Source organism: Cryptomeria japonica, chromosome 11 (assembly GCF_030272615.1).
Source record: "Cryptomeria japonica chromosome 11, Sugi_1.0, whole genome shotgun sequence".
NCBI lineage: Eukaryota > Viridiplantae > Streptophyta > Pinopsida > Cupressales > Cupressaceae > Cryptomeria > Cryptomeria japonica.
Window position 1 is genome coordinate 137,911,647 of NC_081415.1, and position 72,089 is coordinate 137,983,735.

The 72,089-nt window shown below is 35.3% G+C and overlaps 1 protein-coding gene across 1 annotated transcript; it reads left to right on the plus strand.

The window, feature by feature from the left end:
• Positions 1-25,274: 25,274 nt before the first annotated feature.
• On the plus strand, positions 25,275-28,647 carry LOC131032668 (probable LRR receptor-like serine/threonine-protein kinase At3g47570). Its single transcript, XM_057963709.2, has 2 exons — positions 25,275-27,975; positions 28,066-28,647. Exons 1-2 carry the CDS (start codon positions 25,275-25,277, stop codon positions 28,431-28,433), a joined length of 3,069 nt encoding a protein of 1,022 aa, XP_057819692.2. The 3' UTR covers positions 28,434-28,647.
• The last annotated feature ends 43,442 nt before the right edge of the window (positions 28,648-72,089 follow it).

Here is a 72,089-nt window from a genome sequence, read left to right on the forward strand (position 1 = left end):
AGATTGTTTGGTCAAAAAATGATATTGAAATAGAGTAGCGGATTGTTAGGTCAAATGGATTTTTGAACGTATGCAAGATTGGAATGTTGTGAATATGAGTGCTTTGCCTTTGGATTTATTTCAGTTATTTGAACAATTAGTAGTGCAAGATAGGAATGCTTAATTGTTTGTTTTATGTGGGTCTATTGACTTTTCTAGCTCTGTAACTCTATCATGTGATTAATAAATTTTTACCCTTTTTGACAAGAAAATGGAAAACAAATGTTTATGAAGTTATAAATATATGTGCCTAAAATGAAGATAAATTGTAGTTACAAAATTGTGGGTTAGTTTTCATAATTCTTAAATTTTCTTTTGAATATAGCATTTCTAGATTTTTTGTTTAATAGATGTTGTCTATTTATATATAAAGAGAAATGGATTGATTGATAGATGGTAGTGTTGAATTAGTGTCAATTTTATTCAGTAAAAACAATTAAATGATGAATTAGAATATAACTGTTTAAGTTTAGTTGGTAATTCAATAATATGATGGCTAAATTATGATGTTCTAATTCAATAATATGATGATTATTTATAACTAATATGCCTCCCTACAAACTATTATTCTAATACAAAAGACATACAAAAATTAAATATTTATTTACAATAAATCAAAATAAAAACCTTAATAAATCATAGACCTCTGCCTATTTGAGCAAACTTCTTTTACAATATAATTTCTTTGATTCCTATACAATAGTTGATGCCTCTTATTTATGCTATATCTATTAAACCTAATGATTATTTCTCATATGCCTAGGGTAACCACTTATTATATAGTTTCCTTATTTGTAGCTATCATATTATTTATTTATTACTAGCTAATACAAATAATTACACTATTGTTCTATGTACTTTACACTCACACCTTAGGACGTTCTACCCATGAATCATGGGAATAAATACTTAATAGTCAACGATGTATAATGGAACAAAATTGGATTTATATAAGAAATATCTCATATTGATTATATTGATTACACAACATAATATTGTATCTTCAAAGTTTTAATGACCAAATCAGATGCAGTTATTCTGGCTCCAAAACAACAATATCGTGTGCATAACATGCAAGCTAGTCATAGGTTTTACACCATAGATTTTGCAAACAAGGGTTGTGATTGACTAACATGTTAATAACATGGTGTACAATTTGACCGTTTTGGACCAGAATAGCTGCAACCGACCAAATTGAATCTCATCAATCCATCTTGTACTTGTTTCACTTTAATTTGCATTACTTATTGTGATGAGTGAAATTCAATGCATGCAACAACATTAATACATAATAAAATATTTTTTAAAAAATGATATAATAAAATAAAAAAATTTCACATAAAATTAATTTTTTCAATATGTAGAGTACCATGAAGAGGAAATTCTTAGAGAAAAGGTTTGACAAGTTAATTTTTCCAACTAAAATAATCTTCAACTAAATTGTTGGGATAAGGTGTTATACACCTTGCATAATATTTATAATGTATTATTTATTTATTATGAGTGTTGCACATAGGAGACGTGTAGAATGTAGAGATTCTATAAAGATTTCGTAGAGATTTCATTCTTTGGGCCACTTGGTGAATTGTATTGTAACATCATAATATTATATTATAATTATTTAATATTAGAAAAATATATTTAATAAAGTGAAGAATTAGTATGCAATATTAAATAAGGGGTAAATGGTATTGTGTACACATGGTTTTTTGGCACATGGTTTTAATTTACCACTACTTGAATTTGTGTGAGCTTGAGTCTATAAAAGCAAGCACATATTTAGTGGTTAAGGTTGGTTGATGGTTTTGGGATATCATTGTATTGAGTCCTTAGAATATTGTACTTATGGAGCATGGCATGGGATGCATGGATTCATGCTTGGACACATGGGAATGCATTGGAGAGCTTGATGGTTCAAGTGTATTCATTGTAACTCTATAAGTGATTTGTATTTTTTATGTGGATAATTAATAAGATGGAGTATGGATGCTTTTGGAGGCTAAGTTTTCCGTCATGAGGGTTTTTTCAAGGTATATGTTGTGTTATCTTGTGGCTTGTCTATTTAATTTTTGTATAACAATGATTTTGTAAGATTGTATGAATGTTTTTCTCTCATGGATTATGTAGAAAATAGAATAAATGATTATGAGTTTAAAGCATAATTTCTTGATAGTAATATTAGATGTTTCATGATTGGATTTGTAGTTATAAAACTAGCTTGAGTGAACAAGGTGCAAAGTTGAATCCAAGACTATGCATGAAGGATTTGAAAAATTACAAGGTATGAAACACACTTTCAAGTTGTTTTATTATAGGCCTAAGGGTTTTGGGTTTGCTATGATGGTTTATTTGTAGATTTGGAGTTTGAAAAATATGGGATCAAATAGGTTTCTTGTTTGTGCATTTAAATGAGATTTTTTATGGAGAAAGTGTTCTATATGACCTCTTGAGATAAAATGGACCTCTTGGTTGGCTTGAGGTTGGCTGAGAAATAAAGATTGATATAAAATTTGACCATGTTTGAAAAAATTAAAGAAATTTGTTATTTTAGCCCTAACCCATATGATTGTACAACTATATGGATCATAGTGCATGCAAAAGAAAAAATAAAAAAATATAGCCATTGGATCATAAGGTTACCTCTAGAGAAAAATAAAAAAAGTTATATGTTAGGGGCATGTTGAAAAAGTTTGTTATAAATAAAAAAATATTTTTTATTGGGGGGTGCAGGGCGACCACGCCCCGACACCCCCTGCTCACAACAACCTATGGTACCATAGGTATTTGTAGGTACCTTCCAATACTATAGCTACTAGTAGCCCCACCAGTAGGTGTAAACCATGGATGAAGGTACTTACAAAAGGCCCATCAAAAAAATTAATACTGCTAATTAAATTAAATTAAATGTACTTTGAAAAATTGAAATGTCATTGCAATTTTTAATTGTAATATGAAATTTAATTATTTTCACCTATAGTTTTTAAATAAAATTTACCAAATTTAATTTTAATATTTGGAATTTTCCTCAAGTTAAAAATAAATAAATATTATGAGGGTCGGGTTAGGAGCCAACCCCTACCCACCTATAATATTTATTTTATTTTTTAAAATTGAAATTTAAGTGAAATTGGAATTTTTTTTAGGTCCATCACATATTGTCCATTTAATGAAATTGGAAATTTTTTCCATCTAGCATAACTTTCACTAGAGATGTTAGATTTTTGACATCTTATACTTGTTGGAAAGCTAGTTTTGAGCACTAGGCAATGGTATAGGTTTGGTTCTATGATTTTTTTTTGTTTCGATTAGTTTTTGAGGCCTAGAAGGTAGATGTTCTCTCTTCTACCATTTTGATCATAACTTTATATTTAATTAATTTAATAAAGTGACTTAATTAAAAATTATATCAAAAAATCACTTAAGTGAAATAATATTATTTTAATATTATTTCTAGAAGCTTCTAGAGATAGGCTGGAAAAAGTATAAAAGGGAGATCTAGTTGAGCTTCAAGTCAGCTTGGGAATTGGATTTTGATATTGATTAAGTTTTGTAGACCCAAGTGGTTTCTGTAGAATATTGTCTTTGGGAACAGAAAATCCCATTGATAGCATAACTAAGGGAGTCAAAGATCTCTCAAGGGGTTACATAGAGGAGGTGATACTTCGGTCATCTCATTTGAGCTACATTGGTGGCTAAGGTCCAAATTTACTTGGATTCATTTTGGAGCTGATTGTATCTTCAATCCTTCAAGTTATTTCCTTAAGTAGTTCTCAGGTTTTATATCATATTTTGAAAGAGCTATGATTTCATCCATTATTGCATCAATACATTAAGGCAGGCTAGGCGATTCCATCAGGAGCAGATTGGATGAAAATTGAGAAGGTTTTAGATTATATAGTAGGTCTAACATAATTCCAACTTGATCATTCAAATCCCATGATTGTGATATTATCAAATTGTTTGAGCATCAGAACCTTCAACACTTTCATTGAGGACATAAGGCGATTTATGTAGCATGCCTTTGGAGATGAATAAGTGAAGCTGCAAGGGCTAAACTAGATCTGAAGCAATTCAAACCATAGCTAACAATACTATGATTTTTTCTTATATTGCCTTCTCCAAGAATCAAATCCACCATTGGAAGACGATGATATTATTTGGGAAGGAAACAATGAAGTTTCATGATTGAAAGGTGACCAATTAATTATTAGTAATCTGCAAACCAGTAGCAAGGGCAATTTTGTAGAAGGGTTTGATTTGGAAAAGTGAGGGCTCAAGGTGGAAGGATATTGATTGCTTCTTCATCAATGCACTAAGGCAATTTATCCAAGTTTTCCTTAACATTGTATTCATTGAGTTTTCAGTCATATGTGTATGAATTAAAGGCAGCCATAGTTCTCAGAAAATTCTGATAATGAATTGTGAAGAGCTAAGAGTCTTTTTATTCAGATCTACATTAAATAAATGAGTTAGTTGTGAAACTCTATATGTGTTGTTATAAGTTTATCCTAATCTAAGGATGCCTACCATATGTTTGACGAAATGACAATTAGTTGTATGTGATAAATTGTATGGATCCTTGTTGTTTTCATTAGCCAATGTGTTCTTCAGCACATTGCATTGCATCTGTATGAAAAACAAGCAAACATACACTCTTTCAACAACAAACAACAATAGAAGTAATCTGATGTTTTTTTTCAGTCATACATCAACTGTTTAACAAAATTCTTCAAGGGCTACATAACACACAAGTTATATTGCAGTTTAGAAACTGCATAACATGAAGGTTATACAAACACAAAACTAGAACAACAGGTTGAAAGACAACTATTTGTAAATATTGCTTGCATATATAGTCTATCAACTACAGGGGATATTACAGTGGTATCAGAGCCAAGATCCTGCCATCTTGTTGGGGAAGTCTCTTTCATTCAAATCAAAGGGAAAGATGACCTTTGAAAAATCCACTATTGATTTGATGCAGAACTTGTATGATTTGATGAGTGATCTGGAAACAAAAAAGGGATTTCTAAGAGTGTTTGGGAAGTCAAAAAGAAAGGAAATGCTTCAAAATGAAGTCTAGCCTAAAAGTGATCATGGGAAAACATTCAGATAGGAGCATAGTGTGAGCACGTATGGTAGAGCTACTAAATCAAATTATGAAGGTGGTTCTATTGCGAAACTCAATGATCTGGTTACAATGAGTAGGAATGAAATGAGAAGACAAGGTTTATGTTTCACTTGTAAAGGTCCTTGGGAGCTCAATCACAAATGTATTGATGAAAGGATGGTTATAAAAAATTGAACAAGAAAGAAAGAGAATGAAGAACAAATTGTTTCAAATAAGAATTACTCAAAATTCTTCGCTGGTGATCTAGAAATTTACCTAGATAAAGGTTGTGAAGAAGTTGGTCTAGTTAAAAGAAGAGGCATGATAGAAATCCAGGATGTTTCCAATGATGTTCATGTATATTCATCTGATGAGGAATTGTCTGAAAATAATGATGTAGTAGCGCAAATTAATGATGATTCCAAAGAAAGCAAAGAGGAGAAGGTTAAAATTCTGATTTTAGACAATAGTTGTTTACCTCATCATTCTCATGAGTTTGCAACTTTTACTTGTGGAATGACAAATGAAGAGAAGTCTACAAATGTTGGCATTCATAGTGCAAGTGTTGAGAATGAAGTTTCCAATTAGGAGGTGCATGTAAGAGTTGAAGGTGTGACACAAATGCATGACAGTGGTGTTGATTGTTATAACAACAGTGACATATCTCTTCATCCTCAAGGTGATGCAACCTTTAATCATGGAGAAGACAGTGTTATGGAGTCACCTAATGATGGAATTCAAGTTTTGGAAGATGAACACGAGTCATAAAAAGCCTAATTTTGTGCCTCATAACATAGATGATGTAAAGAGGACTCAAAGCTTGTGTGATGAGTGGTTAAGGAAAGCGAGGCAAGCTAATTTGCTAGCTACCCAAACAAGGCAACACTTACAAAAGGTCAAGGAGCGCTACAATAGTATAGATCAAGCAATACAACAAAGAGAAGCCTATCTTCGATCACTATTTCTTCCAATGAAAGAAGACATAGAGATGGAGAGTGAGCAAGGTAAGTATGATTACAAATCAACTTTAGAGAAGTCACATGTTGCTTCATTGGGTTTTCATGATGATCATGAAGTTGAAGAATATGCAATCACGGATGAGCATAGTGACCTTATGAGATCAACCACACATGAATTACTTTGGGGTGTTAAGGAAGACACCTACATTGCAAATTTGATGTGGGCACCTATTTCTTATGATATGGCAACTATCCACTTGTTGATTGGTGACTCAGTTTTCCTTGATTCTGCATGGGTTAGTGGTTGTCTTATTTTCAATTCCAATACACTTTCAGATTTGGCATGGTCTACATCAGCTATATAGTGGTATCAGTGGCATGAGAGTGTGTGGGGACATACCTAATTGATGGGTAATGAGTATGCGATGGATGGGTTATTTGATGGCTCACTTGGTGGAGAGGTTGGGAGAAAGTATGGTTAGTTACTTGACTTTCTTCTTGATGAGGCTTATACTCTTGTGGCATGTGATGAGGTGATTGAATTGATTCAGTAGATTCAGTTGGTGTTACAGGAGCTCTTTGGTGATACAAAGGACATTAAACATATTTTCCCTTGGGATCCAGGTGGAGTAGATTTTTTTCTTGTAGCTAAGATTGCTTGGGGACAAACAATTTTAGGAGGGACGGATTGTAATGTCCCCATTTTTGGAGTAAGAATAATTAATTAATTTAATTAGTTAAGTTGTCCAAATTATTATTATTTTTCATGGATAGCTTAATTAATAATTTTAATTAATAATATTAAGTTAATTATTTATAAAGTTATCAAATAAATTAAAAATTAAAAGATGACTTTATATGTAATTAATTTAATAAAGTGAGATTTTGCCAAGATCAAGAGCTCAATGAAAAGTACAATAGAGAGACAAAATAGATGATAGGAATAAACTGTATTCTATCAAGATGAAAATATTGATCAATTGGATCATCAATCAATACATACAATGAATATGAACCTGCTTATATAGGCAAGGCTATATGGATATGTGAGCACACAAACATGACATGTGGCTCAATAAGAAACAAGGGTAGGTCAGAATAAGTAGGGGTAGGTAGGAGAAACAATATAATATTTCACATGAGGTGGATTACCCACCGAATATGGAATGCAACAACAAGATAAGACCACAAAAGGTGGAAATTCTCCTACACACACTATCCCAATGTGGCACAAACACCCAAGTGTCTCATACCCAAACTACTATGAAATACATTATCCTAAGTAAACTTAAGTAAGGTGTAATAATATCCAACATGAATAAATAATTACACCAACACCCCCCCTTAAGTGCAACTTAGGGGAATGCACTTAAGTCTACAATGTAACTAAGAAGAGCAAGTTGGGTCCCAACTACTAGGCCATATTAGGTACCCATGTACAAATACATGCAAACCAATGCAATGAAATCTCTCATAAAGTGGGGAAAGAGAGAAAAACCCAATGGGAAAAAAGCCTCCCCCAAAAAGAGAGATGAAAAATATACAAGATCATTCTCATAGAAGTGTGTGAGGAACAAAACCCCATGTGAGGAAAATATCCCCCCCATATGAGAGAAGAAGAGAATCTAGGTAGCCCCCCTTCAATGTAGAATCTGCACCAATGGTAGAATCTCAAGAATGAATGAAGAAACTTCTCCATGAACGTCAAACAACATTCCTCCCCTTAGGAAGAAAGAAAACCAAAGGTGTATCCATGAAGTCTTCCTAATCATGAAGAGAAGATGTAGGAAAAAACCTCATGATGAATGAAATCTCTGAAAAAATGCTCAAATGTCCCCATGTCGATGGTGAAAGATACCCCCTCCAAAGGTGGTGAACTACTCCACACTGCTGAAAAAGGCACTCCAAGATCTAGTGGAGAAGAAAGTAGAACAAGTCCGGAAGACTCACATGTCTCCTTTAAGGATAAAGAGACCTCCTCCAACTGATGGACATAAGAATCCACAATCATGTCAACCTCAAAAGAATGATCATGTAGAGAATGAACAAGAGGGTCAGAGTGTGCCCTCACAACAATTGAAGAAGGATCATCTTCATCAAAGAGAATATGAATATCATCAATAATGTCTCCCAAATCTGCAATGTAGGATTCCACAAACAAACCTGCAATGTGTGTCAAGTAATCATCCCATGAAACTGAAGCTGGAAGACAAGATATATCTTGTTGCACTAAATCACAAGAAGGCAAAACTGTCGCACTATCTACATCATCAGGTGAAATAAGTGATGTGATATCAATAGGAGGAGAGGAAATGCAAGGCTCAAGAATGGGGTCACATGTGAGAATCCCGAAGTTCAAGTACCCAAAGTTTTCTTCAAAATTTGAATTATCACAAGAAGTATGATCATCATATGTAGAATCATCATGTGAAGAATCATCATATGTAAAATCAGCCTCATCAAAAAAACCTGAAAAGGAGTATAACCGAGATGCATGATCCACCACCCCAATCGCAATGATAGCTCTAGTCTCCAAGACTCTAATGAAAACTGACTTAGGTGTCAACTCCACAATTCTCTTTGTTGCCCCATGTGTGATTTGATAGATGGAAAGAAGATTGTTTGTCAAGTAGGGTACACACAACACATCATTGAAGGAGTTATCCCCAATGGCAATAGATCCTTTTCCAATCACATCCATATATGTATGATTTCCCATCAAAATCCACAACATGGTACAAGACTCAAATGTAGAAAACATAGACTGCGAAGATGCCATATGATGAGAAACCCCTGAATCTAGAAGCCATCTTCTTGAATCATGACTTGTAGTAGCACAAAGAGCTTTTCCTTTTCTTGTCCCAAAAAAGTGAGTCTTCCCACTTGTAGAAGCCATGAGTGCTTGCCCTTTCCCCTTTGATTTTGAGGAAGTGGAAGGTGATGAATCCCCCTTCTTGTAGGCATTAGGCAAATCAATGTTGTTCTTTTTGAGGATGCGTGTGAGCTCATGAATCTTCTTGGAATGGAAATGAGGCTCCTCATGACCAACCCTTTTATAATAGGCACAAGTAGGTCTCTCCTTCTTTAATGAATTGTCCTTCTTGGAAGAGGCTGCATCTCTTTAGTGTGGAGAAGGTGGTGCTTTTTCCTTAGGCTTTGATTGCCATTTCTTCTTGTTTGAGTTGTCCTTTCCTTGATTTCCTTTGTTCCCATGATTTTCCACTAATGCTTGAGACTTAGAAGTCTTAAGAATGCCCATGCTTATCAACTTAGTTTGTTCCATCATTAACATTTCGGTGAAAACATCGAATGTAGGCATTGTGTAGCTTGAACCCATTGTCTTCCTATAGGTTTGGAAACCAGAAACAAATGCTGCATATTCTTGTGGATGTTTGCCCATCAAATTTAAGATCAATTGAGTATCCTTCTTATCAATGCCACAATCTTTGAGTTGTGCCCTCAACTCTTTTGCCTTAGTGGCATAATCTTGTATTGTATCAAAGTTCTTGGGATCTAACATGATGAGATCACTATCAATTTTATATCCCCTAATCTCATCAACTTGACCATACAAGTCTTGAAACTTTTGGGAAGCATCCTTAACTAAGGTACATTTTTCAATATGAAAGATGAGATCCTTTGATACATACTTTCTTAAGGTACCAATTGCCATCATATTTTTATTGAGCCAATCCAAGTGAGCAACATGATCAGTCTTAGGATCAGCGAGAACAACAATAATTCCATCAATGTAATGAGTTAGTCCTTTTTCCATAAGTTTACTCCATGCATCAATTTTCCAAGTAGCATAATTATGAGGAGTTAAGAGAGGAAACTTAGGAGAAACCATAGAAGAAAAATGAAAGAACACAAGAGCACAAAAGCACAAGAGACATCCCCCCAAATTCACTCAATCAAAGTACCCCACCCCCCCCCCCCCCCCCCAAAAAATGATGATTTTGGCACTTTATATGTAGTGCATGTATAATATGCCACTTGCAAACATTGGAAAGATGGACTTCTAATTTTGTTTTACAACTGCCCCAATAGGCTAAGAACTACAATGCAAAAGACAAGAAAGATTGATCTATGCAATACAAGTGCCTAATTGGTCAAAAAAGACTATATGCTGAAAGTACAATTTCTACTCAAAATCACTACAAATGGATAGAATATTATGAAAGTAGACAAAAAATTATGCACTTTCAAAAAAAATGGCACCTGAAAAGGAGTTTGTATGAGCCCAAATAGAGTCTTGGAAGTTGAAAAAATGGGGATTGGACAGGTACAGTCACCAAAAACTGAGATTTCTAAAATATATGTCCATCAAAATCAGAAAATAATGCCACCGTGAGAAAGTACACAAAAAATTAGCCCATTTCAAAAAAAAATTACACTAAAAAGGAGCAAAAATGAGCAAGATATGACCATTTGAAGTTGAACTACAAAATCAAAAAGGTCAACGGGAGGGGTAAGCCAAAATTTCAAAAAATGATGACATCAGAAAACTGCACAATTAAATTTGATAGTCGTATGGCTGTCGCCAAAACTTTGCCTCTCTATCCTGCAAGATGTCCTTACTGTATGGACAATCTGACGTATCAAAACCTAAGTGTTACGTACGATGACGTGTTAGAGTGACATGTAGTCTGTGTGCTGACATGGTGGCTAACTATGCGTATAATCAATGATGTGGCAGATGGGTTGGCACCACCTGGGTGCTAAGTGTGTAGGTTGTCATGGTAGTTTGTACGATGGCATGGCTAAATCAGAAGTCGCCACGTGTCTATGATGGTCTGAAATCTAAACCGCTGAGTTGTCAAAGCTGTTGGTTGAAAATTTTCTACACTTAGAGAAATAGACAAAATTGTGGCTTCAACCACAGTGTGTGAGTAAAACTCTCCTAATTAAGGGAAGGCTCCCCCTATCTACAAACAAAACTAATCTAATATGGGTGGGACAACAATCTTTCTTCTTCTTTCAAAGTTTCCACGAAGGAAAAAAGACCTCCGTCACTTCCCCGGGATAGGAAAACATAAAGAAATATCAAAGTTTTTAACTATCAATTCCCCTATCAACCTTTTTAGATGATTTTCTGCTAACCAAGCACAATATGTAGTAGCTCAAAGTCTAACTACATGATGCACTTCACCTTACATTCACAATTCTTTAAAATAGAAGTAGCACAAAGTCTACAAGCTATCTTCCCACTTTATCTTTCCACAGTAGTTTGAGATATGATAAGCAGCTCAAAGTCTGCAAGACCAAACCTGAAAACCAGACATATAACTCTAAATACAATTAGCAGCTCAAAGTCTGCAAGATTAAATTTAAATCCCTCTTTCACAATAGAACAAAACTCAATATCAACTCTAGAAAATGTCATTACATAACAACTTGAATTGGCACAAAGTCACAACACAACTTGCCTCTTTTATTGAAAGCAATCGGATTTACATCTAAGCTCAAGGTCTTAGAGTGCACATACAAAGTGACAAAATTTTGTTGTATTTCCAAAAGATAAAAATTACAATAGAACCCTCAAGTATTTATAGGAGAGGAGTCATGAGAAAAATGTGGGAGGATCCCAACAAACTTGAGAAATTCTCTCAACCACCAAGACTTAATCAATAACTAACTATGACTTATTCCAACTATAGTCCTAATTGAACACAACTTGTAGTTGCTTTACATGTAATTACAAAAGTGAAAGTAATGAGTTAACTTGCAATTACAAAGTTATTTTTTTACATGTAACTTGTCAAAAAAAAATTACAAATGCGTAACTAAAACTATTCCATGTTTCTAAAGACACAACTCTAACTGCATCATCCTTTGTCTGTGATGATATTCATGTCGCTTCAAGATTCTAGAACTTGAAGTATTCTAGATTGGTAAAGACATATTGAACCGGAATGGAAACTTGCATCCTTATCTTCTTGCTTGGGGTAGTACTAGTTTTTCAAGAGGGAATGATCTGCCTTCCTCTCTTCATGTCATGACCATCTTTGTCTTGAAAGCATTCTATGCTCTCAACCATGAATTGTTGTTGTATCTCTTCTTTGTATCATCCTCCAATCTTGAAATCTACTTGCAAAATAAGGCCCATGCCCTAATTCATTGATTTGGTAGGTCGTGTGTACAAACCAGATTGACAAAGGAAGGAATAAACTAATGCAAAAATGGGCTCACAAGTGAATTCCGGGTTTTGGAAGCAGCATTACATGTGTGGGAAAAACAAGAGCATTAACTTGCAATTGAGGAGAACAAACATGCAACTTCATATGTGTAATGGGTAAACACAAGTTTGCACTTGTAATTGGACCTTTAAAACTCATTTTCAAGTGTTTTTTGAGTGCATTTTGGACCAATTTCGGGTTCTGGATGGCTAACTGGAAGTGAAGACTTTAAATGGGAAAAATAAGTGAAGGTGTGAAATGAGTGGATGAAATGGTGGGAATGGTATGTACGGATGATGGCAATGAAAATGAGTGAAAATGAAAAGATTTTGGGAAGATCATCTTTATGAAAATGGGAAGAACTTTCAACTTGTAATCCGGTTTTAAAAACCTGATTTTGAAAAAAAAATGGGTATTTTTCAACTTAGAAACTTGGAATTTCACCAAAAGATGATTAAAATATTCCAGCCAAAGGGGAAGATCAATTATTTTCATCCTACATACAATCGGGATTAAAATCCTGAATGCAAGTAAAGAGGGAAAATGAGGAAGATCAATGCAATTTACAAATTGCTTTGCAAAGGAGAAAATCTCTCACAAAACCGATTTTAGGCAAGAACTAACAAAACAAACATATATACAAATTGATCAAGGAAACCCAAACAAACAATAAAATAAAAAAAAATAAGAAAGGAAAGAACCATACCTTGATCAATCAAAATTCCCTCCAAGAAGCAAGAAGCAATCCTTGAAAGAGAAGACAATGAACCTCATAAATAGATAAAAGAAGGAGATTCAAATCCTAGCCACATTTTTCCAAAACACCTTATGCAGCAAAAATGGCTATCAAAATGGCATGAGAATTGGTCAAATCTTCGTCCAAACCCCATGCCTAAGCAAGACAAGAAAAAATTATTTGGAAAAAATAAGTTTCATGGCACTTAGATGAGAAAAATCATGACATTTTTAAAAAATGTTTTTGCTATTAAAACACCATAAAACCAACAATAATGTCTTCCAAATGGCGTGAAGAGAGTTGGAAAATGCATGAAAATACGCATGAAATCAAAAATCCTTCCTCCTCCTTGAATTTATCCATAAAAATCATTGGAAATATTCAACAAAATCCTCCAATATTGCTTGGTTGGGTTTTTGGAAAGAACAAGTTTAAAATTGCAAAGAACACATGAAATCGGGTTTTTAAAACCCATTTCCATGTTTAAAAATGTTCACTTTTCATGCATAAAGGCAAAATCAGGTTTGTGAGAGAAAACAACAAGTTTAAAATACTTCTAATAGGGAAATAAAACTCCCATTACAAGTTTTAAACAACTCAACAAAAGACTAGTAAAGAGAAAATAAATTTTTTTTACAAGTCATGAAAACAACTTAAAAAATGACTTGTAATAGGGAAATAAAATCCCTATTACAATTGAAAGTGACTTTATAAACTTTTAATGGAGGAGAAAAACCCCTACCATAAATTAAAATCACTTAAGTGGAACTTTTTAAAAGAATTACAAGTTTTGTTTTAACTTTATAATTTAAAGTTCACTTGTAATATGTCCAAAAAGTTCCTACAATGGCTTAAAAGGCCAAAAAGCAACAAGGGGGGAATAAAAAGTTAAGTTACAAGTTCTAATTTCATAAAGTGCACTTTTAATTAACTAAAAATTTCCCTACAACACTAAAACAAAGGAAAATTAAAACTTGCAACTTAAGGAAAATTTCCCACTTGCAGTCAGGGAGAAAAAACCTGAAATTGAAAGAAAGACATAGCAAACGAACCCAGAATACGATGAAATTTGAAATGTGGTTTGAGGATGGATTGAGGATTAGTCCAGTCCAGGGGTAAGGTGAAATTATGCCTTGGGAAGCATGCCATAGAGAAAAATTTTCATTTTTGACAATTTTTTATGTAATAGTCCATCATTTTTTAAAACAAAAATGAGGACAACAACTAGCTCTGACTGGGGAATTCTTTCATTTATCATTCAAGATTGTGAAAGAAGAGAAACCAGATCTCTAAGTGCCTTCCTTTTATCCATTGGGCCACAGAGTCAATCAAAGGAAAAACTAAAATCAAAAACAAAAAGACTCAAAACAAAGAAAAAGACATAGACGACAAGAAGGATGATATCTGACACAAAGAAGCTACTGAAAACAACACGCTAACCTGTGCAACTGCACTTATTAAAAATGGAAACCTACCTATCCTAAACTACCCACAATGAAAACTTTTCAAATGAAACCATTCACTGGCTCAGCAAAATAGTTGCCTTTCTTTAACAACTTATGGTACCTTGCATGATCATTAGAAGCCACAACCAATTGAAGAACGAACACTCATACCAAAACTTGATGCAACACTCCTTGAAAAAGATGAACAAATTCAGCTTCCTCTTGAAATGAATTATATGTACTGCTACTCCAAAGTAGATTTTTGAAATCAGACTGCTCTTGTTTAATTGAAAATGCATGTTTGGCATCTTCCTCAAGTGTATCTTCAAGCCCATGTTCAGGAACAAGTGAAACCTTTATCCTCTGATTGGCCTCCAACCAAGCAAGATGTCAGATTGGACATCCTCTTGATGGGACAAAAACATAATTCTTCTTGTTTATTACACCTTTATCAGATGCCTCTTTAATTACAATCTCATGCTAAAAATAATGAGTTTCCTCATGTGAGCCAAGTGAAAACATGGCTCCATAGATTGCTTCATCATGATGTTCATAAACTTTTGATTTGAGAGAATCGTCAAAAAGACTTGAACAAAACTCTTCTATAATACTCATGAAATGATCTTCATCAAGTTCTGGGGTAGGTCTCTTATGCATGATATATCCAAGTTCATGACCTTGGAACATAAATGCATTCATTTCAACTTGAGTGGGATCTTCATGCATATTCATTTTTTCACATCTCATGATATGATTGTCCTCCTTTACCAACACCTTGGAAAAATGGCCCTCAACCTCTTGGTGTGCATTGTCCATGGTATCCAACATGGTCCATTCTTTTTGTTCATCAACTTTCTAGAACTGCATAAACCAGATTTGAGAGTCGTCAGCTATGTCTGCTTCCTCTTCTTGGAGGAAGAGACCAACAAGATCACTTTGTTCAAATTCAGAATCCTCCACTATTGCCTTTGTTGGTGGTGCCTCAAGAGAAATCCCTTCTGGTGTTGAAGGAAGCTTGTCTTGATTTTCAGCTACATAACTAGGAGCATTATTTGGATATGGCCTCATTGGAATGACTTCTTCATAAGGAAAGAGAATACACCTTGACCTATTTGCCTTTTGAGGGCAACCAACTCATTAGCCAACTTCTGCACCATGGGATCTATTCTCTTGGTATCCCATGATCCTAATGAAGAGATTTCTTTAGACCCATTTGATTCTATATTTATCATACTAGCAAGGATAAGATCATCTTCAATATCAATTTCTATGGTTTGCCCTACTGCAAGGTCTCTTCGAACAACTCTTCTCAACAAGAAACACACCTTAGGCACTTGAGCATTTATGAAGAAGCACTTCAAATTTGTAGTGGTAGGTTGAGCAACAACTAAATTTTTTTCACACAACTTATTGAATTTAGCCACAAATCCCGCATGGGTTCATGTGACTCTTTTTTCATTTGAGCCAACTGAGCTAACAATGCATGCACATCTTCTACAGGCTTGAACCTCTCTTTAAACTTGTCTTTAAGTGTGGCCCAAGATATAATCAAACTGACAGAAAGGTTATACCAATCAACTACAATACCTTGGAGAGTCTCCACAAATAGCCTTATAGATACATCTTCGTGTTGAACACCATGAACACCACATGCAATGTGTCCATTGGGGTGTTGTTGTCCATCTCCAAAGAACTTGGGAAAGATCTTCCTTGAATCATCAGGAAGAGCATGGAATTGCAGAGTCAGATTCAACGGACCAAAAGCATTCCCACAAGGACTTTGAGCAACCATCTTACATGTCCTTGTTGAAAGCTCGAGAAATTACAAAAACAAGAATTACAATGAATAGGATACCAGTATACTTCAAAAAAATGTGTGAGGCTTTTGAATGCATATCTTATCCAGCAGAAACCCAAGAAAATTTATTCTAAATAACAACAAGACACTAGACTTCAAACGAAAGCATGAGGCTTTCGAATGCGTTCGTGTCCCTAGTAGAGTAGCCAAAAACTATTGGTTGAAAATTTTGTACACTTGGCGAAATATACAAAATTGTGGCTTCAACCATAGTGTGTGAGTAAAACTCTCCTAATTAAGGGAAGGCTCCCCCTATCTAAAAAATAAACTAATCTAATATGGGTGGGACAACAGTCTTTCTTCTTCTTTCAAGAAAAACTATACTTTTTTCTCTTCACAAAAAAGTAATAGCAATTGGAAATAAATAACAACAAATACAAAAATAAGACTTTTTTGTAGAATTTTTGGAACATAAAGGGAAGAAAAGTTTCCATGAAGGCACAAAGACCTCCATCACTTCCCTGGGATAGGAAAATAGAAAGAAAGCTCAAAGTCTTCGACTATCTATTCCCCTATCAACCTTTTTAGATGATTTTCTGCTAACTAAGCACAATATTTAACAACTCAAAGTCTAACTACACGATGCAATTCACCTTACATACACAAGTCTTAAAAATAGAAGTAGCACAAAGTCTACAAGCTATCTTCCCACTTTAGCTTTCCACACTAGTTTCAGATATGATAGGTAGCTCAAAGTGTGCAAGACCAAGCCTGAAACCTAGACATATAACTCTAAATACAATTAGCAGCTCAAAGTTTGCAAGATTGAATTTAAATCCATCTTTCACAATAGAACAAAACTCACAATAAACTCCAGAAAATGTTGTCACATAACAACTTGAATTGGCACAAAGTCACAACACAACTTGCCTCTTTTATTGAAAACAATCTGATTTACATCTAAGCTCAAAGTCTTAGAGTGCACATACAAACTGACATAATTTTATTGCATTGCCAAAAGATAAAAATTACAATAGACCCCCTCAAGTATTTATAGGAGAGGAGTCATGAGAAAAAAGGTGGGAGGATCCCAACTAACTTGAGAAATTCTCTCAACCACCAAGACTTAATCAATAACTAACTATGACTTATTCCAACTACAGTCCTAATTGATCACAACTTTTAGTTGCTTTACATGTAATTACAAAAGTGCAAGTAATGAGTTAACTTGCAATTACAAAGTTATTTTTTTACATGTAACTTGTCAAAACAAAATTACAAATGTGTAACTAAAACTATTCCATGTGTCTAAAGACACGACTCTAACTGCATCATCCTTTGTCTATGATGATCTTCATGTCACTTCAAGATGCTAGAACTTGAAGTATTCTGGATTGGTAAAGACATCTTGAAGCGGAATGGGAACTTGCATCATTATCTTCTTGCTTGGGGTAGTACTAGCTTTTCAAGAGGGAATGGGTTGCCTTCCTCTCTTCATGTCATGACCATCTTTGTCTTGAAAGAATTCTATGCTCTCAACCATGAATTGTTGTTGTATCTCTTCTGTGTATCATCCTCCAATCTTAAAATCTACTTGCAAAATAAGGCACGTGCCTTAATTCATTGATTTGGTAGGTCGTGTGTACAAACCAGACTGACAAAGGAAGGGATAAACTGATGCAAAAATGGGCTCACAAGTGGATTTCGGGGTTTGGAACTTGCATTACATGTGTGGGAAGAACAAGAGCATTAACTTTCATATCATAAGAAAACACCGCTCATCCTAGGAATAACAAGGAATAATGTCATATCATAAGAAAACACCACTCATCCTAGGAAAAGTGGATCCTTAGAAAGGATAGGAGATAGAAGATAGAATCAATGTGCCCCAAGCATAGCGTCAAAGAGAAATATTACACTCCTAAAGATATTATACATAAAAGATCTACCAGTTCAAGCAAAGAATAGGTCCTAACCAATGAAAACACATGTGCTTGCATGAAGGACAATTCAATGTGAGAAAAGGCATCAAGTTATGAAAAATACAACTCAAAGGAAGAGATAATCTTCGAGAAAGAGAAAGAATTATATATATTATTCTTTCTCTGCAAGCAAGGACACAAGGAATAATTATGTTACTATCAAAGTATGATTGGAATTGAATATGTATCACTACACATGACAAAGAGCCCCCAATAAAGTTAAACTACCAATGTCATAGGGTAAGGAGCAACATAATAAGGTGAATGGAGTTCTAAGGCACTACCTCTTCACAAAGAAACATTGCAAGATCAATTGTAAGAGTTATGTGAGCTTTATCATATTGGTCAAAAATAAATTCTTTAAAGAGTTTACAATTTCCAGGACAATGAGAATAACAATGATGAAGAAGACAATAATCATCACCTTCTTTGTTCTTATTATTATATTTTATGAAGGGATATATAACATGCTTATCATAATTCAATCTCCAGAATATTCTTGTAGCTATTTTTTCTTGATTGTCAATATGGCTAGGTCTTATCTCTTGAGATGTAGGACAAGGTTTTCTATTGGAAGGAGAAGGATTTTTTTCTTGTGGGAAAAGAATGGTAAATAAGGAGGAGGAGGATTTAATGTAGAAGCATGTTTGGATGGATGATAGTTTCTATGTCTTACAAAATAGTCTTTAAGTATTTGAACCTTATGAGCATCCTCCCTAAATGTTTGAGAATTAGGATATCCCAAGGCTTGTTTAGTAAATTGTGTAGGAGGGTCTAAAGAGATCTTAATTCCTTATTCATGTTTTCCAAGTCCTTTTCCTTTATAGCCATGGTTTGAAATTATATCATATCCAAATTCATAAGATGTTCTCAACTATGAAGGATAAGGTCTTTCATGATGAATTTCTTTAAAATTTATAGTGTAAGGACACATAGAAGGATCAAAATTATAATTAGATGAAGAAGGAATATCCCTTGTAGGGAGATTCTTTTTCCTATCATCATTATTTATGTCCTCTAAGTTGGTAGGATGGAAAGAAGGGTCCTTATTATCTAAGGCCTCATCTTTTCTTAATATTATGTGTGGAGAAAGGTCAAGGATAAAATGCATTACATTATATTGTCTACAAATATGTTGATGATTAAGGTAAGCCCTTATAGAATAAGGATGATCTAGAGAGATTGATACACCAACATTTTGATCTTGTCCCCTTTGCACTACAGTATGTGTATGAGAAGAAGATGGAGTCATGTTTCTCTTAAATTCTTTCTCTCCATTGGAGATATCATTGAAGGGGTATTGATTCTTTCCTCATTCTCATGAGATACCCTAGGAGAGCTACAAGTGTTAGCCTGTTCAATGTCATCTCTAGGATTATCATTATCTATGAAATCTTTTATGTGACCTACATATGAAATGAATTTTATCAAAAATATCCTCATAAAACAACATGCAACATGGATAAAATCTTTAAGAGATGATTTGAAAGTAGGAAATATATTTTAAATTCTAATGATGCCACATGCAAGAGTACTATGAATGAAAAGAAGTAATGTATAGTGAAATAAACCATTATCCAACACATGATTTTTATAAATGTAACTTTAAGAAACAATGTAATCATGTGTGAAATAGTAAAGAAATTAGATTTAGTGAATTCTATTATGAAACACCTCAAATAAAATCTAAAAATGAGAAGATGGAAGTATAATATATGTCAAATTTATCAAATAATTAGTGGGTGAAATTAGGGTTTAACCAATTAGGACAATAATACCATCAATTTAACATGATCAATCATACATTAAAAAGCAGGTGTAAATTCAATAGATCTAGCCACAATTCAATTAGGAAAAAGGGTTTTGAGATATTAATTAGATTTACTTATTTTGTGTTGTTTCCCCTTTTTAGAGTCAAAATCGGATTTGAATTGTTAATTATTAGGGTAAGACAAAAGAAAATTGGAATAAACTAGTAATAATAGAATGTTCTAGATTTCAGATAGAGCCACAAAATAATATCTAAGAAGAGGAAGTGAATCAAACTTGTAACTGAAAATATGGGGTTAACTGTCAAGACCAAGGTGGTAGGTCACCCCCAGTCTTGCAAGTTATGGATGGGAAAGAGGGATGGTTTTTGTATCAGGGAGACACACTATATCCATCATCAAAAGATTGGGAGATGCCTTGGTGATACAGAGCATCAAAACACAAACAACAAAACACTCAAGGGTATGCTGACCCAAAACCAAATTCAAGAACTTCAACTTAACTCAAGAGGCATATAACAAGACTAACCACACTTCTCAACTCCAAAACTCACAATCTGATCATTAAGTAAAAATACAAATGGAATTAATCGATTCTACAAGTCAATCACAACATAATCTTTACACAAGGACTGCATAGGTATCTTGATACAATAACCTTACCCTTCAAGGAATAGGGATCTTTTCATTCACAATCACCAACAATAAGAACTTATACACACCTTAGAATCCTCCAACATATCCTTCCTACAACCTTGAGTACCTTCCACATAACAAATAACTCTTTGTTGAAATAAAATAAGACTTAAGGCATAACTGATCACAAACTTCAAGAAACAACAACTCCTTCGAACATAAGCACAAAATTTAAATGACTGTCTACCAAGTACTTCCACCATATGCCTCCAATCAAACCCAAACCACTTTCAAAGGTTAGATTCCATCCCTATATACCTTAATTCAATATTTAAGATCATAACATTCACCACAACATGATAGAACAAATTCTTTATTTCCATGGAATACCCTAGTTTAGGGTTTCATCATTAAAAGATAGTTTTTACAAAAACAATCACAACTTCTTCGATTCTTAACCAAATTAAGTCAAAAAAAAAGAACTGGAAAGAGGATTCAGAGACCCTTATAACTCATACAAACTTTCCTCATGTGGCCATACAAAATGTTGCAACAAGACTGTTCCTGCCTTTACCAATCTGATTTTCACCACGAACTTTAACAAATAGTCATTAATAACTTTTGAAATATTGATCATGAAAAAAATATATTTGGTAAGCCTTTATATTACATATTTACAAAACTTTTATCAAATTTATAGCAATATCCAATGGTTAAAACAAATGTTATGAGGGTTTTACCAAAACGGGTAACCCTTGGTAGGGTTTTTGATAGTTTTTGGAAAAACAATCATATCTTGACAAATAATCAACAAAAATACATAAGAAAGGACTCATCTGAAATATATTTCATTAATATATTATTAAAAACCTTCTATATATCAAAATTACATCAAATGTGAGCCTCCATGGCTCCGTGATAGTCATAGATTCCTTAAAACCTTATGGTAGTTTTAGGGTTTGATTGATAACCTTTGTCAAATCCCCTCCAAACTGCTCAACCCCCTTGATCTTGACAAAAAATGGTTTTATAAACCATTAAAATCCATTTCAAACTCCTCGTAACTTCTCTTACCACCTCATGATTGATGGATTGCATTCTTACACTTTTGTTGGACTTTTTGGCAATGTTGCAACTTTGCAATTTTTACAATTTTTGACAAATTACCACTACAATTGACCCTAGCCTTCATGGACACCCCTAACATGTTATAATGGATTAAATTTTCTCAATTATAACATTTCAAACCTTTTTGGATGTTCTTCACTCTTTGACCACAGTTGACCCTATCAAGACCTATTAGGTCTCTTGGCACAAAATGACTCATCAAGCCTTACAACATGAATTATTTTGATACAAATGGTCTTTTGTGACCATACAATCATTAATGAAACATTAAAAATTAAGAAAAATGTGGTTTTTCTTCATGATACATGTCCATGGATAGGTGCCTCGACACCACCTGGGCTTTTTATTTTTTCTCCTGTAAAAGTTGAATATGTTCGTCATCATCTATCCTATCAAAATCTTTGATCATAGCTATCAAACACATTTCCTAGACACAAAAAGAGACAAAAAGTGTTGTGGATAGGGTTTTTCCTTGGGTCAAATACCACTTTAGGATTTAACCTTGAATTGAATTGAAGTAGGAAATGTAAATGATAAGTACCATATATTTTTCACAAGTCAAATTATAATATTGCTATCATAATTCAACTGTGTAGTTTTTGAGTCAAACTCAATGACCCGTGTTTCATGAGTAGTGTTTCACAAGAACCCATCTCTGATGAGAATGAATAGTACTAGGATGGGTGACCTCTTGGGAAGGCCCAATGCTTCACCTCTGTGAGCATCACTTAGATTCAATGAGTGCTAAGTGGACCATTTATTCTCATGAGAGATGGGTTCTTGTGAACCAGTACTCATGAAACATGGGTCATTGAGTTTGACTCAAAAGCTACACAGTTGAATCTTGATAGCAATATCATAATTTTACTTGCTATAGAAAATATCTCCTACTTATCAATTGATGAGCTAAAGGAGATCTATATTGAAAAGTTCATAAGGTACAACACTTGTTGTAGGTTTTACAAATGGGGTTGCAAGCTAAGTGGGTTTAACCTTGGAGGAAACTCCATGGTTAAGAGCACTTGAGTTGGAGTAGTACTGGATGGGTGACCTCCTAGGAAGGCCCAATAGTTCACCTCTATGACCATCAACTAGGTGGAATGAGTGCTAAGTGGACCTTTCATTCTCATTAGAGATGGGTTCTTGTGAACCACTACTCATGAAACATGGGTCATTGAGTTTGACTGAAAAACTACTTGGTTGAATCTTGATAGCAATATCATAATTTAACTTTCTATGAAAATATCTCCTACTTATCAATTGATTAGCTAAAGGGGCTCTATATTGAATGGTTCATAAGGAAGAACACTTGTTGAAGGTTTTGCAAATGGGGTTGCAAGTTAAGTGGATTTAACCTTGGACGAAACTTTTTGGTTAACCATGCTTGAGTTGGAGTAGTACTGAGGTGAGTGACCTCTCAGGAAGGCCCAATACTTCATCTCTATGAGAATCGCCTAGAAGCAATGAGTGCTAAGTGGACCTTTCATTCTCATGAGAGATGGGTTCTTGTGAACCACTACTCATGAAACATGGATCATTGAGTTTGACTCAAAAAATACACAGTTGAATCCTAATAGCAATATCATAAGGAAACGTAAATACTGAAGTAAATGTAGGAAGGTGTACCTCGGATCTGTAATGGTTGATATAAACATTGATGATGCAATCCTCTTTAGATGTGATCACAATTGTTGAATGCAATAACATGAAAAACACATGAACATGAATTACCTAATCAAACACATATCCTTGCATGAAGATTGATGTAACTTTCTCCACGATGCTTAGAGGATATGGTGGGATGAAATGCTACTTTGAATGCTTGAGAATGCTTCATGTTAGATGTGTCAATGCTATGGTATATTGTGGATGGAGTCTTAGATCTAAACTAGATTGATAGGATGTTTTTCTATAGGTTTCCTTATGCAAATTACTAATTAAGCTGACCTCCAACTATCAAATGGAGCCACAAGGACCAAAATCCATCGAGAGTGGAAATGCCTACTCATATTTGAAATGGGTCCTATTTAAGGAGGACTAGGGAAGTATGGTACCGTGGTCCAAATAGGAGCACCACAACACCCTTTTCCTTCAAAAATAGGACAAGTAGACCAACAAATAAGGGGAGATAGCTCCAAGATGGGATCCACTCAGCTGTGCACATAGGTGAGCACAAATGTGAGGTGTGAATTGTACAAGGATACACTTCATGACTCTACATCTTCCAATCTCTCATATTACTTGCCTCTCGCCGCACCATCAAAATTTATTTTGGTCCAACCTTCTTGAGTTGGTGACCACTTTGCCTGTTTTTTGGCTTTGAGGGTCTTAACATCACCATCCCCATTAATGGGGGAAGGTTCAAGTTCTAATTATTTTTACATTAAAAAAATTTATCTAGTGTTGAATTGTTTGCTATGTATTTGCCTTTAGGATAGAAAGAGGTGACGTTCTTGATCTTCCTCAAAAAAACTTTTCTCAAAGTAATGATCTTCGTCTTTTTTCTCAATTTAGTCTTGATTTTCTATTTTAGCTCTAAAACATTATTCTGATTATTTGTATTTAGATAAACTATATATTTAATAAATCATTTTTTTATTATAGATTTAATATCATAATAAAAATATATATTATGATTTTCTTAATGTACAATTTTTTATTGAAAAAATTAAATTATAAAATAAAACTTAAAAATAGAAATTGAACTTTAACTTTTTTATCTTATTGTATTAATGAATTGTTGAAATATTAATATTATATGTATATATACCTATGTCAACAAATTGTATGTATATATACCTATCCTTAGTCAACTCTCTCATATATTCATAATTTTTGGATATAAAAAGAGAGTAGTGGATTAAAATATAAGAGTTTAGGTGCAACCCATCTCCATCATTAGTCCACTCTCTCCTACTTTATGGTTTTTGAACATAGGTTGAAATATAATAATTCAGATGCAACCCATATCGAGTAATCCACTCTCTCCTAAGTCATGGTTTATAACAAAAAATATATTGCTTTTGTTTCCAAGTCTCTCATAACGTAGTAGTTGCAGTATATTTCGTCAGTAAATGTGACGACCATGAAATATGTGAATGTTTTTGAGTCGGGGATCTAGACCTCTGTCTATTATGTTTTTTAATTAATTAATAATTAAAATATAATATGTATATTTTTTAATTAATTATTAAATATGATCAATGGTACAATATGGTGCTGCATATTGCCGGGATCTAATGCTATATGTTAGGCAGGATTTTGACATCTTGGACTTTGTCTGTGGGTTTATCCTTAGAAAGAAGCACGAATACGAAAAGTAGGTTTTGACTAAAATAATTAAGATCTCCATCCACTGAAGTCGGAGAGTGAAAAATTAATCTATTACAGGTAACAGCCGTTGGTATTGCAAAACAGGATGATGTGAAACTTGTTATGAACTTTCGTGTTCCATTCTCCATGTGATCTTTTGTATCATTCCTTGATTTCAAAGATGAATTGGTTCATAGTGTTGTGGTGCCCTCTGTTTCAGTTTGTCCTCTTTGGCACTCCCGACATAGTTTTTGCTCAATCAAACTCTGATCAAGAAAGTCTCATTGCTATCAAGAATTCAATCACTTTGGATTCTCTGAATGTTTTTGCAAATTGGGTCCCCAGTATTCCCTTCTGCAACTGGACAGGAGTAGCTTGTGATGCATCAGCTCAGAGAGTAGAGTCCCTAAGTCTTGAGAGCTTCCAATTACAGGGCTCTGTTTCCCCTGCAATTGGAAATCTCTCCTTCATAAAAGAACTCTATCTCTATAACAATAGCCTCACTGGGGAAATTCCACAGGAATTGGGGAGACTACAGCACCTGCAACTACTATATCTATCACTCAATAAACTTCACGGCCCAATTCCATTGAATCTCTCTGCTTGCCAGGGCCTAATACAATTGTCTCTAGCGGATAATCATTTGACAGGAAGCATTCCACCACAGCTGAGTCGCCTCACTAAACTTCAAGTTCTTATGCTGGGAAGTAACAACCTCACAGGTACAATTCCGTCATCTTTAGCCAATCTTTCTTCTCTATATAGGCTGTTTCTGGAAACTAACCATCTCCAAGGCCTAATTCCCCATGAATTAGGACAGCTAAATGGATTGCAGTCCCTGTTTTTATTTGAAAATAATTTATCAGGGTCATTTCCATCTTCCCTTTCAAACATATCTGTCCTCACTGAGTTAGATCTCCACAGCAACAACTTGAATGGTGAAATCCCACCTGAGATGGGGAAGTTAGCTCAGTTGCAAATACTTTATCTATGGGGTAATAACCTCACAGGTGGAATTCCAAACTCTCTTGCCAATTGTTCTCAAATGGTTAATCTGGACATCGAGTTAAATCACCTGACAGGGGTTGTGCCAGTGGAATTCAGCAAGCTCTCCTACCTTGAGTTTATGAGTTTATCTTCTAACCAACTTGTTAGTGGCAGTTCTACCACAATCCCCATTCTCTTAGCTCTTTCCAACTGCACCCAATTGAATGAATTGCGTTTCCATGACAATTATTTAACAGGGCACATACCAGAACAACTCCCCACAAACTTGTCTGTGCTTTTACTAAATGGAAATAACATAACAGGATCTATACCTTCACAGATTGCCAATCTAACCAATTTGACTCAGATTGATTTTTCTTCAAATCTGCTTGCGGGCCAGATCCCCTCTTCATTGAGCAACCTTGGAAAGTTACAAAGCTTACGGCTGGACAACAACAAGCTAGAAGGAAGCATACCTAGTGAGATTGGTGAAATAACAGAGCTTGGGGAGCTATCATTGAGCCATAACATGCTTTCTGGAGACATCCCTGCCACCATTGCTCGACTTCAACAACTCAGACGCCTTATACTTCATCACAACCAACTCTCAGGAAGCATACCAGTTAGTTTGGGGAAATGCTATAAATTGGAGCTGCTGGACCTTTCCAACAATCAATTCACTGGACATATACCCCTTGAAGTGACCTCTCTTCACAATTTACAGTTTTATTTCAACTTGTCACGGAATTCATTGGGAGGACATTTGCCTCAAGAAATTGGAAAGATGATAAATGTCCAAGCTATAGATGTCTCTGCCAATAGGTTAGAAGGTCAAATTCCAGCCACCCTCGGAAGTTGTGCAAATCTCCAGCTTCTAAATCTTTCCTCAAATAAATTGCAAGGCCTAATTCCAAATTCCCTTGGTGACTTAAATAACCTAGTGGATATGGATCTGTCTTATAACAACCTGTCAGGACCTGTGCCTAATCCTTTATGGAATCTGAAGATGTTTGAGTATATGAACTTGTCTTTCAATAACTTGAGTGGAGAAATCCCACAAGAAGGTGCCTTCAAAAATTTCACAGCTGCATCATTTATAGGAAATTCCTTTCTTTGCGGAGAATGGATACATCTTCCCTCCTGTTCAATTGTCACTACTTCAGGTAAAACCCATAGAAATAAAGTTCGAATAATTGCATTAGCAGTGGGAGCAGTTGCCATTGTAATGTGCTTGCTAATAGGGGGATTAATTTACAGGAGATGTCACTTGCATATTCAGAGAATGAATCAGGGTGACTCTACAGATGTTCCAAAGCTGAATCTCATTGGTCACAGGGGAATTTCGTATCAAGAAATCATTAAAGCAACTAATGGATTCAGTGAGGAAAACTTGTTAGGAACTGGTAGCTTTGGCTCTGTTTATAAAGGTATTTTAATTGATGGTACAGTTGCTGCTTTCAAGGTCCTCAACATGAAAAATGAAATGGCCTGGAAAAGTTTTACTGCAGAGTGCAAAGTTCTGGGAAACTGTAGGCACAGGAATCTGGTTAATCTGATAACCTTTTGTTCAGAAACAGAAAACAAAGTGTTGGTTCTCAAGTTCATGTCTAAAGGAAATTTGGAAAAACTGTTGTTTTCAGATGGTGGTTTATTGGACCTGGGGGACATAGTAAACATAGCATTAGATGTAGCCCATGGATTGGAATATCTGCATCATGATTGTTCAGTGCAAGTTGTACACTGCGATATAAAGCCTAGCAATATTCTCCTAGATGAGGGTATGACAGCCCATGTAGCTGATTTTGGCATTGCCCAATTGATTTGTGGGCCAGACTACTCTGAATCATTGACTTCAATTCTGTCTCTCAAAGGATCAATCGGCTACATTCCACCAGGTACAAATCTGCTAAATAATTATCTGCTCTTATTGGCACATATATGATCCGACCTGACGGGAATTTTTTTTGTTTGTTTGTTCAATGCAGAATATGGAGTGAGTGGGAAGATTTCGACGCAGGGTGATGTTTACAGCTATGGTATTGTGTTGTTAGAGATGATAACTAGAAAGAGTCCAACTAATGATATGTTCATGGGAGAATTGAACCTCCACAGGTGGGTCAGTATGCATTTTCCTGATAGAGTGCAGGAGATTGTTGACCAGAGAGTGATGAGTGATTTAGAGGAATATGAGATAAATGAAATTCTTATTCCATTCATACACATTGGCTTGGTATGTTCAAATGAATCACATTTGCAACGACCCACAACACAAGAGGTGGCAGGAGCATTAGAAATTATGAGGAACAATCTCCTTCGAAGCACAGGGACTACCAGACTACAGACATATTTTTAAGCTTCTGTTGGTGATAATGAAATATGCAGTTGGCAAGTCAGGATAAGATTTGTAAATATATAGGATTCTTTGTTTGTTTTGAAATCCGTGAAAGTGTTGCTAGTTTTGCTGAGCACTGTTAATTTCTCAGTTATAATGTTATGTTGCGATTTTGAGATAGGAGAAATAACCTTTCAGTAGGCGTATAAATATAAGTGACATAATGTGGTCGACCAGATTGGTGAGCAGATATCCATTATTTCAACACAGTTTTATATCCTGGATTGTAGTCAATTGCCTACAGCATTGTATATTCATTCACATATTCCACACAGCGTTTATATTTTGTATAATATTAAATAGAAAATGATTGTAATATATTGAATAGTTAATTTGAGAATAAATAAGAATTTTTATAAAAACCTCTAAATATAACTTTTTGAATATATCTAATTAATAAAGGATAAAATAAACAAGTCATTGAAGTGAATTTCTTAAGGTAAATATAAATAAATAATGTCTTAACTTAAAGTTTACATTTTACATACAAAAACAGTTTAATTGAAACTAAAAAAATACATTCTTAAAACAAAAAAATTGGAAAAAATATCTCTAAATCAAGTGTAATTCCATCAAGCTACCTCATAACCCTAAGAAAGTTGTAGCTTTGCAACTACATTATTGAGTTCCTAGATTACCACTTCTTAGAACCCTCAAATCACAAATCCATTAAATTATTGGAAAACAATCCATTGCTCCATCAAGTTATCTCATGACCTTTTGAAAGGTATAATACCTAGATCCACCAAGTCCCTACTTATATTAAAAATTAAACTTCATAATATATGGATTATTCAATCCTATCTACATCAAAAGGAAAACAAAAATAACACATGCTTCTCATACAAAGCACCATCTCTATCGAGATGATGGAGATACTCTAATCTCTGATACCTCCAACCTCTAGTACTGAAATTAAAAGAAATACAAAATATGAAATAGGAATAAATTGTTCCATCCATTAAAGCTTCCTTGTAACCCTCAGAATGATGTAGCTTTGAAACTACATTATGGAGTTCGTAGATTACCACTTCTTTGAACTCTCAAATCAGGAATCCTTTAAATTATTGGACACCAATCCATTGCTCCATCAAGTTATCTCATGACCTTTGGAAATGTATAATTCATAGGTCCAAGAATGCTCCAACTATTTGAGCAACAATCCATATTGAGTTCACCAACTCCCTACTTATATTCACAAATTAAACTTCACAATATACGCATTATTCATTTCTATCTACATCAAAAGGAAAACAAAATAAAATATGCTTCTCATACAAAGCACCATCTCTGTTGATAAGATGGAGATCGTCTAATCTCTAATACCTCCAACCTCTAGTACTGAAGGTTAAAAAATTTAAAAAATTGAAATATAAATATGTTGGCATTGTGTTATCATTGATGTCAACCGGTATGGGAATATGGTTGATGTGTAGTCATTGATGTCAACTAGTCTAGCAGGTCACCGGTATAGTCCATCATCGGTAACGAGAGGATGCCAACTAGTAAGTGAAGTATTGAAAGTGTGTGGTTGAAAACCGGCAAGCTAATGACCAGTGTACAAGAAGGGTGAGCAAGATGCTTGGATGTTGATTGTGATGAAGAAGCGGAATGTTACCTAAATCAGATCAACACTGGAGGAGAAGAATGTATAGGTCACCAGTATGCTATGTGGATGAGAAATAGAAGGACTCCCACTGAATGAAGATGCAGTCACCATTTGAAGAGATGACTGACAGTGAGTGTGCCTCAACAAGATCACATGTGGTTGTTTGAAGGTATGTTGCTCAAACAGGGAAGCCACACTGGTGCATTACAGGATGCAGATAACAAGGATCTACTCCCACCACTAAGTGGAGCTTATCTCCTAGTATGCATGGAAGGCATCATAGTGCACCGAGATAAAAGAGAAGAGTAGAAGGAAGGTGATTGAAGGCTCACACCAGATGAATAGGTGAAACACTAAGATGCCTCAGGTAAACGAAATCAGGGATGTGTACCGAATCATCTTGGAAGACATGATGAGTTATCATGACAGAGGAAGAGTAGAGAAGTGATGAGTTTATCAGCTTGACAAACCTGTTAAGTTGATGTTTGGGCTGAAAATGAAGAAGGCAAGGCTGAGCAACTACAGATAGAGAGATCAACTGGTATGCAAATGCCTTAGAAGAAAATAGCTAAAAGTTGATGACATGATGTCATCAAGGGTGCCTACTAGTAAGGATGAGAATCAGTAAAAGAGAAAAGAGGCTAAGTGATGTGCTCCTTTCTGATGAAGAAGGTCATGCTATGGATAGGCATGTCAAGTGACTAGTTAAGGTCTCCCACCAATAGAACAACAAAGTGTATACATGAAGGCAATCGGAAAAGGTGCTCCACTGAAAGAGAAACCAAGTGCAAGGTAATGACAGATCGGTTAGGGTATAATCGGTAGGGTTAGACAACCGGTAGATGAACCCGGTAATGGAGTTGGTCGGTGAACCTATCCAGGTCGACATAGAGGTCTTTGTTGTGATGGACATCAACCTAGATGCCACGTGGTGTTGAGGTGGCATGCATGCATAGTTTGGCACATTGAGTCGGTGAAGTGTTATGCGGTGAAATAGATAGTGACAGGTTGACATTTATGTCGATAGTGTGTTTCACAGGTCGAGGAATAGAGGTTTGCGGCTCGAGGTCAGGTAAACAACAAAGATCTAGATCTGTCTAATTGTGCAGATCGAGGTTAGCGAAGGAAACCGCAAAACCATTCTTGGTAAATGAAGAATACTAAATATAGATGGCATGATTTGGAAGGCACGCCAATGGCGAGGTTGATTGATGAGTCACAGTTCATCAATCAAGGAGATCAGATCAAATGAGATCTGATTGGATTTGATTTCCCTTGGGGTCATTGAAGAAACCCTAACTGCCTAAAATTTGAATTCGCTTTTGGTGGGAAAATTAGTTCATAAATATGCAAGCCAAAATCGATAAAGGTTGTTGTTGCATGAAAGGGCAGAGCCGCTGAATGAGAAAGTGCCACTGTGTGCGAGAGGAGAAAACAATCAAGTGCGAAAGAGATAATCAGAGAAGAGATTGAGTGTGAGAAAGAGAGAATTGGGTTGAAGGGTTCAATTAGCATCAATGAGGCAACCAATAGTCAACCATTAAGTTTGATAGAGGAGTAAACTGGTGGTGATCATACCAGGAGTGAAGAGTTGCAGAAGATTGCACAGAAGGCAAGCAAGTACTGACAATGTGAAGTACTGGTGGAAAGCAGCAGTATAGGAGAGAGAACTGACATAAGAGAGTACCAATAAAGGAAGAACTAGCAAAGAAGAAGAAGAGATTGAACTGGTGAAGGTGCAACAGAGACTGAGGTTGAAGTAGTGAGATCTGAGCAGAGAACAGACAGAGTATTGGAGAGAGGAGAACCGGTAAAGAGATTTGTAGAAGAGTTACAAAGTTCATTTGTAACAAGATTATTAATTTTGTAAATGATTATATTCATTGTATATCATTGAGTTTGAGCTCAGTGCAGGGGTTTATGCTCCTTGGGTTAGTGCCCTAAATAAGGGGTTGGTGCTCCTTGGGTTGGTTCTCCTTGGGTTAGTACCCTAAATATTATAAAGAGATTCATTGTGAGGATAGATTGGAGCAGTAGACTCCAACAACATTTTTCACAGAGGTTTTTCCCATCTTGGGTTTTCCTCGTATATGTTGGTGTTATGTGATGTCCCTTTTTATGTGTGAGTGCATTTATGTTAGTCTCCCCTCTAACGAGTATGTTAGCCTTCTGTTAGCTCTGATAACCGATATGCACACATAGGAAAGTTAAAGGGAAAAATTTGAGAACCACTGATTCACCCCCCTCTCAGTGGTACAATTGTGTCTAACAATTGGTACTAGAGCATAGGTTTTCGGTTGATAAACTTTCTCTAGCTTGGGTAGATTCTGGCTTAGGACACAATGGTTTGTTTAGTGTCAATACTAGCTCCGGTATTTGATGGCTCAAATTATTCCATTTGGTGTTGTAGAATGGAAGTCTACCTTTCCTCTTTAGGGTATGATGTCTAGATGTCTTTTGTAAATGGTTGCCCTAGTAAAGTCAGTCCTCCTACTGATTCTAATGCAAAAAAAAGAAACCAGTGCAATGATGTAGCAATGAAGGTTATACTCTATGGGCTATCAGATGATATCTCCTCATAGGTAGACAACTGCAGATCGGCAAAAGCCTATAGGACAGATTGAAGAAGCTCTATGGAAATGAGCCTACCACTACAGAACCAGTTTGTAAAGATAGAATGAGAAATGTATCTCATGTATCTATAGATGATGAAGGAAAATCTGTAAGCAGCCACAATAATGATGAAGAAGGAACCTACCTCTTCGTGGCTTAAGAATCAGAGGATGGAAGACACACATTTGAGAATGATCATGCAGATCACTCCTACCAGCAAGATGTGTTTGGGAGTGATAGTGAAAGTGAAGAAGAAGATGAGGCAGAAGTTGATCTTAAAGGATAACTTGTAAATGCACTTGAAGAACTCACTAGAGTGAGAAATGAATACAAATCATTCAAGAATGTTGCAGTTGTGGAGCAGAACCGGTTGATCAAATGCCTTGAAGTGTCTGAGAAATGCCATCTCAAAGTTGAAGACTCAACAAGGAGACACCAAATAATACTGGTATACATATCTAGCATGTGAGCTAGAGGTTAAAGATAAATAATATCAGCAGCTAGTATGAGAAATGAAGATTCTCTGGAAGGGCCTTGAGAAATGCTAGGATGAGCTCAAGGTGAGAATCAAGTTTTATGGCAGTAGCAATGCCTTGGACAAAATGTTGAAAAAAAAAAAGCATGCCAAGGACATTGAAGGATTAGGAAGTGGTGCCGGTGAATGCTCCACCAGCAAGAATGTCCCCCATAATGGCATTTTGTTTGTCTGCTCTAATGGAGATAACAAGGGACAAACCTTCACAGTTAGAGATGCTCCCCGGAAGAAGGTTGATCTAACCACAACCAATGAAGACATGAAGACAAGGATGAAGAACAGTGCTACAAGAAGAAGGAACAATACAGATTCCAAAGGAAAAGGGAAGATGGGATAAGACAACTTCACTAGAAGCAAGAACATGAGAAGACAACAAAGAAGACCTCAAACCGAAAGAGGACAAGGAAATGCTACCGCCCACAAGACTAAGCAAGTGTGGGAAAAGAAGAGACTAGATGTAAGAGCTACAAAGCATGGACCTCCCTTCTCAGGGTATTGCTTTGCATGTAATGGTCATGGCCATAGAGCAGAAGAATGTAGAAAGGGATCTAGAAGGAATAATCTAGGATCTCATAGATATCATGCATATGAGAAAAATGTATCAAGGACTAGATACATGCATATTTCCTCTCTTGGTTATGTAAATATGGTTTGTTATAACTGCAATGGATTTAGCAATGGATAGTCTGAATGCAGGAAGATGGACCTGCAATCATATGGAAGCCGATATGGAAACTATGCTCAAAGGAGAAATGGATATAGAGCATATGGAGGTCAGAAACCTGCATGGAGGCAAAGGAGAAATGTCCCTACAAGATCAAGAGGTCCACCGGTTCTAGTTGTCGGTTACAACAACATGACCAGAAGAAGATGGTCAAACCGGTATGCTAGAAGGTTCCCCAATCATGAGATTGACATGGATGTTGTGTGCTACTATAGCACTGCTTTTGGTTATGTTGCAGTATCTAAAAATGTAAGAACCCATTAGTAGAAGAGGAAGACAACTGCTCCCAAGACTGAAAATGGGAAAAAGAATGAGGTCAAGCAGAAATGGAGGAAGAAGCAAGATGAAGTGACCTTGGACCGATACTGTGCATTCAGTGCAAATGTGATATCTCTTAAGGATTAAAGGAGATGCAGGACCTTAGGGGGAGTAGTACACACCCCCTTAGTGAAGAAGGACACATGGAAGAACATGATGCTTCCGATATGAAGGAAGGAATTGAGTAGATAAGCATGTGTAGTGGTTGACTTGGTTACACACCTACAGATGAGAAATGGATCACTATGGTATGTGTCAATGGTTGGAATATTTACAATTGGCATCAGATGCAAAGTGACACAAGATGTCATGAGTCACAGGAAGGTGCTTCAGTTGTGATGATGGACTGGTACAAGAAACTGGTATGTGCAGGATGTTACTAGTAAGAATGCTAATAGGTACTTGCAGGTTATGTAAGACAATGGGGTTAGATATCATTGCATTAACTCTAGTAGTGTGGAATGAGGTGTCTATGTCTTAGGTGGTGCTGATAAAGACCCGAATGGCATATGGTGGCCTGATTGTTAATCATGTAGGCATACATATTTTGGGCTAGCTAGTTTGATTTATGGCATGAGAGTAGCATTGCATGACATTGTGTACACTTTGGATCATGTCATAGGCTGTGGTGGATAAAATGGTGCTTAAAGATCATCAGATGATCACTTTGGCATAGCTCAACCAGTATATGGTAAAGGTTGCAACCTCGGTTTTGAACCTGAGAGGAAATAAGAACATGAGTTGTATAACTTGGGGGGAGTTAAAGTGCTCATGATGGTGAACCGACATGCTTGAACTTGTGAGTGTAATGATTGCACTGACTGCAGATGATGAAATTTTTTGTAGGAATACAAGGAGAATTTCATGCTTAAGGGTATCTATTTTTCATTTGGTTGGTTGTATTCATAGTAAAATCACACTTGATTCTAAAGAAATTTGGGATCAAACAGGAGGTGATGCAGTCTGACCGGTAGGTAAGTAGTATTCATTGGCACATCCTTCAAAAATTGAGTGCTTTAACAATTAGTATCAATTTAGTATGTTAAATTGGTGTCAGGTGATGGTCAAGCCCTCCATCTCAAATGTTGTGAGATTGAGAGGATGCAAGGTAATCTATGTCAGTGCCCGGTAGACACAAGGAGGAGTGAAACCCTGACAGTGCCCTTTTCCATTGTTGTCAAAGAGGAGAAAGATCTTGTACTTTACTACATACTACATGTGTGAGAATCCATGGTTCACAGAAAGAGCGAGAAAGAATATGTAGTATGCCAGATACTACATGTGTTGACATCAATGCGAAAAGGGGAGATTATGGGCATTGTGTTGTCATTGATGTCAACCAATATAGAAGGACAACTGGTATGGGAATATGGTTGATGTGAAGTCATTGATGTCAACTAGTCTAGCAGGTCACCGATATAGTCCATCACTGGTAAGGAGAGGATGTCAACTAGTAAGTGAAGTATTGACAGTGTGTGGTTCCAAACCAGCAAGCTAATGACCAGTGTAGAAATAGAGTGAGCAAGATGCTTGGATGTTGATTGTAATGAAGAGGTAGAATGTTACCTAAATCACATCAACACCAGAGGAGAAGAATGTACAGGTCACCGATATGCTGTGTGGATGAGAAATAATAAGACTCCCACCAGATGATGATGCAGTCGCCATTTGAAGAGATGACTGACAGTGAATGTGCCTCAATTGGATCACATGTGGTTGTTTGAAGGTATGCTTCTCAAATAGGGAAGCCACACTGGTGCATTACAAGATGCAGATGACAAGGATCTACTCCCATCGGTAAGTGGAGCTTATCTCCTAGTATGCATGGAAGGCATCATAGTCCACCAAGATAAGAGAGAAGAGTAGAAGCTAGGTGATTAAAGGCTCACACCAGATGAACATGTGAAACACTAAGATGCCTCAGGTACATGAAATTAGAGATGTGTACCGGATCAACCTGAAAGACATGATGAGTTATCGGGATAGAGGAAGAGTAGAGAAGTAATGAGTTTGTCACCTTGACAAACCTGTTAAGTTTATGTCCAGGCTAAAAATGAAGAAGGCAAGGCTGAGCAACTGCAGATAGAAAGTGTAACTGGTATGCAGATGCCTAAGAAGAAAACAACTAAAAGTTGATGACATGGTGTCATCAAGGGTGCCTACTGGTAAGGATGAGAACCGGTAAAAGAGAAAAGGGGCTAAGTGATGTGCTGATTTCTGATGAAGAAGAGAATGCTATTGATAGGCATGTTTGGTCACCCATTAAGGTGTTCCACCAACAGGACAACAAAGTACAGACATGAAGGAAGCTGACAAAGGTGCTCCACTGGAACTAGAGAAGCCAAGTGTAAGGTAATGGCAGATCGGTTAGGGTATAATTGACAAGGTTAGCAAACAGGTAGATGAACTCAGTAATGGAGTTGGTCGGTGAACCTATCCAAGCTGACAGAGAGATCTTTTCTATGATGGCCATCGACATAGATGCCACATGGTGTTGAGGTGGCATGCATGCATAGGTCGACATGTTGAGTCAGTGAAGTGTCTGACGGTGAGGTAGATAGTGACAGTTCAACATTTATGTCAATAGCATGTTTCACGGGTCAAGGAACAGAGGTTTGCGGCTCTTGGTCAAATAGACAACAAAGATCCAGATCCGATTGGTTGTGTAGATCGAGGTAGGTGAAGAAAACCACAAAACCATTCTTGGTGATCGACCAAGAGATCCACCGACAAGTTAAAAGCAGAATGCTAAATATAGATGGCATGATCTGCAAGACATGTCAATGGTGGGATTGATTGATGAGTCACAGTTCATCAATCAAGGAGATCAAAATGAATGAGATCTGATTGGATTTGATTTGCCTCGGGGTCATTGAAGAAACCCTAACCGCTTGAAATTTGAATTGGCTTTTGGTGGGAAAATCAGTTCATAAATACGCAAGCCAAAATCGATGAAGGTTGTTGCTACATGAAAGGGCATAGCTGTTGAATGAGAAAGTGCCACTATGTGTGAGAGGAGAAAAAAATCAAGTGTGAAAGAGACAATCTAAGAAGAGATTGAGTGTGAGAAAGAGAGAATTGGGTTGAAGGGTTCAACCGGCATCAGTGAGGCAACCGATAGTCATCCATTGAGTCTGATAGTGGAGTAAACTAGTGGTTACCATACCGGGAGTGAAGAGTTGCAGAAGATTGTAGAGAAGGCAAGCAAGAACCAGCAAAGTGAAGTACCAGTGGAAAGCAGCAGTATAGCAGAGATAACCGACAGAGGAGAGTATCGGTAGAGAAAGAACTGACAAAAAAGAAGAAGAGATTGAACTAGTGAAGGTGCAGTAGAGAGTGAGGTTGCAACAAGAGATAAGATTGCAGCAATGAGAGGTGAGCAGAGAACTAGCAGACTATTGGAGAGAGGAGAATCAGTAAAGAGATTTGTAGAAGAGTAACAAAGTTCATTTGTAACAAGGTTATTAATTTTGTAAATGATTATATTCATTGTAGATGATTGAGTTGGAGCTCAGTGTAGGGGTTGGTGCTCCTTGGGTTGGTGCCCTAAACATTGTAAAGAGATTCATTGTGAGGATGGATTGGAGCGGAATACTCCAACAACATTTCTCACCGAGGTTTTTCCCATCTTGGGTTTTCCTCATAAATGTTGGTGTTATGTGATGTCCCTTTTTATGTGTGAGTGCATTTATGTTAGTTTCCTCTCTAAGCAGTATGTTAGCCTTCCACTAGATCTGATAACCGGTATGGACACATAAGACAGTTAAAGGGAAAAGTTTGAGAACCACTGATTCACCCCCCTCTCAGTGGTACATTGAGTCTAACAAAATAAAAGGTTCTATTCATTAAAACAATTATAGGAGCTTCTTGATCAAATAAAGGATTAAATTAACTGATAATGAATGAATTACAATTATATCATTATATAGAGGTCTTAGGTAAATCCAAATACTTCTAGAAACTTATTATGCAAAACTTGCAATATTAAATTTTCAACAAAAAGTAAAAGAAAAAACCTAAAACTAAAAGGAAAACATTGTGCATCCAATTATCCCCATGTCAAGTGGGAGAAATTACTAAACACTCTAACAATCTCCTCGTTAAGTTCAACCACTAATGGGTTTAACATAAAAAAAATGAGTTTTGATTTACAAATCTTCTCTTAATAACATTTGCAACTAACTTCATTTCTTCTTCCAGCTTCTCTTTTATAAAGATACAATTCTTTTTGACAAAACACTATGACGTTTTCTAAGACTAGTATCTAACTTCCTCATATAACTTCATGTTAGAGGCTTTGACTAAATTCTATAGATTTAAAAAGATTCATGACCTTCTATTATCACTTCTATGATCTTCCTACAATTTTCTATTAAAAACGACTTCAAACTAGATATTCCATTTTAATAACTTTTTATAAAAAATCCTAAATGATTGCAACTTTAATTTAAATATGAGGTTATTCAAAAACATCGATTCCTCCTTCATTATCGATGTTTTCAACCTTGGATGATGGTTGTTGGGCGATTTATTTGGCCTGCGACCTCCTTGCTATGAATTAAATGGGGTGGCTTCCAAAATGGTTTTCCTTGGTTATTGACTACCTCCACAGATATGCTCCTACTCAACCTTTTTAGCAACATCTTCTCCAAATTAGCACTTGACACAATAATCTACAACCTTTAGACTCTTTGACTGGCAATTCAACAAGTTCTAAAAGTTCAAATTGTGTGACCTGGTAATAACATTTTTTTTTTAATTATTACCTAGTGTATAATATACTCTCATATTAAGAATCTACTTTTGAATAATTTACATTATTATTATTATTTTATTTTATTTTTTTGCTAAAAGGATGAAATAATCTATTCTAATGTTTAAGAATCTATTTGACTTAGTGTTAAAATAAAATTACTATATTTAGAGTGAAAATTGTTCAATAAATAGCCTTAGCATCTTCATCATCCGCACGAGTCTCGACTTAATTGTTTTTTCTTCAAAAATTTATATTTAAGATATTCCAATTTTTTTATGATGTTTGGTTTAAATCTAAATGATTTAATTCAATTCACAAAAGAGAAATACCAATAACTGCTTTAGTTTTTTAGTGTTGTAAATTGTATATCTTAACAATTTCACACTCTATTCGACACTTAGTTTAGTGTGGTTTCCCATATATAATTTTAAGCTCATTTGTTCTCTATTGCACCCTATAATTTTATTGTTAAGTCTACAATTTAAACATCATCAAATGTTATATCTGACACTAGGTACTATGTTTAGGGAGCCAACTATTTTCCCATTTGATGACTTCTTTTTGAGTAGCCTAGGGCATCCAATTACCCACTCCCTCCAAAAGGGGCCCAAATTTTAATATTTCTGAGTGTCGGCCTCTATCATTTTTGATCTAGTATCAATATTTGCATTTGATTGTTATTTTTTGACCTACATTTCAAATAACCTTGTGACCCCTATACAAAATATCATTCATAAGGTCTAATAAGAAATATAGTAGGCTAAGAGATCTAAGAGGAGAATAACAAATCAAGCATTCTACAATTCCCATGCAATAGACTACAAACATTCTAAAGTCAAGTATGGATTCATGTTTATTATTTATTATTGTCATGTTATTGCATTAACACATGCAAGAATTTCAAAAGAGCATTACATCACTACCATTATATGAAACTCCTTGAGAGGGTTTCATACCTACCTAAGGTAATCTTATTATTTTAGTATTTCAACATTGATTTTATCTATATTCCTTTGAAGGAATGCACTCTATCACTCATCATAGCTATTATGGATTTGGGAACAATAAAATGAGGTTTGATTTAGGTAAGCACCTATATAGCATAATCATTTCCCCCTATTTTCTATGTGTGTAGGTTTAGATTGAACAACAAGAAAATTATAGGAGTGTAAAGAAAACAAAAACAAATTGTTACAAAATTTGGATACATGAAAAGTCTTAGACTAATTGACCCAACCCCTCTATCCTTCTATGGAACCTTCTCATTGCATTTTTATCATCTGCCATAGTTTTGGATACTTTTAGACTAAGATAACCAACACCCATATCTGGCATAGTTTGTTCTAAATTTTACATCTAGGTTCCTCTGTGTCTTTGTTCTCTATCTTCCCTACTATTTTGATTATTTATTCTATATTTTCTATTTTCTATAAATTTAATCATTTTGTTATCATTAACCTAGATCACATACACACACTTCACAATCTCATTTCATTTACAACAAATGAAGCAATTTCAAGGTCCTAGTTCTTATTTTAGGACTATAGCTAGGAATATTCATGATCAAATATTACAAAAGGGATTGATATCTTTAGGTTACATAGATTTGTCTTAGAGATCTCAAATCGCTTCATTTCATTTTGGTGAATTTGGTATATCTTATGCTTGCATATCTTTCAAATTTAATTCATACACTTTGAACAATCTAATTTCCTTATAGTCTTGCATCTAATTACTTGATTACTTAGTTACACTTGCAAAAATCATTTGTTAAATAATTGCATATTTCATGTCATACTACTTATAGTGGTTCATTATATCTTCATATATTACATAATGGGAACTTCAAAAAAATATTTTTTCCATGTTTCTCTTTTCTAAAAGCTTTAGTACATGTTTATGTTGTGCCTTTGGCACTCTTTCTATAAATAATGATCAGATGAATCATATGCGCCCCTTGTTGGAATTTTTAGCCTGTTGGCATTTTGAATATAGATTGCATTAATGATATGTTGTCATTGATGTCAATTGTGTTGGCATTTTGAATTTGTTGGTATTTTGCATCAAGATTGCATTAATGATATGTTGTCATTGATGTCAATTGAACCAGTAAATGGTATTCATTTTATTGTTGATACTGTTGTTTTTGATATTGGCTAGTAACTGGTAAGAAGAGATTTGTGGAAGATGTTGTAAACATGTATGTTAAGTTTTGTGAGTTGAACTGATGTAAAGGGTTAAACCATTCTATGTAATGTAATTGGTAAACCCTATCAGTTGTTAAACCCTAACCGACCAAGTTTGATGGTTTGTTATCTAATAAGCGGAAATGATGGAGACACATGTGATCATTTTATTAAGGAGATATTCAAATTATTTTGGTTCGTTTGTTCTTGTCTATGGAAGTAGCAAAGTGAATTGCATCTAATGCACAATGCGTGATGAGTTACAAAGTCCAATAGAGTGGTGATCATTGAACGGTTGAAATTGTCTTGAAGAATGTAAAGAGATTGTCATAATTTTTAACGATCAAGATTGTACCGATTTGTTTGTAATCTCGATGATGAGAATTAGGTTTTTTTGTGTTATCGACCTAATTGATTTCTATTTAAGGTCGATGAAGTTGTTTGTTAAGGTTGTTGGCAAGGTTGGTAGAAAACTTGTTAAGTGTATAGTTGCCAAACTGGTGAATGGATATGCACTTTGAGTGAAGGCAAACTGAATGCTATAGAAGGATCTGATCAAGCAAAAGTAGTGCTATTTAGACAGATCAACTAAACTATTGTTTTCTAGCAATTATAGCAAAAGTTAAATCGCTTAATCGGGTAAGCTCTAACAAGCTTGATTACTCATTAAATCCTCTAACAAGGTGGTCCATTATCTTAGATTCTTAAATCATCCAGCGAGGTTACTCCTAATAGGGTATTGTGCTTCTAACAATGCATATTTGTAAATCCCTTAATCGAGTGATTCCTAACCGGAATTAGTTCTTAATAGAACTTATTCTAAATCTCTAATAGGCTTTGGCTCCTAATTGGGCGAACTTCAAAAGAGTTCAAATAACTATCCTTGTGAGTCTCATCTGACCATGGGTTTTACCTATTTGGGTTTTCCACGTATAAACATTTGTGTCAAGTGGTGAATGCTTTTGTGGTTGTGATCTTATTTGTTGATTTGGTTAATCTCTGATAAGGCATGTTAAGTAGAAGCATTAAGACATGAATATGTTGAGTTATGATTAAGCATTGTTGGTAGTCACAAGATTAAAGTTGTTTACTATTAAAGTTGTCATAACAGTTAAATCGGTTGATGTCAAGTATTCTTACGAATATTGATCTTGCCTGAGATATGATTACTTTGTTTGACTGAGTTTGAGTTTGGGAACTTTGTATCAGTTTCTCAATATAATGATTCACCCCCCTCTCAGTATTCTACCAGATACTTATTTGTTCATCATACCATCAATTGGTATCATAGCATCTCAGGTGCTCTTAATCTAAAATCCTAACAACTTGAGGAAAAAATCTTGTAGATCATGACGAAGAAATAAAGTCTAAAGTTCAACAACGATAACTATAGAATATGGAGTGAGAAAATGAAGATTTACATTAAGAGTCTTAGTAGTTAGTATTGGGATCATATACAAAATAAGTACACTACACCTACTAGACCTTTGAATAATGATAAGAAGAAAGAACAACAAGAAAATCACCAGGAACTAGAAGCTATTATCTGTTCCCTGTCTAATGCTAAATATGTAGATGTTCATGGTCTTGAAACTACATATGAAGTATGAAAGAAACTAGAAGAGATTTATAGAGGTGATGAACATGTTAAGATTTCCAAAGAGGAGATTTTAAGAGGCAAGTTTGACGACATGAGAATGTCTAAAGGTGAGAATATCCAACAGTAAGGTCAAAGGATGAAAGAGATAGTTGGTGAGATAAAGAGTGCAAGAGGGAAAGTGGAAGATGCCATAGTAATCAGTAAGGTATTGAGAACCCTGCTACCGGTCTATGCTATCCGAGTTGTAGCTATTGAGGAGATAAAATCCATTGATAAGACAAAGGTAACTCTTGACTCTATTAATGGAAAAATTACTGCTTTTGAAATAAATGGTTATGATGATACTGTACAAAAATCAGAATCTGCATTTAGAGCTTTTGTCTCTAGCCCATTTGTGAGAAGAAGTAGAGATATTGGCCATAACTATGAATCTAGACCCAACAGAGATGTTGAAGATGAAGACAACTTAGTAGAACTTGAAGCATTGTTGGCAAAACGACTGCCTAGAGGCACTGGTAAATATAGAGGTAAGTTACCTTTAAAATTTTTTGCATGCAACAAGATTGGTCATATAGCAGCAAATTGCCATAATGGTGAAAATGAATACAAGAGAGACAAATTTAAGAAATACAAGGGTAAAGACAAGAGAGATTGTCTTGTAGCTATTGACAGTGGTGCTACTGATGAAGAATCAGATGATGATGCTAGTGAAGGTATTTTGTTTGTAGCAATTAAGGAAGAAATATTAGATCAGAAGGCACTAGTATCTAGAATGGATAACTCTGATGATTGGATCATTGATGGTGGTTATTCACATCACATGACTGGTGATCAGAGTAAATTTCTTTCCCTGAAGGAATTTGATGGCAGTGTTGTCAGATTTGGCAATGACTCACCTTGTATGGTTAAATGTAAGGGAGTTATTTCTCTTAATGGGAAAATAAGTGCTGGCGATGTCTATTGGGTTGAAGGCCTAAAGCACAATCTTCTTAGTGTGACACAACTTAATGACAGAGGATACCCACTGGAATTCAGAAATGATATATACAAAATATTTGACAACAAAGGAGAATTGATTGCAACCGATAAACAGACCAGAGGTAATCTATTTCATCTAAATCCTAAAGTTAGCAACATTTTGATTGGAAAAATAGATGATAGCTGGCTTTGGCATAGGAGATTTTGTCATATTAATTTTGACAATATTATTGAAGTAAGTAAGTCTAAGACAGTAAGAGGTTTGCCTCAGCTAGACAAACCAGTTAATGCTCTTTGTAAAGAATGTCAACTAGGAAAGATCACTGCTTCAACTTTCAAGAGCAAGTCCTTCTCAGTAGAGAACTTGTTTGATTTGGTTCATATAGATCTATGTGGACCAATAAGAACAATAAGCATTCAAGGTGACAAATACTTTACGATCTTCACTGATGATTATTCAAGGATGATGTGGGTCATATTCGTGAAGGATAAAAATGAAGCTTTTGGTAAATTCAAGGCATTTAGAGCCTTAGTTGAGAAAGAGAGTGGAAAAAAGATAAAATGTCTAAGAACAGATCAAGGTGATGAATTCACTTCTGCAGAGTTCACTAAATATTGTGATGATAATGGTATTGAGCAGCAACTTTCTGCACTGAGGACACCACAACAGAATGGTATAGCATAAAGAAACAACCAGTCAATGGTTGAAGCTGTTAGGACTATGTTGATACAAGGTGGTGTATCAAAAATATTTTGGAAAGAAGCTATAAGTACAGTTGTGTACATAATGAACCAAGTTCTGGTAAAAAGAGGTAAGGACAAGACCCCATATGAGTACTGGTATGGGAGATCACCTGATGTTAGCTATTTTAAAATATTTGGTAGAAAATGTTTTATTAAAAGAGGTGATTAAATAAGCAAATTTGAAGCTAAGAGTGATGAAGGAATATATCTTGGATATTCTACTAAGAGTAAGGCCTATAAATGCTTCAACAACCGAAAATAGAAAATTGTTGAAAGTGCTGATGTTTGTGTAGATGAATGTCCTGAAATTGCAGAAGGAACCTATTCTATGAAGGATGAAGATCCTTGCATTTTTCTTTTGGAACCTGAAACTATTAAATTAGAAACTGGTAAAGCAAATCCTGATGAACTTGTTCAATCGAAACAAATAAACTCAGAGGAAGATGACAATGATGAAGCTGAACCTGAAGAGAATGATCATGTTATTCCTAGGTATGTGAGACTGAATCACAGTCCTGAACAAATAATTGGGGATAAGGATGTTGTAGCACTAACTAGAAGGAGAATAAGAGAGAACTCTTGCATGATATCCACCTTTGAACCTAGAAGCGCTAAAGAGGCATTTGGTGATGATCATTGGGTGAGAGCTATGGAGGATGAGTTAGATCAAATTGAGAAGAACAATACTTGGATCCTAGTACCCCAACCGGTAAACAAGAATGTTATAGGTATTGAATGGGTGTTCAGAAACAAGTTAAATGAAGATAGTGTTGTAGTTCGGAATAAGGCAAGATTAGTATGCAAACGTTATGCACAAGAAGAAAGAGAAGACTATGGAGAAACTTTTGCACCAGTAGCAAGACGAGAAGGTGTCAGAACATTGCTTGCATTTGCAACTCATAAAAAGTTCAAGGTATACTAGATGGATGTTAAGTTTGTATTATTGAATGAGATACTGGAATAAGAGGTCTATATAGAGTAGCCTGATGGTTTTGCATTGATAGACAAGGAAGACTTGGTATGCAAATTGCATAAAGCCTTGTATGGATTAGAGAAGGCACCTAGAGCATGGTATGAATGACTTGATACTCATTTGATGAAGATAGGCTTTACTAGAACCAGTGATGACAACAACATTTATCTTAATTCTGAAGGAGTTGAAATACTGGTCAGTGAAGTATTTGTAGATGACATTATATTTGGAGGTAATGATGACATGACTAATTGTTTTGCAGATGTAATGAAGAATGAATTTGAGATGTCATTGGTAGGGGAAATAAAAAATTTCATAGGCTTATAGATACAGTAGATGAAGAATGGTATTTTCATTACTCAATCCAAGTATGTGAAAGAGGTTTTGAAGACTTCCGGTATGAGTGACTATAAACTAGTTGGAACCCCAATGGTTACAGGCTGTAAATTGTCCATGGAAGATGCATCTAAGTCTATAGATGAAAAGGAATGCAGGTCAATGATTGGCAAACTACACTATGTTGTTCACAGTTGACTGAATATTGCCCATGCAGTTGGTATTGTTGGTAGATTTCAGAAGAATCCAAAGGACGCACATCTGATGGCAAGCAAGAGAATTTTTAGATATTTGAAAGGTACTGTTGACTATGGGTTATGGTATCCATATGGTGGAAATTTTGATCTTAAAGCATACACAGATGCTGATTGGGCAAGAAACATTGATGACCAGAAAAGTACTACCGGTGGAGCAATCTTTTTAGGAGGAAGGCTAGTCTCTTGGAGTAGTAAAAAGTAGAGTTGCACTTCATAATCTACTGCTGAAGCTGAGTATGTAGCAGTTTATAAGAATTGCACACAAGCTATGTGGATGAGGCACATTTTGGAAGGTTTGAAGATAGAAATCACAGAACCTATAAAGATTTTGTGTGATAATACAAGTGAAATAAACATTTCAAAAAATCTTATTTTGCACACAAGGACTAAGCACATTGAATTGAAGTATCACTTCTTGAGGGAAAAAGTTCAAAGCAAAGATGTTATCCTGGAGCATGTTTCTACCAAGGAGCAGCTTGCAGATATCTTTACCAAACCTTTGCCTAAGACCACTTTCGAGTATCTTAAAAGACAATTGGGTGTTTTCCCTCTTCATGAAGTAAGTTAAGCATGATGCCGATTGCATCAGTCCCTAAACCACTTGTAGAATCTTATATGGATTGATGAAGGAGTGGATGTATTCTACAAGGGGAGCATCAACATTACAGTGAGAGAAAAATTACATGTTTTACTTTCACTTTGGCATTGATGCCAAAGGGAGAGAAGAATTATGTGATTGGGGAGAAGAATTATGTATCTGATTAAGTGAACCAGTGGCAGGCTGAAGACAGACAAAGCAAGGTGAATATTTAGTAATGTAAACCAAGATTCCTATTCACCAATCTCACCAATCTCAACAGCAATCAGAGACATTGATATTTTTATTGCCATCAATGCCAAAGGAGGAGATTGTTGGCATTTTGAGTTTGTTGGTATTTTGCATCAAGATTGTATTAATGATATGTTGTCATTGATGTCAATTGAACTGGTAAATGATATTCATGTTATTGTTGATATTATTGTTTTTGATATTGGCTAGTAATCGGTAAGAAGAGATTTGTGGAAGATGTTATAAACCTGTATGTTAAGTTTTGTGAGTTGAACCGGTTTAAAGGGTTAAACCTTTCTATGTAATGTAACTGGTAAATCTTATGAGTTGTTAAACCCTCACCGACCAAGTTTGATGGTTTGTTATCTGATAAGAGGTAATGATGGAGACACGTGTGATCATTTGATTAAGGAGATATTCAAATTGTTTTGGCACGTTTGTTCTTGTCTAGGGAAGGAGCAAAGTGGATTGCATCTAATGCACAACCCGTGATGAGTTACAAAGTCCAATAGAGTGGTGATCATGCAACGATTGAAATTGTCTTGAAGAATGTGAAAATATTATCAAAATTTCTAATGGTCAAGATTATACCAACTTGTTTGTAATCTCGATGATGAGAATTAGGTTTTTACTGCGTTACTGACCTAATTGATTTCTATTTAAGGTCGATGAAATTGTTTGTTAAGTTTGTTGGCAAGGTTGGTCGAAAACCTGTTAAGTGTATAGTTGCCAAACTAGTGAATGGATCTGCACTTTGAGTGAAGGCAGACTGAATGCTATAGAAGGATTTGATCAAGCAAAAGTAGTGCTATTCAGACAGATCAACTAAACTATTATTTTCTAACAATTACAGTAGAAGTTAAATCACTTAACTAGGTAAGCTCTAACAAGCTTGGTTACTCATTAAATCCTCTAAGAAGGTGGTCCATTAGATTGGATTCTTAAATCCTCTCACGAGGTTACTCCTTATATGGTATTGTGCTTTTGATAAGGAATATTTGTAAATCCCTTAACTGGGTGATTCCTAACTGGAATTAGTTCTTAACAAGACTTATTGTAAAGCTCTAACAGGCTTTGACTCCTAATAGGGTGAAATTTGAAAGAGTTCAAATAGCTATCCTTGTGAGTGTCATCTAATTGTGGTTTTTACCTATTTGGGTTTTCCACGTATAAACATTTATGTCAAGTGGTGAATGATTTTTTGGTTGTGATCTTATTTGTTGATTTGGTTAATCTCTGATAAGGCATGTTAAGTAGAAGCATTAAGAGATGGATATGTTGAGTTATGATTAAGCATTGTTGATATTCACAATATTGAAGTTGATTATTGTTAAAGTTTTCATAATAGTTAAAATGGTTGATGTCAAGTATTCTTATGAATATTGATATTGACTGAGATATGATTACTTTGAATGACTGAGTTTGAGTTTGGGAAATTTGTATCAGTTTCTCAGTATACTGATTCACCCCCCCTCTTAGTATTCTACTAGATACTTATTCTTTCATCATACCATCAAATTGAACCAGTAATGGTATTCATGTTATTGTTGATATTGTTGTTTTTGACATTGGCTAGTAACTAGTAGGAAGAGCTTTGTGGAAGATGTTGTAAACCGGTATGTTAAGTTTGTGAGTTGAACCATTAAACTGGTGTAAAGGGTTAAACCTTTCTATGCAATGTAACTGGTAAACTCTATCAGTTGTTAAACCCTAACCAATCAAGTTTGTTGGTTTATTATCTGATGAGTAGTAATGATGGAGACACATGTAATTATTGTATGAGGATAAGTTTAGATTGTTTTGGCACATTTTTTGTTGTCTAGGGAAGGAGAAAAGTGGATTGCATCTAATGAATAGCGCATGATGAGTTACAAAGTCCGATGAAGTGGTAATCATGGACCAGTTGGAATTTTCATTAAGAATGTGAAGAGATTGTTATGATTTCTAATGGTCAAGATTGTACCGACTTGTTTTTAATATCGATGATGAGAATTAGGTTTTTTTTTTGTTACTGACCTAATTGATTTATATTTAAGGTCGATGAAGTTGTTTGTAAAAGTTGTTGGCAAGATTGGCAGAAACTTGTTGAGTGTGTAGTTGCCTAACCGGTGAATGGATCTGCACTTTGAGTAAAGGAAGATTGAAGCTTAAAAGGATCTGATCAAGCAAATGTAGTTCTATTTAGACAGATCAAGAAAACTTGTTGTTTTCTAACAATTACAATAGAAGTGAAATCCCTTAACCGGGAAAGCTCTAACAAGCTTGGTTACTTATTAAATCCTCCAACAAGGTGGTCCATTAGCTTGGATTCTTAAATCCTCCAGTGAGGTTACTCCTAATAGGGCATTGTGGTTTTCATCAAGGCATATTTGTAAATCTCTTAACCGGGTGATTCCTAACCAGAATTAGTTATTAACATGACTTATTGTAAAGCTTTAATAGGCTTGGCTCCTAATAGGGCGAAATTTAGAAGAGTTCAGATAGCTATCATTGTGAGTCTCATCTCACTATGGTTTTTACCTATTTGGGTTTTCCACGTATAAACATTTGTGTCAAGTGGTGAATGTTTTTGTGGCTATGATCTTATTTGCTGATTTGATTAACTTCTAATAAGGCATGCTAACTAGAAGAATTGAGGGATGAATATGTTGAGATATGATTAAGCATTGTTGATATTTACAAGATTGGAGTTGTTTACTATTAAGTTGTCATAACAGTCAAACCGGTTGATGTCAAGTATTCTTATGAATATTGATCTTGACTGTGATATGTTTACTTTGTGTGATTGAATTTGTGTTTGGGAACTTTGTATCAGTTTTTTAGTATACTGATTCACCCCCCCTCTCAGTATTCTATCAGATACATATTCTTTCATCATACCATCAATAGGTATTAGAGCATCTCAGGTCCTCTTTAATCTAAAATCCTAACATCTTGAGGAAAAGATCTTGTAGATCATGATGAAGAAAGAAGGTTTGAAGTTCAACAAAGATAGCTATAGAATATGGAGTGACAAAATGAAGACTTACATGAAGATTCTTGGTAGTCAGTATTGGGATCATATAGAAACTAATTATACTACACCAATTGGAACCCTGACTAATGATCAGAAGAAAGAACGGCAAGAAAATCATCAAGCATTAGAGGCTACTATCAGTTCCCTATCTGATGCTGAATATGTAGATGTTCATGGTCTTGAAACTGCATATGATAGATGGAAAAAAGTTGAAGAGATTTATAGCGGTGATGAACATGTTAAGATTGCTAAAGAGGAGAGTCTAAGAGGAAAGTTTGATGACATGAGAATGTCTGAAGGTGAGAATATCCAACAGTATGGTCAAAGGATAAAATAAATAGTTAGTGAAATAAAGAGTGCACGAGGGAAAGTGGAAGCTACCACAGTGATCAGTAAGGTACTGAGAACCCTACTACCGATCTATGCTATCCAAGTTGCATGTATTAAGGAGCTGAAATCCATTGACAAGACAAAGGTATCTCTTGACTCTATTATTGGCAAACTTATTGCTTTTGAATTAATTGGCTATGATGGTAGTGTACAAAAATCAGAATATGCATTTAGAGCTTCTGTCTCTAACCCATCTGTGAGAAGAAGTAGAGATACCGACCATAGCTATGAATATAGTTCCAATAGACATGCTGATGATGAAGACAACTTAGTGGAACTTGAAGCATTGTTGGTAAAATGACTGCCTAGAGGCACAGGTAAATATAGAGGTAAGCTACCTTTAAAATGTTTTGCATGCAACAAGATTGGCCATATAGTAGCTAATTGCCCTAATGGTGAAAATAAATACAAGAGAGACAAATTTAAGAAGTATAAGGGTAAGGGAAAGAGCTATTGTCTTGTAGCTATTGATAATGGTTTTACTGATGAAGAATCTGATGATGATTCTAGTGAAGATATTATATTTGTATCTATTAAGGAAGAAATATCATATTAGAATGCACTAGTATCTAGGAAGGATAACTCTGATGATGGGATCATTGATGTTCACATCACATGACCGGTGATCGGAGAAAATTTCTTTCCCTGAAGGAATTTGATGGTGGTGTTGTTAGATTTGGCAATGACTCACCATGTATGGTTAAAGGTAAGGGAGTTATTTCTCTTAGTGGGAAGAGCAATGTTGATGATGTCTATTGGGTTGAAGGCCTAAAGAACAATATTTTGAGTGTGGCACAACTTAATGATAGAGGATACCCACTGGGGTTTAGAAATGGTATGTGCAAAATCTTTGACAACAAAGGTGAATTGATTGCAACCGAGAAACAAACCAGAGGTAATCTATTTCATCTTAATCCTATAGTTAGTAACTATTTGATTGCAAAGATAGATGATAGCTGGCTTTGGCATAGGAGATTTTGTCATATAATTTTTGACAATATTGTTAAAGTGAGCAAGTCTAAGACAATAAGAGGCCTGCCTTAGCTAGACAAACCGGTTAATGCTCTTTGTAAAGAATGTCAATTAGGAAAGATGACTTCTTCAACTTTCAAGAGAAAGTCCTTCTCAACAAAGCACTTCTTAGATTTGTTTCATATGGATCTATGTGGACCAATAAGAACAAGAAACATTCAAGGTGACAGATATTTCATGATCTTCACCGATGATTATTCAAGGATGATGTGGGTCACATTCTTGAAGGATAAGAATGAAGCTTTTGGTAAATTCAAGGCATTCAGGGCCTTAGCTGAAAAATAGAGTGGCAAAAATATAAAATGTTTGAGAACAGATCAAGGCGGTGAGTCTACTTCTGAGGAATTCACTAAGTACTGTGATGACAATGGTATGAAGCGACAACTTTCTGCACCAAGGACACCACAATAGAATGGTATAGTGAAGAGAAAAAAGTGGTCAGTGGTTGAAGCTGCTAACACTATGTTGATACAAGGAGCTGTAGTGAAAACATTTTGGAAAGAAGTTGTAAGTACAACTATCTACACAATGAACCGAGTTCTGGTGAAAAGAGGTAAGGAGAAGACCCCTTATGAATACTAGTATGGGAGATCACCTAATGTTATCTATTTTAAGATATTTGGAAGCAAATGTTTTATTAAAAGAGGTAATTACATAAAAAAGTTTGAAGCTAAGAGTGGTGAAGGCATATTGCTTGGCTATTCCACCAAGAGTAAGGCCTATAAATGCTTCAACAACTGGACACAAAGAATTATTGAGAGTGTCTATGTTCATGTAGATGAATGTCCTAAAGTCTCTGAAGGAACCAGTTCAGAGAAAAAGGATGAAGATCCTTGCATTTTGCTTTTGGAAGCTGAAACTGTTAAATCAGAAATTGGTAAAGCAAATCTTGATGTACTTGTTCAACTGGAACAAATAAATTCAGAAGAAGATGATAATAAAGAAGCTGAATTTGAAGAGAATGATCATGTTATTCCTAGGTATGTGAGACTGAGTCACAGTCATGAACAGATTATTGGGGATAAGGATGCTGGAGTATTAACTAGAAGGATAATAAGAGAGAACTCTTGCATGATCTCCACCTTTGAACCTAGAAGTGCTAAGGAGGCATTTGGTGATGATAATTGGGTTAAAGATATGGAGGAGGAATTGGATCAAATTGAGAAGAACAACAATTGGACCCTGGTAACCCAACCAGTAAACAAGAATGTTATAGGTACTAAATGGGTGTTCAGAAATAAGTTAAATGAAGATGGTGTTGTAGTTCACAACAAGGCAAGATTAGTCTGCAAAGGTTATGCGCAAGAAGAAGGAGAAGATTATGGAGAAACTTTTGCACTAGTAGCAAGACTAGAAGGTGTCAGAACTTTACTTGCATTTGCAGCCCATAAAAAGTTCAAGGTATACTAGATGGATGTTTAGTTTGCATTTTTGAATGGAATATTGAAAGAAGAGGTTTATATAGAGTAGCTTGATGGTTATACATTGACAGATAAGAAGACATGGTATGAAAATTACACAAAGCTTTGTATGGATTAAAGCAGGCACCTAGAGCATGGTATGAATGACTTCATACACATCTGATGAAGATAGGCTTTGCTAGAACCAGTGATGACAACAACATTTATCTTAAGTCTGAAGGAGATGAAATATTGGTCAGTGAAGTATTTGCTCATGACATTATATTTGGAGGTAAAGATGACATGGGAAATAGTTTTACAGATGAAATGAAGACTAAGTTTGAGATGCCATTAGTAGGGGAAATAAAAAATTTCACAAGCTTGCAGATATAACAAATGAAGAATTGTATTTTCATTACTCAATCTAAGTATGTGAAAGAGGTTTTGAAGACTTTTGTTATGAGTGTCTATAAACTAGTTCGAACCCCAATGGTTATAGGTTGTAAGTTGTCCAAGAAAGATGCATCTAAGTCTGTAGATGAGAAGGAATACAGGTCAATGATTGGCAAATTACACTATGTTGTTCACAGTCGACCGGATATTGCCCATGCAGTTGTTATTATTGCTAGATTTCAGAAGAATCTAAAGGAAGCACATCTGATGGCAACCAAGAGAATGCTTAGATATCTAAAAGGTACTGTTAACTATGGGTTATGGTATCCATATGGTGGAAATTTTGACTTGAAGGCATACATGGATGCTGATTGAGAAAGAAATATTGATGACAGGAAGAGTACTACCAGTGGAGCATTCTTTCTAGGAGGGAGGCTAGTTTCATGGAGTAGTAAAAAACTGAGTTGTACTTCACAATCTATTGTTGAAGCTGAGTATGTAATAGCTTATATAAATTGCACACAAGCTATTTGGATGAGACACATTTTGGAAGGTTTTAAGATGAAAATATCAAAACCAATAAAGATTTTGTGTGATAATACAAGTGAAATAAACATTTCTAAAAATCCTGTTTTGCACACAAGGACTAAGCACATTGAATTGAGGTATCACTTCTTGAAGGAAAAAGTTCAAAGTAAAGATGTTATCTTGGAGCATGTTTCTACCAAGGAGCAGCTTGCATATATCTTTACCAAACCTCTGCCTAAGATCACTTTTGAGTATCTTAAAAGTCAATTAGGGGTTGTCCCTCTTCATGAAGTTAGTTGAGCATGATGTTGATTGTATCAGTCCCTGAATTACTTGTAGAATCTTATATGGATGTATTCCTCAGGGGGAGCATCAAGTTGCAGTATGTTGTTGATGCATAGTGAGAGAAAAATTACGTGTTTTTACTTTCACTTTGGCATTGCTATCAAATGGGGAGAAGAATTATGTGATTGAGGAGATGAATTATGTGTTTTATTAGGTGAACCGGTGGCAGGTTGAAGACAAACAAAGCAAGGTGAATACTTGGTAATGTAAACTAGGATTCTTATTCACCAATCTAAACAACAATCAGAGGCGTTGATATTTGTATTGCCATCAATGCCAAAGGGGAAGATTGTTGGCATTTTTAGTTTGTTGGCATTTTGCATATAGATTTCATTAATGATATGTTGTCATTGATGTCAATTGAACTGGTAATGGTATTTATGTTATTGCTGATATTGTTGTTTTTTATATTGTCTAGTAACCAATAGGAAGAGATTTATGGAAGATGTTGTAAACCAATATGTTAATTTTGTGAGTTGAACCGGTAAATCGGCGTAAAGGGTTAAACCTTTCTATGCAATGTAACCGGTAAACCCTATCAATTGTTAAACCCTAACTGATCAAGTTTGCTGGTTTATTATTTGATGAATGGTAATGATGGAGACACATGTGATTGTTGTATGAAGATAAGTTCAGATTGGTTTGGCACGTTTGTTTGTTGTCTAGGGAAGGAGAAAAGTGGTTTGCATCTAAGGCATAGTGCATGATGAGTTACAAAGTCCTATAAAGTGGTGATCATGGAGTGGTTGGAATTTTCTTGAGAAATGTGAAGAGATTGTTATGATTTCTAACAGTCAAGATTGTACAAACTTGTTTGTAATCTCGATGATGAGAATTAAGTTTATGTTGTGTTACCAACCTAATTGATTTGTATTTAAGGTCGATGAAGTTGTTTGTAAAAACCTATTGAGTGTGTAGTTGCCTAACCAGTGAATGGATCTGCATGTTGAGTAAAGGAAGATTGAATCTTAAAAGGATCTGATCAAGCAAATGTAGTGCTATTCATACAGATCAAGAAAACTTGTTGGTTTCTAACAGTTACAACAAAAGTGAAATCCCTTAACCAAGTAAGCTCTAACAAGCTTGGTTACTTATTAAGTCCTCTAACAAGGTGGTTCATTAGCTTGGAATGAAAAATCCTCTAGCGAGGTTACTCCTAATAATGTACTGTGCTTTTCATCAAGGCATATTTTTAAATCCCTTAACTGGGTGATTCCTAAATGGAATTAGTTCTTAATAGGACTTATTGTAAAGCTTTAACAGGCTTGGCTCCTAATAGGGCAAACTTTAGAAGAGTTCAGATAGCTATCCTTGTGAGTCTCATCTTACCATGGTTTTTACCTATTTGGGTTTTGCATGTATAAACATTTGTGTCAAGTGCTGAATTTTTTTGTGGTTATCCATACTCTCATCTGCCGGTTGATCTTCAGTGGTTGTTATCGGTGGAGTAATCAGAGGCAGTGGGGGTAATTTATCTCTTACTTTGATGCTAGGAGGTGCACCAACCTTTCCTTTTCCTTTGTCTTTGTCCTTCTAATATACTTTTATTGGTTTAGTGTTTCTATATTCTTCCTGTTTTTCTTTTTCAACAAGGAATATATCCCCTGCATTTTTAGTTTCCTCTGTTATCTCATTTACTCTTCCAACCATTAGTACAATATGTTGGTGTGCAGTAGAGAGTACTGACTGGTTGGCTTCTGCAATTAGGTCATCTATCTCCTTTGGTGAGTTTACTGGATAAACAACAAGTAATTTTTCAACTTTAATTTTCTTATCAAGCTCTACAACAACTTGTCTTCTTGCTTCTAGTCTCTTGAATAATTCATCTGGTATTTCATCTACTACTTCCATTAAGAACTTCTTATAGATATCCAGGTGTAGAATGACATTGTTTTCAACTTTCTCTTTCTCATCTACTGACAGTGTATCATATACTTTCTCTATGTTCTTGAGTTTTCCTTCTTCTGTGATTTCATTCAACAATTTGTCAAGAGGGGCAATGTTTTGTTTAGTCCTCTTCTTCTTTGGTGTTAGCTTCTTTGGTGTTGTCTTCTTGACCGGAGACCTTATTGCTTGTTGTTTTTGTCTAGTTCTTCTAGGTGAGGGTGTGGATACCGATGAAGGATCCCTTTTCCTTACAACTCTTTTGAATGTTGCTAGCATGTCATTCTCTGAAGAAGTTGCTACCAGTGATAGGTGAGTTTCAGGCTGTAATGTTGCTAACTCATCCTTAGTGATGCCGGTTTGTTTCAGTACATCTTCTTTGATAGCCTTACCCTGCCTTGAGCCTCTTCTCATAGTTTCTTCAACCTTTTTCACTCTCTTCTTAGATTGAATTTGGCTTTCTATGGTCTCAGTACTACCAAAAACTTCTTCCTTTGGTTCCCTAGGTGCTTCAAGAAGGGCTTTTGCATAAGTCTCAATGATGTGATCATCGGTCTCATAACCCATCTTAGTAACCCAAATTGTTCTTGGGATAATTGCTTCCATCCAGATCTCATCCTTTTTAATCACAAAACATATATCATCCTTGTATTTGTTAACAATTTTCTGTGACAGTCCGATTCTTTTGTTCATTCTGGCCTTTAGTGCTTGAAAATACTCATTGATATTCTTTTCCTTGTTTTCAACCATGTTGTTGAATAAGTCTAATAACTGTTTCCCTACTAGTATATCAAATCCAAGGTTCTTGTTGCCTATACCAGGCACTTGTTTGGTTATGTGTAGCATTAAGCATACAAGTAAATTACCAAATCTAATAGTCCCTTTCTTATCCTTCTTGATTTTTCCTAAATTATCAATCAACTCATCTTTTAACCATTCACATACATCAATTTTCACATTGTCCTTAACTATGTCATAAGCACTCTTTATGCTTAAACTTGAAACTAAGTTAAGTTTGTCTGCATGAGTTGCTTTGTACCCTAAAATCATGCTAATGAATCTCACATTTATGTCTTTTACATCATTAACTCTCAAGGACCTTTTGTCGGATGTTGCACCAGTTAGGTTTGTTACTAGGTCAGTTGAGACCTTCTTTGTCTTGTCTGGTTTGTTATCGGTGGAAGGTAACCCTGTTACAGCTTTCATAGCTTCCTTGGTAATTTTATGGATTGAATCTAGCCAAAAGAAAGCACCATGTACCTTGCTCAATACTATCCTAATAACTTCCTTGGGAAATTTTGGAATGCAGAGGATTTCAGTGAATCCGAGGGTTTCAATAATTTTATGTTCAGGTTTCACATTTTTAGAATTATCACATATAACAGTCTTATACATGTTTTTGATTTCTTCATCTCCTAATTCCTCTATATGGCAATGGATGTACATTCTAGGATCTTTTGCAAAAACAACTCCTTTTGGAATTTGGGAAAATGCACCTACATTGTCATCCTTCTTTGCTATCTCGGGAACTAACTGAAATATGGGCCTAGGGCATTTGATTACCTTGACTACAGTAGGGTTTGCTATGAATTTAGGTGCAGAGGAGGATGCCATGATGATAAATACCTTTTTTTGCCTTTGATTGCTGAAGTGCTCTTGCTTCCTTGCTCGAAATGCCTTAGCTCTGGAGAATTCACGCTCTTCGAATGTTTGAATGCTCAGTGAAGTAAAATGGAGCCAAAATCATAAATTTATAATGTTTATTTGCCATCTACCACATTTAATGCATGCTGGTTAAGTAATCACTTAACTTTACTTGTCGATATAGAAGTATTTTCTACTTTTCTCCTATAACCGAGGGAATAATAGCACATGTCTCAATTTATTGCCAAACCCTCAAAGAAAATTTTCTTCAATTTGATGAAGAGCTTCCTACTGGTGGGGTACTATTATGTCCTACCGGTGGAGCACTACTCTATCCTGTTGGTGGAGTGTTGATTGGTTCTACTGATGGAGGAGTATTTCCAACATTATTTAGGTCTGACTTTCTAATCCATTATTTTGAGAATTCTTGCTTAACTTATTCAACTTTTTCTTTCCCTTTCAAACTAGAAATTTTGTTGTCTACCGGTGATCCTTTACTTCTACAAAATTTTGCAATATGTCCAATTTTGTTACATGCATAGCAAGTTACATTATTTTTCTGAATAGCTTTCCCATAGCCTATACCAGTTTGTGTTCTACATTGATTAGATAAGTGTCCAAATCTTCCCCAAACATAACATCTTACATTCATTCTACAATTTTTCAGAGTTATGACCAAATTTGTTGCATTTTGAACATTGACTGGTGGGTGTGTTGATGTTCTAATAATTTCTAGATCTACATTGATTTTCTCTATGACCATACTTATTACAGTTAAAGAGTTCACCATTGAATTTATAAGCATTAGGTTGCCTTACTGGTTTGCTATGATCCTAAGTGTTTGCAGTACTAGAGCTTTCACCAACTTCAAAGCCAAGCCCATTAGTGTCACCATTAGGTTTCTGATTCTTTAATAAGTCACCAAGTTCTTCTGAGTTTTTCTTGAATTTATCTTTGTGCTGATTTGTAGTATCTAGTTCTCTTTCTAAAATTTCTTTCTGCCTCATCAGTTCATTTGAGTCATTTTGTGTATGCATCAGATCTATCTTCAACAAATCATTTTCATAGCTAAGTCTTGTGTTCTCATTTGCTGCATCACTTAATCTTCTAGTCAAATCTTCTTCATTCTTCTTTCTATCTTCAATTTCCTTACAAAATCTCATGGTCATATCCTGCATTTCATTCTTTGTTGTCATGTTCTCTTGCTTCAGCTTGTTTATCATATCATTAAGAGTTTCCTTTTCATCATTCTCAAATTGCATCTTTTCACAAAGTTCTCTTCTCTTGTTTCTTGCAATAGTAAGATTTTCTTGAAGTTCTTGAATAATATCCTGAGTTGCCTTTAGATCATCTTCAAGTTGGATTTTTTCAATTTCTCTATATCATAGTCTGAGAGAGCTGCTTCTAGTTGCTTCATCAGATTTTCCATCTCTACCGGTGTCAAGATCTTCCTCAAGCTATTAGGCTTGTGAAAATAGAAGACCAAGCTCTGATACCAATTGTTAGGATTCCCACATATATTGAGAGGGGGGGTGAATCAGTATCTAACCGGTATGTATAACTTCTTAACTTAAAACATGTAGAGCATATTAAAACAATGTACTGGTAAGCAAGAAATAATGCAATAAATAGAGATAGAAACAACCACATGAAAAACACACCATAACACAAATATTTAACGAGGAAACCCGGTGTGGGAAAAACCTTGGTGGGATTTGTGACCCACAATATTCACTTACTAAACAATAAGAGAATATTACTGCTACAAGAGGGGCCTGCACATGCAGGAAGGCCAAGTGCCTAGATCTCATTGCTCAAATACAAAACAGGAAGTCTCACTGACTTATAAAATGGATTATATAAATCTAGTGTCTTGTACTACTTCAAAATAGCATCTATAATGCCAGATCCAGTACCGGTTTCTTCTATGCTTCTTACATAAACCCTTAACCTATGATTCACATAATAAGTCTACCTTATTTCACCTAATTACATTCTACCATCTCTCATTCAATTTCCTACAATGATCTCTTATATATATGAGTCATTTTACAATGTTGCCAAGTCGGCTTACAATGATTTTACAATAATAAACAAAATATATTATAACAAAAATCCTGTCAGCTTCTATGTCGGTATGCTTCCTTTCACTGTCGGTGCTGGTGGTCTGAGTGCCGGTGTAGAGTCTGATCTTGCTAGTGCTGGTGAGATGTCTTTGCCGATGCCATAGGATTGTAAGGTTGCCATCAATGACAAAACCTTCAATCACCTACAATGTCTCATTGGAGTGTGCATATGCCAACATGTCCTACTGCTAGGTCTACTATTATGTTGATGTTTGGTAGGGGGAAGTCATCTTTAGGACACACCTTGTTCAGATCTCTAAAGTCAGTACAGATACAGATGCCCCTATTTGGTTTGCTGGTAGGCACAATGTTGGATATCTAGTCTGCATAATCAATTGGTCTAATGAAACCAACATCCAAAAGTTTCTTAAGTTTTGCTTTGACGAGTACCACAATTTGGGGATGAATCTTGCGAAGCTTTTGCTTGAAAGGCTTAGCTCCTTCAATGATGGTAAGGTGATGCATGACTAAATTAGGATCAAGCCCAGACATGTCTAGATAGGACCATGCAAAGTTGATCTGACGCTTTTGGAAGAATTCAAAAAACTTAGGTTATTCCTCTGGAGTTAAAAGAGATGCCAGATGTATGTGGTGAGGAGTTTCAGGAGTCCCCACGATGTATTCTTTGGTATCCTCGATTAGAATTGTTGATCGTTCCTACTGTGTACTAGAGGGGAGAATGTCAAACCTTTCATCCTCAGGCACCTCAGAGAGGTTTTCACCATTGGATACACTCTTTCTTTTTACTTTTGTGGGATCAAATAGTGCCACAGTGTTGTTTTCACTGGAAGATCCATGTTTTATCGTTATATTTTTGCAGTTGAAAGATTTGGCATCCGCCCCAAAGTATGCTGCACTATTTACTTCTATGGCAAATCCAGCTTTGTGATCCCCACTTGGTATGTTATCCCTTAATTCCAAAAAGTCAATGATCACCTCATCTTTTTGGAAATGGTCAAGACATGTGGGATTAGATTGGTTCCATTCAATGAGTTCGAGATGGATAATGGGTATTACCTCATCGATCAGGTTAAGTTCATACGATGTGTTAGTCAGGGTCAAGATGTTGTGGTGAAGGTCATTGATGGTACTCTCCCTATTAGAATCTGGCGTAGGATGTAACATAGGGTCTGCGGAAGGTGTTTCCAGTTCAAGAACCCAAGAGGTTTTGATCTGCACTATTTCGTAAACAGGGATTTCTTTGTGAGGTGGAGGGGGTGATGTATCTTCCTCATCTGAATTATTTAGATGTACTGAATCAAATTCTCACTCATGTGAGGCGGTCTCTGAGTCACTTTCCAGTATCTGATTACTAGACCATACTAGGATATCTTTTGATTTAAACACTGCAGGTGTGATCGACTGATGTACCATGATAGATGGAATGATCGGTGCTACAGGAAGGATTATGGGGATCAGTGAATCCAATACAGGGAGTATCGGTATTACTGAAGCTGCTGCTTCTATTGAAATTGCTAATGTTGTTAATACTACTATGGGTTCTGATACATTTGCTGCTACTAATGGTGTTATTGATGTTATTGTTGCTACTGATGAGGTTGTTGGTTTGATTAGTGGGATGATTGGTGTTGTGGATGGTTTTGTTGGGATTTTTAGCCTCAATGGGGCAGTTGCTATGGTGTGTGGTGTTGCTAATATAATCAAAGGTGACCTCTTTGTAGTAGGTTGATATAGAGGTTTGCTGGGTTTCCCTTTGAATCTGAGCTTAGGAAGGATCTCTTTTTGAAAGCCTAATCCAGTGTTATCTTTAGGCTTTAATTCCGGTTGTATCGACTCATGTCTTCCTTTCTTGAAAGGGCCCAAAGCACTCTGACCATCATAACCCATTCTTTGCATAATGAGAAGGGCATTTCCATATTGATCCATGGGAATCTTAGCTTGTGGGATGTTTGTGGTGATAGGATCCTTATAGATCCATTCTGCTAAGTCCTCATCTTTGCTCTCTTCTTCTTGACTCTTTCCAAGGATGAAAGGCGTCAAGGTACATGCTGGCTTGACCAGCGGTGTATGAAGTAACTCTTGAGGTTTACCTTGAGTTCTTGGAGAAGTAGGCATTTGTTCCACATAAAAGAGTTCACTTAGATTTTACTCCCCAGGACCTTCCTCTAATATATTCATCTTAAGCTTCTCTTGCTTGGGTATAGTGGTGTTTGAACTAGAAAGAGAGGTTGGACTTACATATGAGGTGGATGAGATGTCTTCCTTATTGTTAGGAATGGTAATCTCTGGTTGATGATTTATATTGTGATAATATGCAAAGGGATTTGCATCTCCCAGGATTGTAATCGACATACCATTATGAGGGAGCTTGATACACTCATTGTAGGTGGATGGAACAACTTGCATGGCGTGTATCCAAGGTCTTCCTAACAACAAATTATACAAAAGAGGAAGGTCTAGAACCTAACATATGATGTGCTTCACCACTGGGCCCACTCGGATCGGTAGCACAACTGCTCCTTTGGATGAACGCTCCGCATCATCATATGCTGTGATTGTTATCTTCTTGTGGGGATCCACTGATTCAATTGCATATTCAAATGTTGTGACCAATTGTAGTGTATAGATATCCAGGCCTGCTCCATTGTTGATCAAGACTCGCTTGATCCTATGTTGGTTGATGAACCCTTCAATGTGGAGTGAAGCGTTATGAGGTTGTCACTTTCAGAAAAAGTGAGACAAGGTGATGACCTCAGAGTGCCAACCATAGCTTGGAACTGATCTGTGTTTAGATTTCCAGGGACTGACACCCCTTGGAGAGCTTGATCCAAGATGGTTTTATGAGATGTGGATAGGCGCAATAACTCTAAGATAGATATCAGTGCGGTTATTTTGTCTAATTGGTCTACAAGGTTATATTGCTTTGGGATAGATGTGGTGCCTTGTGGAGCTACTTTTATGGTGATCATGTTGCGACATGTAACAACATTGGAAGTAGAGCTAGGATTTTTTATGGTAGTAGTTGCAATTTGTTCATTGGCATCATATAGGTGATTCACAGTGTAATTATAGGTGGCTTGCGTATAATCAGTGGTATTTGTGTTTTGCCGTGAAGTGGAAGGACCCCTTTGATCTTGTGAGAAAAACCTTCTATGCTCTTGCACTGAATTTATGACAAATATCCTCAATCAATAGAACAGGTGGGCTACTACTTAAAGGTGTTTAGTATATTTTGATGTCTTTGGACATAAGTTCATTCTGCAGTGACTCACTTAAGAGCCTTGTAACTTGTGGTGGGGCCCATTTGTCCTTTTGACAAGTTACACTATAGGTACAACTATACCCAAGGCTACCGCTTTCACTCACACCTAATTTCTATAGTAGCTCGAAGGATTTACCATGCGAGGTCATTCCCAAGAGTGATCAATCTCTTGGCAAACCTCTCTTAAAAAGATAAAATTTGAGTGTTACTAACACTTTTCTCCTGCACCTAGGACCATGAAAGCCAAGGGAGAGGATAGTGTGTGTTAGAAGTAGGACCACTTGACAAAATTTTTGCACAAGTGTGCCAAACACAAAATACATTTGCTCTTTTTAATTGATCATTGCAATGGTGATCTAACTATTTAGAGATGTTGCTCCAACAAGTATGGTGTTCTTTTTAACTTCAAAGGAAAAATTTTAAGTAAACTAGGAAATTGAAATCTCAGTCAACTAAATTTGAAACACGTATGCTTTGAAGTAAATCACTTTGAAACATGAAAACCTTTACAAGTTGATTGTTCCTTTTACTTGCACAAAAATTAAAGTGTTGATTGTGAGTTTTTAACTTGAGTTGATGCAAGAAATGAGATTTGTTTGTCTTGTTTTAAGCACCAAAATAAAGTGTATCCTAACTTGCAATGAAAGCAAATTTGTGGGATTTTGAATTTATTGTTCTTTTTAACTTGGACAAATGAAGTTCGTTTTTAAACCCAAGCTAAAAAGTGTGATTTAATTTTAGAACCCAAAATGAAGTGTAAAGTTCAATTATAAACAAAAATAAAAAGTGAATTCATTTTAAGACCAACTTTGAAAGGAAAGCTAGTAAAACAAATAAATCTATTCTTTAGTCTGATTTAAACTTGCACAACAAAGAAAAATAGTTAGTAAAATCTGCCTATTTGGTGGGCTTCCACAAGCCTTAAAAAAATAAATTAATTTATCGATTACAAGGTCTTTTTTACAATGCTTTGTTATAATAGCGCTACTTTGTGTGAAAACAGAAGCACTACTTTAATATAAAAGCGCAAAAGTAAAAACAAAAGCGCTAAAACAAAATATTTATGCAGCAATACAAAAGCGCTAAGTAATGAACAATAGTGTTGTAATATTAACAAAAGCGCTAATTTTTTGACAACAACGCTATTGTAAAAATAGAAGCGCTAGAATACCAAAAATGATAGCGCTAAAGCATGAACAAAAGTGTCGAAGCATGACCTGTGTGTCAAAATAAACAGTAAAAAAGTTAGTTGTCTAAAAAGGTTGTTGTTTGATTCATGTTGGGTTCACCAAATGATGCTCTACAAAAAAGGGGCTATGTTTAGACTAAAACCTGTGGTCGTATAACACACAATAACACAAGAAACAAAGACAAATGTTAGTGTTAATCAACCAAAAACAAGTCTAAGCAAGCATACCAAGAGAGATACTAAAAACATAATGAAGTATTTAACTATGAAAACAAACACAACAAGGCATCTCCAAATGCCTTCAACCATACTCATAGCTCCTTTTCCCTTGTTCCTCTCCTCTCCAAGTTCCAGATTAGTGTAGCTCTCAGCAGCTTTTTGCACTATGGATGCCTTATGGAGATTCAAGATTGAAATGTGATTACTCTAAAATGCTATGAAAATGTGAACAAGAGCTAAAATGAGAAATTATCTATTTAGCTAGTGTTAATATTAAACCAGAAGAGTGAATATGATGGATTTATGCTAAATTATCTCTAGAAATGCCTATAATGTAAATGCTCAAGAATGCTGGAGGATTTGAAAATGAGGAATGTGAGCTCTATTTATAGGTAAAATGGAGCAATGGAGGGTTGAGATTGAGTAATATCAACAAGGGTCAGGATTGAATGATTATTCAATCCACGTGAGGGCTTTCAAGTCAATCCCAGGATGACAAGTGTCAACATGAGATAGGTTGAGAGGAGAGGGAACAAGCATAAAATGCTTGACATGACCTGAGCGTTAACTTGGGAGTTAAGGTCAAGGTTGGGTTGAGTGAATAAATTTACTATCCAAAGGATAATGCTTTTATCCAATGGATAAACTCTTGTGCAAAGGTAAAAGGGATAACCATTGTCAAAACAATAAATGCTTGAGAAGACACATGGGTCACATGAGGGTTGAGTTAGGGGTCAAAGTCTCTACCCATGGGTACAAGTGGATTTAACCATTAATGGTCATGTAAGAGCCATAAGTGGTTTGGAAGACTTTAGAGGTTAAATTGTTGAACACACAAAGCATTTAATGCTTTTCAAAGACTTTGAAGTCTTTGAGAAGTGACTCCAAGTTGCTTAGGAATGTGACAATATTTAGGGGATGGATTAGGCTAATTAGGAAGGGTTTAGAAGAATCTAGAAGGGGGTTAGGATTGCAAGTGGGTTTGGTGGGTGAGGGAAAATAGGATTTTTATTAAGATTAAATTCATTTATTTCAATAAATAGGTGTAAGTTGCAGTTTTAGGAAAATGCAAGTGGGGGGGATTTAATGATTTTAAATAAATGCTTTATTTAATTTATTTAATTAATAGGAGAATATTTTAAAGATGAATTAATTAAATATTAATTTAATTAACTGATGGCTAGTGGTTTTTAATTAGATAAATAACAAATATTCATTTAATTAAACTTGACAGATTTATGTGACTACAGAGACAGTTACATTTCCATCACAATTTTTGAGTGCTTCAAGGTTGATTTGTAGATTTTTCCTATCTCAGACAGATCTTGTAACTATTTCAAGACTAGGGCATTGTAGAGGATATGCATATTTTACTATTTAGGATAGGTAAGCACAATTTTCAAAGTGATAGAAATCAGGAGGTATATGAAACTATTTTGCACTCAAACACAAGCATAATTTCAAACTAAAATAAATATAGTCTATCTCACTAGAACATTGACAATAATTCATAATTAATTTTAAGACCAAAGATTAACTATTCCCATCATGAAGCTAAGATTGAGTTGTATACAAGAATGGATATAAGAAAACAATAGGAAAAGTTAAGAATGTAGGTGTGAAGTTCACAAGACTCTTTAAGGGACAATCACAAATTAGTTATCACACATGACCACTTGAGGAATGGTTTCTCACTAATTTTAAGTCAATTTATTCGATCAGATTCATAGTGCATCAAATCATGCCATCATACAAGTTGTTACATACACACTATGAAATACATATATTGTAGGTCATGAAGTCTAATGTAATGATTAAATTTTGAGCTCTTCTTGATAACATTGAAATTGGAGAGTTATTACTAGTGCATAAATGGTTAACTAAGTCAAAAAATATTTAAAATTTAATTTGACATTTTTTTTAAACGTATTTGAACATTGTAACTATGAATAAATTAGATTTTGAAACTATTTTATATATGTACATCAAACTTATTAGCACATAAATGGATAAATAAGTGTAGTTTATCCTTGCATATCATTTGAGACATGATTGCAAATTTCAAATTCTGATAATATTTTACAAATGTTGTTGTAATAGATCTAATGAGAACATGATATTGACTTCTAATTTTTCTTTGTAAATAATTATCATGTCAATATAAGTCTTTATTGTTAGAATTACATATTTTCTCATTATGATTATTAATAATTCAAGTTTAATTAAATGTACTATTTTATGGATTCTGTATTATTACCTACAATAATTAAACCAAAATAAATAAACAAACAAACATCCACTTTAAAACATCATCTATCACTGCATTTATTTACATGTCATTATTTATCTATGTGTGCTTAAAATTTCCTAAGTCATTAGTGCTTTAAAAAAAATTATATATATATTATTAGAATTATCTAAGTGTACAACCATGGATTTATTGATTCTATTTATCTGTGTCGTCAATACATTTTAAAATTTGCTTTCGAATACTATAAATGGTTTCCTTGATCTATTGGTGAAGCTTAATGATTTTGAATGAGCCTAGAAAACATCAAGTCTTATTAATGTTAGATGCTATGACAATCCTAAAGACACTAAGAGGGGGGGGTGAATAAGTGTCTAACCGATTGATGAAAGATTTAAACTTATTTGCAACTTTACAACCCAAATTAATATACTAGTAAAATAATAATAATGCAGCAAAGAGAAACAAAAGTATAACCATCAATGTACACCATAACATAGATATTTTTGACGAGGAAACCCGGTAAGGGAATTTCCTTGGTGGGATTTGTGACCCACAATATTTACTCATTGGCCAATATGAATAAATATTACTTGTACAATAGGAGCCTGCACATGTAGGAAGGCCAAAGCCTAGAGCTCACTACTCAACAACAATAAGGAGTCCCACTGACTACAAATGGATGGTTAGATCGAAATACAAATGTACTGCTTCAAGATATCATCTACAATGCTAGATTCAGTATCGGTTTAAGCTCTAACAAATACCATAACCAAAAACCTATGGGTAAATAACCTTCGCTTTGCTCTACCTCATATTCACTCTCATAATAGTTACATCAAAGTGCATAAACAAATATCTTATAATATCTCATATATCGCTCATTACATTGCATTGTTTCATTACTTACATACAAAATGACTCACAAGATCTCTTACATATATGAGTCTTTACAATAATCATGTCTGCTATACAAATATAATTACAATACAAAGCAATATTCTTACCAGGTCGGCTTAGAGTGTCGATAAGCTCTGTTGTCAGTGTAGACTAGATGTCCGTGAGAATAATTTGGTAGTGCCTATCGATGCCGGTAAATGATGTTTGTGTTAGGATTCCCAAAGATACTGAGAGGGGGGGGTGAATCAGTATCTAACCGGTTAATGAATTTACTAGATTTAAAACATGTAAAGCATATGAATACTGTGTACCAACAAACCATAAATAATGCAGTAAACAAGAATAACAACAACCACATGAGAAGCACACCATAACACAGTATTTTAACGAGGAAACCCGGTGTGGGAAAAACCTCGGTCGGATTTGTGACCCACAATATTCTCTTACTAGACAATAAGTGAATATTACTCTTACAATAGGGGCTTGCACATGCAAGAAGGCCAAGTGCCTAGAGCTCACTGCTCAAATACAAAAGAAGTCACACTGACTTACAAAAATGGATTATATTAATCGAATATCTTGTACTGCTTCAGATTAGCATCTGGTATGCCAGATCCAGTACTGGTTTAATTTATGCTATATACATAAACCCTTAACCTATAATTCGCATATCAGGTCTACATAATTTCGCCTATCTCCATAATACAAAATGTTCTACAATGATCTCATACATATATGAGTCATATTACAACTCACCATGTTAGATTACAATGATTTTAAAATTAATTACAAAATACATTATAAACAAATTTTTTGTCGGACAGGGTGTCGGTATCCTTCCTTTCACTACCAGTGTTCTATGTGCTGGTGTAGAGTTTGTCGTTGTCGATGCCAGTATATTTGTCTTGCTGGTATCATATGATTGCAAGGTTGCCATCAATGACAAAACCTTCAATCACCTACAATTTCCCATTGGAGTGTGCATTTTCCAACAATCTCCCCCTTTGGCATTGATGGCAACACTCATGAGAAAAATCAAAAAGTATCCAAAACTGATATCAAAAAACTAGTCTGCCAAAATTGTCTTACCAAAACTGTATGCTCAAAACTGTATGCTCAAAACTGTATGTTCAAAACTGTATGCTCAAAGCTGTATGCTCAAAACTATATGCTCCCCTGACCAGATGATGTCCTTTGTTCTGATCATTTTTCTCATCCCACTACTCCCCCTTTGACATCAATGACAAAGGTTGTCATTCACTGTCAGTGGAGTCATGCCTAGATTCTTGTAACTAGTGGGTTACAATCTGAAAGATATCTGTCAAAACTAAATTTATGCAATTGTTGAATGTTTTGCAGACTTTTATAGCCTCTTTTGTTATCTGCACTGTACCAGTGAGTATGTACATTTTCTCTTCCGGTGTCTTCAATCCGAGAACCAGAGCCTCAGATATTTCTTTTCTTAAAGAAATAAGATACTCTAGTCTTGGACTAAGTCTACATTTTAAGTCCTTTCCTTTGTCCTTTATTCCCTATTTTTCATTTTCCAGTTTCTTGATTTTCTCTTCCTGCTCTACAATTTTCTTCTCTAATTCCAAAAATGAGTCTGATGTTCCAATCAGATTATCAACAATATTATTTATCTTCTCTTGTATTTTGCTGATCTCCTTGTCAAGACCCTCTGTTAGGACATTTGTTTTGCAAGTATCCCTGTATAGTTTCTTGAAGTCATAGATTATTTCTCCAAGTTCTGGTAAAAGGGTGTCCATTTCTTCCTTATTCTTCTTTACAATATCCTCAAAGAATTTTTATTTTTCTTTTATCAATCTCTCTTTAAATGTATCCTCATTCATTTGATCAATAGTTACTAGGTTGTCGGAGATAAACTTAGACAATGTGTCTAGTTGACCTAAAGAATCTTTATTCTCAATACTGCACTTGGGTACTAACAATTTAAGAATTGGTATGATATCATCAATAGCCTTATAGGCTTGTGCATTGCATTCGGTGATCTTCTTTATTGAATCTAATAAGACCTTAGTTACATTAGTAGGTCTGAATTCTGTTATAGTTGTACCAGATGTTTGTCCAACAATTTTTATAATAGCCATGCTATCGGTGGTGGTTATTTCCTTGCTTGGTTCGACCTCAGGTAGGTCAGTCTGAGTTTGCATTTCTACAAACAAAATTTTAGGCTTTTCATTTTGGCCTGGTGGCACTGTCTCTGTCTGTACCTATTTGGGTTTCTCAAACTATGTCTAAGATAGTTTCTCTGATTTTTCAGTTGCCAGTTTCTCATATGCAGTCTCGGTCTCTATACTTTCCTTAACTGGTTCTTCAGATGTTTTATCTGCTGTTTCTATCGATTTCACAATGGTATCCTCTGTCGATTGCTCTACATGTGAAGGTTTTTCAGTGTTTAACTCAACCTCTTTAGCAAGTGACTCAGTAGTCACATCTTTCTCCTTATCCTCAGTGGTCTCTCTATCAACCATGACATTAACTTCCTGTGTATCTATATTTACTGTACACAAAATTTCTGACTCAGGGTTTATGTCTTCTACCAGAGTCTCCATACTCTTAGTGGCTGGTTGATTTTTAGTGATATCTACAGGTGGAGTATTTGAATCAGGTGGGGGCATATTGTCAGTTATTTTTAAACTTGGTGGTCCACCAACCTTACCTTTACCCTTATCTCTGTCCTTTTGATATACTTTGAAAGTTTTAGGTCTGAATAATTCTTCCTCTTTTACTTTCTCCACAAAGAAAATATCCCATCCATTAGCAGTTTCTTCATAAACTTCCTTTACTCTACCTGACATAAGTGCTACATGCTGGTGAGCAGTAGAAAATATTGTTCAGTTAGCCTCACTAATTAATTTTTCTATTTCATCAGGTGAGTTAACTGGATGCACTGCTAGTAATTTTTCAATCTTAATCTTTTTATCTAGTTCAACAATAGATGATCTTCTAGCTTCTAATCTTCTATACAATTCATTTGGAATTTCATCAACAACTTCCAATAAGAATTTCTTGTATATGTCTAAGTGTAATATTACACTATTCTCTATACTTTCCTTATCATCAGCTGATAGTGTATTGTACAATTTATTGATATTCTTCAGCTTTCCATCCTCAGTTATTTTGCTAAGAAGTTTGTCAACAGGAGCAATAATTTGTTTCACTTTCTTCTTAGGAGTCATATTCTTTGTCGAAGGCCTTATTGCTTGTTGCTTCTGTCTTGTCCTTTTTGGTGCGGGAGAAGGTGCCGATGAAGGTTTTCTTTTCCTCTCAACTCTCTTGAATACAACTAGTATGTCACTTTCTAAAGAAGTTCCAACCGGTGAAAGATGAGTTTCCGGTTGAAGTGCTTCCAACTCACTTTCAGTTATACTAGTTTGTTTTAGCACATCTTCCTTAATTGCTTTTGTCTGTCGGGACCCCTTTCTAACCTTTGCTTCTACTTTCTTAACTCTTTTCCTTGATTGTATTGTGCTCTCAATTCTTTCTGCACTACCAAATACTTTCTCTTCCTGTTCCTTAGGAGCTTCAAGGAGGGCTTTTGCATAAGTTTATATGATGCTATCGTCTATCTCATATCCCATTTCAGTTACCTAGATGGTTCTAGGGATAACTACCTCCATCCAAATTTCATCCTTCTTTATCACAAAACATATTTCCTTTTGGTACTTATCCACAATAGCTTGTGATAGCCTTACTCTGGTTTTCATTTGAGCCTTTAGTGCTTGAAAATGCTCATTTATGTTTTTCTCCCTGTTCTCTCCCATATTGTTCAGTAGTTCTGATAGTTTTTTTCCTACCGGTATATCAAATCCAAAATCTCTAGCACTAATACTGGGTACTTGTTTGGTTATGTATAGCATCGGAAAAAACAAGTTTCCAAATTTGAATGTTCCTTTCTTGTCTCTTTTGATCTTTCCTAGATTGTCTATTAGCTCATCTTTAAGCCATTCACATATGTCTATCCTTGCATTATCATTTACCATATCATAGGCACTCTTAATACATAGGCTAGAAACTAAGTTTAACCTATTTGCATGTGTAGCCCTATAACCTAAGATCATGCTGATAAATCTGATATTTATATCCTTTACATTGTTTACCCTTAGAGATCTCTTATCAAATGTTGCACCGGTTAGGTTTATCACTAAGTCATTTGAGACCTTCTTAGTTTTATCAGGTCTATTGCCGGTGGAGGGTAACCTTGTTACCGCTCTTACTGCTTCTTTTGTGACTCTATGAATAGAGTCTAACTAGAAAAACCATGTACTCTGCTTAACACAATCCTTATGATATCCTTGGGGAAATTCGGGATACTAATAATTTCAGTGAAACCTAGGGTTTCTATTATCTTATGTTCAGGTTTGGCATTTCCGGATTCATCATAGATTATAGTCTTATACATATTTTTCATTTCATCATCACCTAGTTCATCAATATGAAAATGTATATACATTCTAGGATCTTCAACATATACTAGTCTTTTAGGGATTTGAGAGAATGCACCTATGCTATCATCTCTCTTAGCAATTTCGGGAACTAGTTGGAAAACGAGTCTAGGTCGCTTAACAACTTCAACAACAGTAGAGTTTGCAATAAAT

Excerpts from the sequence above, each read along its gene's own strand:
- LOC131032668 (XM_057963709.2), top strand. The coding sequence starts at position 25,275 with ATGAATTGGTTCATAGTGTTGTGGTGCCCTCTGTTTCAGTTTGTCCTC. Across the intron at positions 27,976-28,065 it reads AATCGGCTACATTCCACCAG|AATATGGAGTGAGTGGGAAG; the intron begins GTACAAATCTGC and ends TGTTCAATGCAG.